This window comes from Colias croceus, chromosome Z, assembly GCF_905220415.1.
Source record: "Colias croceus chromosome Z, ilColCroc2.1".
In the NCBI taxonomy this organism is placed as follows: Eukaryota; Metazoa; Arthropoda; class Insecta; order Lepidoptera; family Pieridae; genus Colias; species Colias croceus.
Window position 1 is genome coordinate 4,425,802 of NC_059568.1, and position 60,948 is coordinate 4,486,749.

Genomic DNA, 60,948 nt, shown 5'->3' on the forward strand with positions numbered 1-60,948 from the left:
AAGATGGGTCAAAATTAACACATTATTATAAACGGTCACTGAGTCTATTTACATAACAAGTTGTACCAGATAAACTTGAACACTAAAGTTGTTATTTGGAACTGCAAATAATCTAATTTAGGAATTTTATAATCATGGGACAAATATTCTAAGTTCGGATTACGGATACTTAATTGATATTTTGACAATTTCTGAGCTATTATAGAAAAAATATTACTTTTTTTAAATCTCATATTTTGAAGGTCTTAAAACAGGTTAACCAACAAAAAGCAATAAAATTTATAGTGGTTTAAATTTAGTATTATCTATACATATAATAAATCTGTAGAAAGGTCAATTCTGTACATTGAAAATATTGAAAAAATAAATAGCAGGGGGTCTGGATCGATACCAAGCCCAAATATGTGATTAAAAAAATTTTTGTCTGTCTGTCTGTCTGTATGTTCAGGCATCACGTGAAAACTAGCGGTTCGATTTCGATGAAACTTGGTATATTTATACCTTATTATCCTGGGCATAAAAAAGGATACTTTTTATCCCGGAAAAATACGTAGAAAAAAAATATAAATTTTTCTTAATTTTTCCGCGCGGACGGAAGCTAGTTTAACAATAAAAATACGTTGATTAGTATAACGTACTAACATAATATAAATATTTAAATTAATAATTTAATTTATTTGATGAGTAAAATAAGCTGTCTTTTCTACCGGGATACTTTGATACGTAGAACATTTTTTGTCATAATTTACATTATTTCACTTTTAAAGTAGGCAATAGTATATCAACATCATACAGCTAGGTACTACATAGTTATTATTGATAATACAATAATAGTGATAATACATTATAGAAAAGGAAACAAAAAAATGCCGCAAATATTACGTAACCATGTTTATATTATATCTTTAAATATTCTTTGTCACGTCATGATAATACATACAGTTATATAAAATAAATACACATCGGTCTCTATCTTTATAATTTCTATAATGACAATGATTAAAAATAAAAATTTCATAAAATGATTTTTGTAGAGTACCTAGTTTAAAAGTGAAAATATTATATTCCTACCAAGAATGAGGTCTTAGACGAAAAATCTCCGAGAAACAGAACAATTGAAGATTTTGAAAGACGGTTAGAATTCGCCTGGATCATCAAATAAATAACGATTATATTCAAGTTAAATAACAAATGTTTTATTATCATGCACATGCGTGATTCGATAAGCGCACGTACACATATAAACAAGTTTATTATATTTACACGTTTATTAAAAATACTCTTGTTATCTAAATATAACTTAATGAAAATCTGACAGCTGCTGATTATTTTTATTAACCTGTATGTTTGTATGTAACCGACTCCTAAGGACTCGACTTTGATCTACTTTAAACGTATAGATTTGATTCAAACTTTGTACATTTATCAAGGATCGGTAATAATACAATAATATCAATGGTAGGTTGAGTGTGTTATTTTTAAATTTTTTAAACTATAGTAATTATTATTTTTATTCGTTTTATTTACGAGTTCACGCTTTATCGATAGTGAAGAAAATTGATTCGCGCCGACAATAATTGCACTAGATCCTGGTTTTCAAGGTCGTAATTATAGAAAATTTGTCAATCGTTTTTTTGTGTGCACTCAAGTAAAACTGTATTAATTATTTCGTTTATTTTATTTATACTGTAGGTTTTATAGGTATTTCGTCTACAACGCAATTCAAACGAATGGAATATTCGAGATCATTTTATTAACTAAGTTATCTAAAGCATTATAAATAAAATGCATTACATATTACATACAAGTTGTTACAGTTAAATAAGTATAATCACTTAACTATTATGTAAAATATAGAGATGGTTCTAATTTGTAAATTCATATAAGAACACTCGCTAAATTTATATAAACAATCCATAGACACGATCAAAATTGTTAAAACCATAATCTATAGAAAATAACAAACAAACGCACAAACACCAAATAAACAATAATCAAAATGACTTTTGCTTTCGTTACTTTTTGTTCACAATATGTTAGCAGAGGTCAAAGACCAAGGACTCATTACACTAGCGAGCGGACATGTATGTATGTTTATATCGATGAAAGTTAAGCGGTTGTTTTGCATAATATAACAATTTATCTTGATACGTCTAAGCTCTGTCTAGAGAACATGTGATTATATTGGTAATAATTATAAAAACTGGACTAGTTTGTGACTATATTATGGTGACAATAAAGTATGTCCGTGAATTATAGGAACTATTGGAAATACAGGTAGCGGTTTATTTTGCGAATGTGACCATTTATCACGTGGTACATTTTGTTTAGACAATATTTTCAACTTATATTTTTAACTAGCTTCCCCCCGCGACTCCGTCCATGCGGAAAAATGAAGATTTATTTATTTTCTACGTATTTTTCCGGGATAAAAAGTATCCTATTTTATGCTCAGGATAATAAGGTATAATTATACCAAGTTTCATCGAAATCGAACCGTTAGTTTTTACGTGATGCCTTCACATACAAACAGACAGACAGACAGACAGACAAAAATTTATTTAATCACATATTTGGGTTTGGTGTCGATCCAGTAACACCCCCTGGTATTTATTTTTTCAATATTTTCAATGTACAGAATTGACCCTTCTACAGATTTATTATATGTAGGTATAGATAATAATTGATATTCATTTATTGTATATTTTACACCGGACTCATTGTATTTTTTAAAAATAAACTTTTAGATTACCAATTTATTAAAAACTTTAACTAAATCACAGAATAGCTAACTAAAACTAACCTCAAAAGAGCGACTTTAGCTAGAATGTGTTAATAAAGTTTTTTCAATTTTCAGTTGCAACCCGGAGCGTGGAAGAATGCGGTGCTGAAAAAGTCTTCAAGTAAAACTGTTATTCTGCCTTCACCCCGTCGTGGTCTACTGTCCTATCGAAATTTGCGAATAATAGAATGTTCGCATATTGCGCCAATACTCATCTTACCAATAATAAATGTGAAAGTTTTATGAATGGATGTATTTTTTGTTACAGTTTTTCGTCAAACTTAACAAATTTTGATAATACTTGGCTTTTACTTAAAATCTGTAGAAATGCAAGGTTTTGACTAAGTAGTAGAGTTTTATGGTATTCATAGCTTTATCCAACGCGGTTGAAATACGGTCAGGAAAAATGTAAAATATTCGTTTTCCTATTGAAAGTATTTGAAAGCTGCTGTTCAAACAATGCAACTGATATCAATTATTATCGGTGTTTCCGTAAAGAAAACATTGAGGATAATATTTAGTTATTTATAACGGGTATTTATCGTAAAATGATTTAAGGAAAAGATGCGACGATTATTTGGTATTTTTAAATTGGCATCAAAAATATGTGACATGAAAAAACCAATACACGTTTTTTATAAATCATTGTGATTTTTTTTAACACAACAATATTTATATGTAAGTACTATCCCTGTTATAAAAAAACCAACAGTAATAAGAAGTTATTTTATTTTATCTGTAATGATTTATTGTCTGTGGCATTTTATAGTTTTGGATGAGAAGACGAAAGGGAAATTGTGAAATAAAACTTTTTTATACTTTATTTTAAACTATGTTTAAAGCATCCTTCACTTGACGAAGATGTTCTTAAAATACAGTTACAATATACAAACAAACTTGTACATTTATTTCAATATGATGACTGAATTTTATTAATCGACTTCAAAAAAAGGAGGACGTTATCAATTCTGTTTCATCGTTTTTTTTATGAATTTACACCGATTATTCCGAGGTTTCTGAACCGATTTACGTGATTCTTTTTTTGTTCGATGCGGGATGGTGTCGAATTGGTCCCATAAAATTTTTATTCGGATAGGCCCAGTAGTTTTTATTTTATGAGCATTTTTGTCTGTATTTGTAAATGTTGCAAGTGCAAGTTTGAAGTCGGTTGTTTTTAACGCAGTTATAATAACTCCACTTGTAAAAATATTATTCTTTATTAAGAAGTTAAATAGACTAAATGATCAGGCAAACAATGTTTTTATAATAATTAGTAATTAATATAATTACTAAAAAACTAAAAATTTTACTACAGAACTTTATTAATATTACTCATAAACATACATCAATCGAACAGGTCTGTTTGTTGTTTTATATATGTACTTACATGAATCTTCTGCATAATACATTATTCCTCAAGTAATTATGTAATACTTGCTTTGTATATAGTAATTATCATTCGTTATCTCGAGTTAATGTTATGGTTATTACAAATAAAAGTTATAACAGACTCTATACATAAATATATTATGTAATTGAAATATTTATTATTAATATTTCTTCCCTAGGTACATAAATATAATAGGGAATCGCTTTTAACCGGAAACGTATAATCTATTCTAATATTATAAAGCTGAAGAGTTTGTTTGTTTCTTTGTTTGAACGCGCTAATCTTAAATCTCAGGACACTCGTCCGATTTGAAAAATTCTTTCGATGTTGGATAGCCCATTTATCGAGGAAAGCTATAGGCTATATTTCATCACGCTAAGACCAACAGAAGCGAAGCCACCCGGGTGAAACCGCGGAGCGCAGCTAGTCTCTAATATTTATTTCATGTAGAGTTTTTATAGAAAAGCTTTTAGATATTTTTACATTTTCATGATTCATAATATGTACTTGAGTGGAATGTGGACAGGAATTACATATTCTCTTTGCAATTTGTAGAAAGAAACAAATATTCCTGTGCTTTTATGATTATATGATTTACTAAAATATAATATATTAGCTGTGTGCTCCGGCTTCCCTATGGTACGCTGCAGCTAACCCTACCTACTCAGAAAACTTCGTGGGCTTATGCAAAACGCTGCTGAAGTTCATCAAATGCAGAGCTGACGATTCTCTTAAGGACATACAAATATACGTTTAACATATAATATCTAAATTATTTTTTTACAGTACAATAACTAAATTAAATTTACTTTACAACAAAAATATTGAACACAATTTTAAAGTAAAATAGGAAATATCACCAACACTAACTTCCTGAGGCAATCTGTGTAGTTTTTTACACAATGGACTATTATTGTCTAATTAAACTTTCTCATGATGTGTCTGATAAAAACATAAATGTATTCATTCAACAAGCTTATACATTTGATACTTTTAAATTGGCTAAAATTAGTTTGCAAATAGACTTATAACATGAATTAAAAGCACAAAATTAAGTTAAGGTTCTCAGGTATTTAAGGGTCAGATTTTTACATAGCAAAATGTTAATTTAGGTTATTTAAGTCCCTAATATGTCCCTTGAAGATCGGTACTGAATACAGTACATAACCTATTCAGGAAAATTTCAGAAACAGATTTATTTGGCGTTCAATTTTACTTGTCTTCTATCGTTTAAAATTCTACAAATTCACTTGATATTCCATTAAAATACAGCAATAAGTAAATATCAATTTTATGTATCTATACATATTCGTATATCATTTTTCATTAAGTATACACGTGGCAAAATATTTTATATAAATTCATGTATGTAGAGCTTTTTCTAAAGTTGCCAATGTTTTATATTCCACGTGGAGCTAACTACATTAATTGTCTTTTATTTTGTACGTTACACCTACAATTTTATATGTGGCTACAAATATATAGCTATATAAATCGTATAGAGCATATATAAGTGAATGTCACAATTTATATGTAGTAGATTGCAAGTTTTGTTCATTTACAAGTTCTTTTTTTCAGTCACTCTAAATTGTTTAATCAAGCCACCTAATTTAAAATGGGGTTATTGCGGTCGAAATGACAATAAAACTTCTTATTGGTAGTAGTTTTATTACTCTTAAACTTGTCCTTATTTTTGTATTATTTGTGTAACAATTGTGAATGTCTTTACATATATCGGCTTCAATATCAGCTTCCAATATTTAAGTGTAATCGATTCGATAAGATAAAACAGTAAATGAGCCAAAAAATAAATCAACCAATGAATTAACAAGAAATCCGGTTGGTATAATTACGATTATGGAAAATATTAATTTATATATGTAGTAAATAACAGCACTGATGTAACTTCAACGCTACTGTGTTGTAACTTTCACTGTCGCTTTTTAAATCATATGGAGATTGTCATTATATCTCATGATATACACAGTACATAATATATAATCATAGATATTATAATTACTTGTAGTAAGTAGTACTAATATATATAAGGTTTTATTGGACTTTAGCAAATATATAGTATTGAAGCATGATAATATTTTATATTTCGTACTGTTTTAGCTTACTTTACAACTATATAAATTAGGCGTAATATTAAATTAATAGGTTGTTAATTCTTGCATGAAAAATCTCAGAGGACGCCGTGTACTATAAAAATTGATAATTTCAATAATGCTGTTACTTAGCATTTAAAAAAAAAACAATACTATCTATGTATTTACCCGTTACATTGCCACTTTAATTCACCAGATGGCAGATAGTAGGTATTCATGTATCAGACTGCATTGAAATATATATCAAATACTAATAATATAAATGCGGAAGTAACTCTGTCTGTCTGTCTGTTACTCAATCACGCCTAAACTACTGAACCAATTTTCATGAAATTTGGTATGGAGATATTTTGATTCACGAGAAAGGACATAGGCTACTTTTTATCCCGGGAAAATGACGCAATCCCTGAAATCCCACGGGAACGGGAATTAAGCGGGTTTTTCTTTGACTGCGCGGGCGAAGCCGCGGGCGGAAACCTAGTATCAAATAAAATATACTTATACTTTCATAATTATATTCATATCTTTTATATTACAATAACTACAGAACACCTAATACCAATGCACACCAATGAATCAACTATACAAAGAAAGTGCTCAACTTCCTGCCAACCTTGAAATAATTAATTAGACCGCAAATACGTTAGATAACATACTACTAACATTATTGTGGCCTTAGTACATTTGCGAATCGACTTTACAATTGAAAACCTTTTATTTAATATTCAATGAAAGAAATAAGCTAGGAAATTAAACACGATTTTTTTATTCGCTATTTATTCCCGACGATTCTCCCCGTGATCATGCTCTTTGCAAAATGTGTGAAACGTCGGGATATTATATTATGTAATGAATAAATCACGTTTAAAAACCATAAAAGTATTTCATTTCTAAATATATAATACTCGCGTAATATCAAACACAAGAAAGTGGTAAAATTAAGCTTATTTTTGTAATATATAATGCAATTTATTAGAATCGATAACCCACTAAGTACTATTTTCAAGTAAGAGGGCTTCGTAAATTACATCATACGTTAATACCCTATGTGGCATAGTGTGACAAGAGGTAGGGGGTAGTAATTCTAACAGGCTTCAATTTTAGAGCTTAGAAAAACATTTTACTCAAAACTTTCATATACAAACTTACTTAAGACTTTTTACGTACATATTTGTACTTGTTGAATCTCCCCCTAATAAAATGTTTTCAGATATATAAGTCGCGTCAAGTAAAAAGAACGCTGACGGTAAAGCTGCGCATTGACGATTTATCGGTCTGTTTGGTGTTATGAGGTGGTATAAGAATAACAAATAGGTAGTTGAGAAGCCACGATTCGCGAGCCTAGTTCAAAAGTAAAATAATCAGCACATAGCTTACGTGCAAAACTCGATCCATGCGCAAACACACCCCATCACTCTTTTTACGTGACGCGTACTATACTACTGAACTAATTACAATGAAATTAAGCACACATATATAGGGTAACTTGTATTAACACATACGATAGGTTTTATCTCGGAAACCCACGGGAATGGGAACTATGCGGGTTTTTCTTTGAAAAAGCGGGCGAAGCTGCGGGCGGAAAGCTAGTAGTTTTAATATATGTAGATTATATGGGAACATAACCTAGAATCTACAAGTTTGTAAGGACTTACATATTCAATATCAAGTAATGAAGTTTTAATTGCTCATATCAATAAATGCTTTTTACATTCACACAAGGAACACGGTGATAAATCATGTTTTGATATTGAACTATTTATAACTGAATTAATACGTTATTATTTACTATCCTGACGTTTTGCATACTACATCACGGAAAAAGATTATTTCAGTGAAACATTATTTTAAAAATAGCGAGAACTGCTAACAAAAGTTAAAGTAAGTATTTTTGTTTCCCTCAAGTCTAGTTGAAAGTTTATGTATGTTTTTCAACTTACGTACCTACCTTCCATTCACAAATATATAAGTCGATCACAGACTTACAGTCGTCGAGACAAATACGCAATAAAACACGGAACTGTATCACGTTTGTTTATTTATTTATGCATTTTGGTTTCATTAAAATAATAATGCTTTTTGTATTGTATATACCGTTTCCCTGTTTTGTGAAAACCTTTGTAACTATGTAACTGTGAATTAAAAATATATTGTACATACTGCATTGACTGTAAACTTGTTTTTGACATGTTAATTGTAGATAGGTACCTATCATATAGAGAAACACTTATACATTACACTCATAAGAGGTAGAAAGAAAAAGAACAACTAATTTTTGCAAATACCATTAAGGTAAATACTGTAAAGGAGGGTATAGACACAATCTGAGAAGAACCTGAAAACTTAAAAAGAAATAGACACAATAACTCAATATTCGATCTGGTTTGGGGTCACAAGCCAAAATTTTAAATATAGGAATATGATAGTTTATACTTAATGATTGAGTATTGCATACCAATTGAGAATTACAGATATGCTAAAAATAGAGGTATCAAAATCAAAAGTTATTTTTACAAACCTGTATCTTTGGACTTAAATACATGTTCTTTGTTTGTCTGTACCGTCATATTTTATAAGCATGTGGGCTGAATTTGTTTTAGGTTTTGATAATAAAAGTTCTTTCTTGAATATGATGTTTCATTTAAATTGACTATTCAGAGGTATGTATTCGGTATAGAGATGTAGGTAAATATATTCTAACGTACACATCATAATACACAATGTAATAAATCAAATATAATATAGGTCGGATCGTCTCGCGAGAAGCAACGGGGAAAGTGTATTGTTTTATGTACTCACGCTTTCGGCCATTAAATATTACATTACGCTGGGGTTATTGACCTACATAATCTTGTTTGTATTTTTCTTGTATTGTTTATCAACATATCTGGTAAAGTTATTTATGGTTACTGGTTACATGTAGGCTACTGTAAACTGCATCGATGTAAATTGTGTTGTCTGGAATGTTATAGTTGCAAGCTGTATTTATTCTATGGTTCTTTCAAATATTTTGCTTTTAAATACGTTAGTTAGAAGCTATCAGTCATTAATACAGTAAAGTATTTAATTTAATTAAAAAAATATTGTTTTTATAAATGAATACATACGAATATTTACATAAACAAATTTCTAATAAAAATGCTGTTAAATTATAACATCATTGTTATCACTTAATCAATCATGTTTCTTTTCAAACATGTGTAAAAGAACAAAACACTAAATAATTAATTATGTTACATTGCTATATTTATTACAATTAATACACTATCAGTAATAAAATCGGTTAACAGTAATTAATTATACAGAGATCGCAATCATAAAAACCCCTACAAAACATGGCCTACGTGATATATCAGTGAATTGAACAATTGTTTACATAATTGTTATTTTGATCATATATAATTATGAATATTTTAAAATATATAAATAAAAGTTATAAAACATTATTAATAACGTTAGTATAAAAATGTTAGTGGTCAAAGTATTATTAATAAATAATAATAAATGGCATTCGTTAACTGTGATTTTGACGGACATAAAGTATGAGGATGAAGGCCGTGCTATGACGCATCTTTATAAAAATATACTACTAACTTTCCACCCGCAGCTTCGCCTGCGCAGTCAAAGAAATACCCGCATAGTTCCCGTTCCCGTGGGATATCCGGGATAAAACCTATCCTCTTTCCCGGAGTAAAAAGTAGCCTATGTCTTTTCTCGGGTATCAAAATATCTCTAAACCAAATTTCATGCAAATTGGTTCAGTAGTTAAGGCGTGATTGAGTAACAGACAGACAGAGTTACTTTCGCATTTATAATATTAGTATGGATAGTTAAAATTAGAAATATCGAAAGAAAAGTTCAGGGACTTTTTAAATTCAATAAAAAAATGAATAAAATACATAATATACAGGGTTACTTGTAAAACACCAGCAACCTCGCAGGACAAGATAGCTAACATCATAAGTAACAAAATTTGTACTACGACTATTGGCATAACGCAATAAATGATTTTTTAAGCTTTCATTGTACTCTCCTAACATTTATAGGTATATTAGTATGCATAATGCATGTGCTTACTTACTAGAGGACACGGGACTTCACTTTTACATATCCCCGGAATGACACAACATAATAATAAACTATAAAGTAATTTGATAACTAGATACCTACATAAATAACAATCAGTCGTAGAGTAGGTCTTTCTGTAGTAATTGAGCAATAGTCCTGTTATCGTGTTGAAAGGATTATGATCTCAAGCGCCGATGAAATTCAAACTTTATTTTGTTAACTGTTGAACCTTATTGTTGTAGTACTTCTTAATAATCTGGTACTTAACTTGGCAAAGATCTTAATTTAAACAAATTTATACATTTCTCCGTCGATTCAAATACATAAATGATAAATCGTATCTTCAAGTGGGCAAACATATTGTATTTACCACCATCCTCTGTCATGATATTTCGTGGCTGGCTATCAAGCCTTACTTAGCCATCCAACTACTTAGCCATCCAACTTAGTAGTTAGTAGCCATAGCTGCCATTTGCCATCTGCCATTGAAAATTAAACAATCTTTTATTGGATACAAAAATTTTTACACTATGTATTTAGAAAAAAATATATAACGCGTTTGACGAAGATTATTTTTTAAATACACTATACAGTAAAACTTTTCACATTATAGATTATGTGGATTTATTTTAGTAAGCGCTTTTGTTTGGAAATTAAAGCGAATCTTGATTATTTATGATTATACATAATATATACAGGGTGTCCCACTGTTGGTATACTAAGCTCAAAGGAGGTTATAGTTTTGCATACGCTGAGTACGTAAACAATACTTATAAAATTCCTGACGCATTTTTTTTTCAAATAGATGAATTCTTTAAACTCTATGTGTACACCCATAACAATGCAACCCGCCCAACTTTGCCACCAGCACGAATGTTTTCATAGACAAAATGCTCACATTAGAAAAGCGGTAGGTATATGCCGGTTGCGCGAAGCTAGAGAAGAATACATGGATTTTCAGGAAAAAATTAGCAAAAAAATTTAGACGTAATTTTGTTGTTTAAGTATTTCTTACTTAATCAGTGTATGCAAAACTACAAGTTCCTTTGCGCTTAGTATGCCAATAGTGGGACATCCTGTATATAAGAAGCTAGAATCTAGATTGTTAACAAATAGTGCACTATACGCGTAATATGAAATTTCCTTTAATTTGGAAATCACGGGAGTACAATAGCTGTTACAGTTATTCGTTATATCAAGGAGGAAGTATATGGTACAATATTACAACCCTCTCAACTGTGACCCTTTCATCTTTGAACTACATTAAGCAAATCATAAATCAATTAAGTCTCAACTTAATACTTAATCGTGATCAATTGATTGATAACATACATCCGTTGAACTTAGTCATGTTTATCGTTAACATAGAAACAAGTAAAATAAGTTATGATGCATATAATTGTAATCATGAATTATTGATTACGCATTGACCTTGGCTAGTAGGTAATATGATTCCGGTGGTATGCAAAGCTTTTGAAAAACTTTATAATTATTTACTGTTTACATAGAACTATAAGAATACGGAAACTTGGAAAATTAATAAGAAATTGTCTACAATTACTCGTTTATAAGACAATGAAAAGATTTCATGCTTTTATAGATATGCATGTATATCGTCGGTAGTATTCAAACAATTGAGCTTGGCAAAAAATTGCTTGTATAAACAAAAACTTGTAAGTAAAAAAATAAATTTTTCAAAATTGGACCAGTATTTCAAGCGACCTTATATTGTGATTATAATATAAACTTACAGTTGTATATTAAAACAAATTATGAATTAATTTCATTCTATAATATTATGTTAATACGATTAAATATCCACTAAATAACAAATCCACCTATTAGAGTACCTAGTATTTTACAGTTCCATTAATTTTATCATAAATATTTTCATATATTGGTTTACTTATTTCATTAATTTATACTATAGAAACCACAAAATTTACCTTTTTTTACCTTTTGTTTCTACCGTCATTTTATGGTTTAAAATTTAAATATTTAATTTAGAGATTATCTTATTTTAATACAATTAATTAACACATCATAATATTTTATAATATAAAATTGACAATAATATTACGTTTAAAAAAAACTTTATAAAAAACCTTGTAACCTATGTTGCCTTGAACAAAATAGATGATAAAATAATAATTAAATTGTAATACACATAGTTCATTATGTACCTGTTGTATTACATATTACATTGTATGTTGGTTTATAAGTTAATAATAATCGATTCATTTTGATCCAAAAAGTGTTAAAGATCTTTCTATTTCTGTCATTAAGAAACTTAAATGTTACTCATAGAGTCCATTCATATACTTTAAAAGAAAAACAAATTTCTTTAGATTTAATATAAGTATTTTATGGTTGAATAAAATTGTTCCACTTAGTGCAATTTGATATGTGTTAAAATCGTAATTTTATTATTGAAGATTAAATAATATTGCATAAGATTTGTTAACTTTTATCAAGGCTACTTGCGCTCTATCAAATTACGGGCTTCCTCTTTTGATTCCAAAATATAGTGATACGTATGATATCCATCATGTTTTATTTATATTCTCAAATATTTGAGTCTTTCAATTAGAAACAGGATTCTTTTAAGACCGCCTTAAAATGGATTTAGAGTAAATTATAGTCTCTGCCATTGATATCAAAGTCAGTGGAAAGACAACCTTTGACCTACATTTTATACTTTTCGATGATAAATTCTTAAAGACTTGGTACCCGTTTATTATGTCATATTAAAAACGTAACTGAAGCAAGGCCGTTGTTTATTACAGAAACATTTGATACAATTAAATATTAGATTAAAATTAAGCTTATGTCAATTGTCTACTTTAAACCTATCTAAAACATCCTTGATTTTTAAGTTTGCACGTCAGGTGTGAATTTAATGGACTATACGAGTAAAATGTTAATTTATATAACGGTGTACAATAAAAAAGTGTTTTTGTTAATGTTTTCAAAAAGTATTATCATCAAAATAGCTGCGCTCCGCGGTTTCACCCGCGTGGCTCCGTTCCTTTTGGTCTTAGCGTGATGATATATAGCCTATAGCCTCTCTCGATGAATGGGCTATCTAACACTGAAAGAATTTTTATAATCGGACCAGTAGTTCCTGTGATTAGCGCGTTCAAACAAACAAACTCAATCTTTATAATATTAGTATATAGGCAAACATTTGTATTTAACCATGTCTTTTCTATTATTTCATTTTTATTTTCACTTTCGTAGTTTCAAGGATCAGTTACAAGGGTTGTTATACATTAGAGTGACATTGTGAGCAATGTAAATATTAGGAATTTGTATTTCACCTTTATTTTAAGTATATAGTAGTTGTAATTCAGCTGGTATGGTCAGTGTCGTCCGCATGGTCAGCCAGTTAAGTTAGCGGAGGTGGGGGAATCACTTCCTAGTTTAAATTGAGTTCTATTTTTTAACTCATTATTGAAGTCAATATAAATAATGCTATAAAGTAACTCTACTTTAAACAACTGATTGTAGAGTTTATTGAGATGTTCCGTTTATTTTTCCTTATGCAGATATAAATCGTATTGTTTAATATTGAGAAATTATTTTTTTCAACAAATGAACTTTATTAGCTCTTCTACTAACGCAGCGTGTATCCAGAGATGACTTCTGCTACTACTAATAATAAATACTCTTGCTCTTGCTAGAATTTTGAATAAAGATGCTGTAATATTATTTATATAGACGAAACAAAGACAAACCCAACGAGCCATAAATCATCGAAATTTGTATAGTCCTTTCAGAGTTCTAGTGTTGTAACTAGCACGACTTTCTTTTATGTATATTATTTCTTTAAGTGGTAGAGCCAGGCAAACTCTACCACTCTCCAATTAGCTCTACCTTGAGGAAGTGGCAGTGTACTTGAATGAGTGTTATTGATTTTATTGCGACGCTACTCAATTTAATGGCTTGACGCGAACTCTACATAGAGATTTTGACATGATGGGCGGTAGAGCACTTCCCGGCTGAGTCGATGTAGAGTGGTGCTTGCAAAAGCTTACGTGTACTTGATTCTCGATTAATATAACTCATTCTGAGAAGAGCCATACGCTATTAATGTCGAATAGCGTTATTAAAGTTATTTTTAATACGTATTTTATAAAGACTGATTAAAAGTGACACACTGCATTTTTAAGTTGCTAATAATTTTAATATAAGCCTAGGCTTAAGTTAAGTTTATTTTTTTATATAAAAGGATGTAGATACTTTTATATCAGAGTTAACTTAAAGTTTGGTATTATATTAAAAAAAAATTAAAAGACAGAAAAACAACACTACAACTCTAAAACGACTATACAAATTTCCATGATTTGTGGCTCGTTGGGTTTGGCTTTATGATTAGGATAATTAACACAAAAAATTTGAGCAAAAAAGGAATAACTACTTATAAGGGGCAATGGGGAGTAAAGGGAGAGAAGCTATTTAATATTTATTTATATTTTGCACGTACAACAAAAATATAATTTCAAAATTATTACTCAATATAATACATAATTATTATCAAACCGATTACAAACAAAATGTCAACTCACTGCACACGTAAAGTAAGCGAGTCATACATCCAATTAAGAGTTTACCGCAAAATTGTTACAGTGTGTAAACCATGACTCACTTACCTACGTACATATAAATCTTCCCAGAGGTATTCCCCGAACATTAACTTTCATCACAGAACTTTTTTCCTCACAACCAGTATCTATGCAAGGTATTCGTTTAATTTTATTTATTAATTGCAACATTTAATACATAATGCATTTTCTTCCTTAAATGGCAAATCGGTTCTATGAATGTCACATTTTATCTTAAGTTGTTTATTATGGTATAATATATTCTATAGGGGTCACGTATGGGGGTTTTGTGAGGTTATATATAGGGGGTAACCTCTAGATCTACTAAACTGGTTTTGAAAAACTGTTATCATAAGAAAGCTACTTCTTACCGAGTAACGGGGCTATACTCTATATCCAGGGTTTACATGAAGAATCCTGAGTGAGCAGCAAGTCGCTAATATTAAAAAAAAAACATTGTTTTGGAACAAAAGTAAATATACTCTTTATTCTCAAGAAAGATTAATCCATAAAATTATTTGTTTTATTTTATCCTGTAATTTAGATAAAACGTTTATTAAAATACATAATAACAATTTTAAAACATAATAATAATACTACAAACCAGGCTTTGTCCGATAGATCTTATGAAAATAATATGAGAAAAAAAGGCTATTTACTCTAGAATTGAAAGCGAAAGTTATATATTATGAATTTTCAAGAAACTTCAGTTTTTAAACAAAAATTATACAAATATAACTAAAATCGCACCAGCTGTTTTTGGGTAACTTAACTAGCCTGGCGTTGTAGCATTATAAAAATAATCATCTTAAAAATAAACCTTTTTATTGTATAAATTTGTAGCAGACGGAAAACAAAGAAAAAATAAAATAAATACTGCGTCGCATCTACAAGCCGTGTTGTGTAGTAAGAAACGAAATCATTTTAAAATACAATACGATCGTTAATTACCTTAATGAAACTGGTAACTTATAATCTCTGATTTATCTTATATTTTGATTTTTACCGTGAATTAATACTACATAATTAGCACACTAACACAGTTATTAAGTAATTACTTTTGCCTTTTAAGCTTAAATTTACGCCTGTTGAAGGTTTGATTAGAATCTGATTAATTTTTCAATAGTGTATCTTGTTTGATTATAACAATTATATTAATCAATACAAATAGTTTTATTTATATTATAGAAATGAAAGATTTGATCTTTATTTGAACTACAGAAACTAGATAAATTTTTTTAGCTATCTGAAGTCTACGTAGAGTAAGGGAAAGTAAAATGATAAATAATATATGTTTAGTTTTTGTCCCAGACCAACAATATTGAATGATAATAAATTATCATAAATATAATATATTTAATTAATAAATTCACACTTACACAAGAATTAAATATGAAACATAGACAGTTCAAAACTATTTCCTTGAAAGATCTGTGTAACACTTACGTAGCAATCGGGGGACAAACCTAAACCAAAACAAAACCAGCGCAATACATATACAAAAAACATTTCAACATGCGATCGCAAAAGCATCGAAAAAAACGATAAATTATTTTTTATTATTATGCACAAATTATAAATTTCAAATGGGGTATTCAAACGAGTTTGACGTAAGCGAGTAGGTATGTTTGTTTTGGTGGAACGGTAAACCCCGTGTGATGCGAAAGTTTTGATTCGCATGCGATGTTAAGGTAAACCGGCAAGGCTGTTTTGGCAAACGATATAATATAGCTTCTTATTTTATAAGTTTGTTATTAAGTGCATTGCAATAAATGATGTATTTGATGGAATTTAATAAGTTCCAAAGATTAAGGCTAAGTTATAACTAATAAACAGTAACAATTTGGCGTTCAATATTTGAATCGAATTTAATCAGTCCAAAATTAAAGGCCATTTTTAACTTTCCTAATGCAAGGAGTATAATTAGGAGTTAAGAGAGATTATAGGAGTAGTATTAACAGTAATAATATAACCAAAGTAAGACTAGTATCACAGTTTCATATGTGTATGACAGGTAAATGATCAGGCGACTTGATGCTTGCGGTTTCATCATTTAGCAAGATGATTGTTACATAATTGGATGATTTATTTTACCCACTTATTGTTCGTCAGATGGAAAAATTTATACTTGGCTTATTACTAGTTTTCACAATGTTAGATTTGCATAAGAGTTAAGAATAAAGAGCTGTCCAATGAAACTCTTTAGTAAATAGAGACTATAGCAATTTATATGAAAAAACTTAAAAATTAAATGTCGAAGCATAATTTCAATGTGAACATGTATGCACCTATGTACGATACAGAATTAAGGCTCAGTTTAATGGCGTTATAAGTGGAAATGAGAACAATAATATGGGCTTCTGTGAAATAAAAATCTTTATATGTTACATTATGTCAGCTATAAAGTCATTGAAACACGCACATTGATATATCCTGTTCCGAGTTTCAATAAACTCACTTCCTGGTAAAATAAGGCCAGGCCCAACAAATATGTGATCGGTACCTACGAACAACTAATTCGAACTAATGACAAATTTGATCAAACTTGAAAAATTCAATCCGATTACGAAATTATTCAAAGTGCTGATTCTTATCTTTAGTTTGGTTATACGACGTTAAATGTGTGTGATTTTTGAAAATCACTGTTGGTTTATGTTATGATGCTTTTAAATACATATATATTCTTCTAGGTATGAAATAAGTTTTAAGTCGGTTATTTATAAACAACACCCAAACTACACAGAAATAACAAATAATGGCACAAACTTTTGAAAAAGTCATGATTTCGCTTTAATTTTAATTTTCTCATGTTATATGGCTAAAATAATTATATTTTAGGTGATATATCAATTCATTGATAACCCAATGAAACACGAAGACAAAGGGTTTACGTTTAATTTCATTAAGTATATTTCATTAAGTTACAAAGCATATTATAATTATCAAATCGAAACTTCATATTATTTTAACAACATTAATATAATATTTCGATCGAAATTTTATTTTTAAATTTTACAGAAAATCCCAAATCACAAACCAAAGCACATTCGGGTAATTGAAAAAAAAAAATGTCTAACGAAAATTGAATCGTGTACGCGATAGCAATTACGGATTTGATTTGTCTCATATGGAGTATGATGGATGAAGGGTCTAAAGTGAAGTGGGGTGGCCAGGGTGTGAAGGCTCCAGTGCATCAGGAGGCCAGGAGCAGCAGCCGAGCGCGCGGGACGCGGGCTGTGACGCATGCGCGACGAAAGGCGCCGGGGTGGGGAGGCGCGCGCCTAACACTATTTAAACTGTTCTTGCGAACGGTCATCATGCATTGGTCTGTTTGCAATCCAAAGTTTAGTTAGCTATTGTAATACGACAGCTCCAGTCGTAGACAGACAGGCATCCGCCAGTGGTCGAGACAGAAGGCTCTCGCAGACGTACGCTAGCTAAACGCGCAGTGAACCCTCGTTCAGGCCCCCAGTCCCAAGTGTTGTGCACCATGGCCGTCGCAGCTGCCCAGAAGAACCGTGAGATGTTCGCCATCAAGAAGTCCTACAGCATCGAGGTGAGGAGCCCTATCACAAGCCTTGTCGCTTCGACAAAGTTTCCTTGGAGCCGCGCTCGATCGTGAAAAGTTTCGTTAAGTTTTCCACTCGGTTCATGTAGTTCAGAAGACGGCTTCAAGGATGCTTTGTACCAGCTAATTGTGCTTCCAGTGACATATTCTCATTTGGATTGATTTAAAGTTTCACATTCATTCAGTATTTACAATATCTAAGCATTGTTTTGAATCAACAAAGACTTCCAACCACAAAGCATGTTCCGTTTCCGATCTCGTTCTTAAATTGCTTCTCAAATTATAGTTTTTATATATTTTTATATTAATTTGCGATTTTAACGATGTAACAAAAGCCTTCAATATCAAATGATACCAATTTTGCCTGTACAATAATAATGAGATAAGTGCGTAACTAATCAAACATAGGGGTCAAGTTCGAGTACCTATGAATTATATGAAAATAAAAATAAATATTACACAAATTACTTTTTAATTTGTAAGTTAAAAAGGGGGCAACGTCCGACAAAGACACTGCATAAATTAAATTCGCACCATGCACATTATGCTAAACATCTTTAATCACAGTTACCTACTTTGTTACATGTCAAATCATCGACCTTGTAACAACTATGTAACAATAGGCTTCTTTAAGTTGAGCATAAAAATATCGACCTACCCAAAGCAAAATTTACAAACGTCCCATTCATAAAAGCAGTTAACTATATCAAAAACATTACACGTCGTAATAGAAGAAATCGTGTGAACTTCTCCTATTAAGCTCTTACGGAGCACCCAATTATTGTCGTCTGCGTAACACCGAATAATTACATACTCAAGATGTAAAACCGTCGCGCAAATTAAAGTATAACTTACTAAACTTAACTTTCACACGATTAAACTCACAAACCGCGTAGAGTTCCGTAAATATTACTTTAATCGATGTTTTCGAAATTATACCGAATAAGAAGATTACGTGTCTGCGTTTGTTTACAGATAAAAAATTCCGCTTACGATTATTAGTGTCATTATTGTATAATTTCTATTGTCGATATTCAAGACATTCAGTACCAGCAATCGGTTAACGCATCTCGACGATTGTAATTATGATTAAAATTTACATAATTTCCTTAACTAACTTAAGATCTTTGTACCGCTAATGCGAAATGTCATGCGAAATAATTTTGGCGGTTTTGAGCCCAGAAATCCCAGAAAATATTATATTATATTTGCCAACTGTAAATTCCATTGTTTAACTGATCGAAAATGTTTCCTCATGATAAAGAAGTTGCTTCTAGACGATAGTATACAATAAAAGTATGTTAGCGATGCGAATAAAAATGGCAACTATTTGCTTGTGCTGTGCGAAACATAGGTGTGTAACTAACATGTAATCATTAACGTACGTTTTATAATTGGTACCTGAATGATTGTATTTCCTTGACCATCGAAGGTCGGTATGCGAGCTGGAGCGACGCTCACCCACTCTGTTAAAGATAATAAAAACCGTTAAAATCATTCGAATGACACGACCGTGAAAATAATATTTAATGTATCGACAAGTATATTTGCAATCGTAAAAATCACGAGTTCTATGCGCCATCTTAATATTTACTTACTCACTCGAAACTTTAAATTCCATGTTTAAAACTAATTCGAGGTTATAAAGCGCCCTTGACCAAACGAGGTTGTTCGTCGCGGTCAAAGTATACAAAAAGTTACGTTACATTGACGGGTAACGAGTGCAGTTCCAAATCTGTCCATTAAAACGGAATCGACATAAAATTGGGAAATTGAATTTCGGAACATAAACCGATATTCGGGCGGTCGACATTAGCCTGAAGGGTGGCAGGTCAGTCGTACTCGTACTTAATTACTATCCAATTGGAATGGTGAAGTGGTCGGGGATACCAAGGCTATACTAACCGGATTTTCAAGCAAACCGCTCCAGTTAGGCGGACCTTTAACTTGAGCGCGACACATGCCGTTTCCGCAATAAACACTATGATTATATGAATTTTTAATTCGAAAACATGTAATCGTTCAAAGATCTGTTCGATAACGTAATGTATGCTAACGATACGAATCTAATAGGCTTATAACTACTGGATGATCAGATTCTTGTTATGTCACAGAAGCATTTATCACCACATTAATTCACGTCAGGTATTTCGTTACCTCAGAGGTCAGGTTCACACTAGATTAATTCGTGCATAGAATTGCAACCATATACAAACTCAAGGTGATCCTGATCAAGGGAGACTCCGTTTAGTTATGACTTGGACAGACAATAAATTGTAAAAACATTAATGACAGACAACGTAACCTAGATTTTCTTATAATCAAACTAAGGCCACCGTTGTATGTCTTAGCGTTATTACAATCGGCAGTTTGTTTATTTAAATTATGATTATAACAAATGCTACGAGGCAATTCTCGAGTTAAAGAGCACATTAGAACGCTCCATATAATTTTGAACTTTTTTTTTAATTTACTGCTGTCGCAGCGGGATGCATCTTGCAGACGCTCGAAAATGTTCATGTTCTTTTTTTGCTAATTCCCATGACATAATACGTAAGGGCAAGCCTTCGCGCAGTTTCAGGGGCTAGGTAACGAGACGTGTGATTAGTAACCCTTGACACACAAACGCCGTCACTCTACTGGAAAACGTATATCTCACGCTCAGTGTCACCTGACATCTCCGTGTGCATCATTACAATTGTATAGCGTCCTCAACATATTGCAATATTAACACTCGAGCATTCCGATAATGAATGAATTCTACAAACGCATACGTTTACATACGATATCGGAATGTCGTAATTACCTCGCAACACGTTCAGGAAAACTTTAAGAATGTGACACTGAGATGTTATTACCTAATAGCTCTTCTGAAGCTTAACTCGGAGGAAAACGTTAAATTCAAAGATCTGAGGTCACTGCGAAATTATTACGCTGACATTGATGATACCACTGTTTAAGGAAAAATAACATGGATAGCTATTGTAACGGAACTTTTTCCTGAGATAGTCCTTCAGTTTATAAGTCATCATACTTACTAAGTAGTCTTGCATCTCATTGTTCGGACGGAATAAGCCCATTTCATTTCAACTTATCGAAATAATACTTTAATTGAAATAAATATTTCTCACATAACTTATATGGAAAATTGTCTCTACTGTTTTCATTGCATAAACATAATCCATCTGTAATTTAATAAAAATGTACACAAACGACAATCTTCGTGTAAAAATTAATCACTGCATTGTAATTGACTGTTTTTAAATTGGTTTATTTAATAACAATGGCGATAAAAATCTAATGATTAATTACATTGTTGCATCGAGACATGATGCAAAGCACGTCGTAGATTTGTAAACATCATTAGTTTAATAATAGGTACTGTATTAAAAAATGGCCTATTTTCATAGCTTTGTACAGGTAGATAGTAATTTCGGAGCTAATTGTGCATTTCGAAATTTGTAGGAAAAGTTTAAACTTGTAGCTTTTGAACAATGATTGGCTATTCAAGTGCAGTGGTCCAGAAAGTTCTGATCCTTTGTACAACTCCATCTTGCCTCGAATCGCATCCGGATTGAAATGGCAGCACTTTAGCGTCCGACCACGCAGGAAATAAGCTTAGGAACTTCGTAAAAGCAATTCCCACTCGCACATGAAATATAATGCCATGCGACCACTTTATATTTATAAGGATTTAGACATCAACCTATTTTTAGCTCTATTGTGCTCTCGAAGAGATTTATATTTCTTTTGTGGTTGGATGTTTTTATAGCTTTCTCATAAGGAGCATTTACTTTGTTTCCGATTTTTGATAGAGTTTTTTTTCTTTTGTTTAGAACGGCTATCCATCCCGCCGTCGATCGCTTGTGGATGATGCACGATTTGAAACACTTGTTGTAAAACAGACCAAACAAAGTGTATTAGAAGAGGCTCGCGCCCGCGCTAATGGTAAGTAAATTAGTGTCTTTGTTTTATTATATCAAGTTTTTCTTCACTTTTTATTTTTCAACATTTTTATGTTTTCTTTATTTTTATTTTTTGTTTTTATTATTTTTTATTATTAGACTCTGGCTTGGAAACTGACTTTATCCAAGACGTCGCTCATCTAGGCAACGGTGATAACACCCCAACCGTTGAAGACGGTACTCATCAAGACGAAACCAAGAATGGACAACTTGGTAATTTCTTTTGTTACGATATTACGCTATTTTAAAATTATGTTTAATTTATTTTTTGCTTTTATTTACGTTTTTTTCTGTTCATTTATTTATTTTCTTTGTTATTGTTTTGGTTTATAGCAGATGCTGATATCGGTGACGATGGAGGAAAGAAAGATGAAGGTCAGTACTGTTATTCAACATAAATTATAAACGAAAAAACTTAATCCGTACTAATATTATAAATGCGAAAGTAACTCTGTCTGTATGTCTGTTACTCAATCACGCCTAAACTACTGAACCAATTTGCATGAAATTTGGTATGGAGATATTTTGATACCCGAGAAAGGACATAGGCTACCTTTTATTGCGAAATATGTACCACGGGCGAAGCCGGGGCGGACCTCTAGTTGACTTATAATTAGCACCATTCATTTTGTAAACGTACGTCATAAACAACAAGTTTTTGCATAAATATATCAACCTGCAATACCCTTTCAGATTATACTCTCACCGAAGAAGAGATAATTCTTCAAAACGCTGCAAGTGAAAGTCCTGAAGCCGAACAAGTTATCCAGAAGGCTGCTCTATTATTGCGTATGCGAGATGGAATGGGCACCCTCGCTCGCATCCTTAAAACGATTGACAACTACAAGGGAAGTGTCGAACATCTTGAGACAAGACCCTCGCAAGTCTCTGGCATCCAATTTGACGCTCTCGTGAAAGTGAGCATGCCTCGCGTCAACTTACTACAACTCATCAGGGCACTTCGTCAATCAACTTCTTTCACTGGTGTCAACCTTCTTTCCGAAAACAATATCTCCAACAAAACACCTTGGTTCCCGCGCCACGCTGCCGACCTAGACAACTGCAACCATCTGATGACCAAATACGAGCCGGAACTTGACATGAACCATCCTGGATTTGCTGACAAGGAATACAGAGAGCGTAGAAAGCAAATCGCTGAAATCGCTTTCGCGTACAAATACGGAGACCCAATCCCATCCATCTCTTACAGTGAATCGGAGAATTCCACTTGGCAGCGAGTGTTCAACACTGTTTTGGACCTTATGCCTAAACACGCCTGCAGGGAATACAAAGCCGCGTTCAACAAGTTGCAAGAGGCTGATATCTTTGTGCCCCACCGCATTCCTCAACTCGAGGATGTGAGTAACTTCCTTCGCAAGCACACCGGGTTCACGCTGCGCCCTGCTGCTGGTCTACTTACTGCTCGCGACTTCTTGGCTTCTCTCGCTTTCCGTGTCTTCCAATCTACTCAATACGTCCGCCACGCTAACTCTCCCTTCCACACGCCTGAACCGTAAGTGTCAATGTATTTTAAATTACTCTTACTAATTACTTCTCATATAAAATTATTCACAAAATTCTAACTGTAGAACGATAGTTACCAGTTATTATGTATGTGCTGTAGAAAATCAAAAATTTTATATATAATTTTATACATATCTTTAAATATCACTCACACAATATAAAATATAGGTTCGCAATATTTATACAATATTAAATCTGTTCCACTCCAATAACCCGGCTTTAAAAGCTTTGTCAGACCCTTTGAAAGCCGATATAAGGTCGTGATGGAATTGTAACAGCGTTAAAAGCCTCGCCTCTAATTATCTTAACTCGATTCGGGGCAGGGTGGCGAAGTTCAAAGTCAACTGCAGCTTTCAGCTGACACTGAAACTTAAAGTGCATTAATATAGTTCCACGATGGCGAATCAATTCAATTACCGGTCTCGGTTACAGGATGCACCTTGACCTTCAGGCATTTTACACGTGTTGTTGTTTACAGTGACTGCATCCATGAACTTCTCGGACACATCCCGCTATTGGCCGACCCTAGCTTTGCTCAATTTTCACAAGAAATCGGATTAGCTTCTCTTGGCGCTTCGGACTCGGAAATCGAAAAGCTATCAACTGTAAGTTAATAATGCTTAACAATATAATATCGAAAGCGTTTGCGACTATTTATATGGGCCCTAGCTATGCGAGATGTTTATGAATTTTTGAAATGTTTGACATATTTTGTTGCGTTACAACTAGGTACGGTGAAATGGTGTGTGAATGAAATCTCCTTGTTCTAGGTATATTGGTTCACTGTTGAATTCGGTCTTTGCAAAGAAAACCAGCAACTGAAGGCTTACGGTGCGGCTCTTCTGTCCTCTATCGGGGAACTGCTTCACGCATTGAGCGACAAACCTGAATTGAGGCCATTCGAACCCGCATCCACATCCGTACAGCCCTACCAAGACCAAGAATACCAACCAATCTACTACGTCGCTGAAAGCTTCGAAGACGCCAAAGATAAATTCAGGTAATTGTTTTCATATTTAGGGAAAATTTTAAATTCCTCCGCTCTATGTTAAAGTATCAAGTTTTGAAAATGATACAAGTTATAACGATCACGATTGTGTATAAACAACTTTATTACATAGATTCTTGATTAACTTCCAAATAATGATGAATGGTTTAAGCCGATGCATAGTTATATTAGCAGATTATTAATGAGTTATATTTCCTTTAGACGCTGGGTGTCAACTATGTCACGACCATTCGAGGTCCGCTTCAACCCACACACCGAGCGCGTGGAGGTGCTCGACTCCGTGGACAAACTGGAGACTCTCATCTGGCAACTGAACACGGAGATGCTGCACCTCACCAACGCCGTGAAGAAGATGAAAGGCACGCATTTCGAATGAACGCACCCAAAACCCGACCGGATACCTACCCGCACACGGCATGGCCGTCCTGTATAGCTAGTGATATTATAGATGTAAGACTGTTAACGTGTGGAGCGTGTGAGAGAGAGTGATAACCATTGGATGGTACTTCGTTGAATTCCTTTTGTACCTTATTATTTATTATGCCGAGCTCATTGCCCGGGCCTCGGAAATCGCGCGGTCATCCCGATTGCCCATTTAAGGAGACCGCGTCCGTTTCGCGAGACCTTAACTATTTTACTAGTATTAATTTATAATTTAATGAAAAACACAAACAAATAAAAATGGAGCACCAAAAAAGTGTAAAAAATCAAACAGTAAATATATGTGTTTGAGTGGATTCAGTCGTTTTATTTCCCACGAATGATGTCATGATTTAAAAATTAAACCCCGCATTCAACAATAATTAAATTTATATATATTATTAAAGAACCTCAGGACAAAAATGTATAGTAGATACCTACACCTGAGTCTGAGTAATTTTAGGCTTAATTACTATTGATTGTAGATATAAAGGGCTATTGTAAGGATAAGTACGGGTTACGATCTGTCGTGTTACGTGTAATATCCACTTTTAATAATTTTAATATCCCAGGTGTATTTATAACAGAGATATTATTTTATATATCTACATAATTAATGCATAACATTGTATAACAACAGCTATAGGCAAGCCCACGAAATTAAAGTCATAATAAACAAAATAAACAAAATACTGTAGGTATTTCAACAAACTTAGTAATATAACACATTAAATATTGAGTAATATTTCAATTCTATTATTACTAATCACCAACGACCTTAGACCATCTTAACGTGTATTCAGAACATAATAATTATTACATCGTAACAAGCATTACGTACATCTACCTTTTAATCGAAGAGCACTATTTATATCTCGAAAGAGAATAAAAGATGAGCAAATTCTTTGAAAGCAATTTAAAAATAGGGACTATTGGCAATCATTGTCGAACAGTCCGGTACCTGTAATGCGATTTTCCGTTCCTTGGGGATCTCGCTTCGCTTCAATCGGATCTTCAGAAATACTTTAATTGCGATCTAAGATAAGCTACGACTTAATTAAAGCGACATTGACTCGGCTACTTATGAAGCATTTATTCGTAAAACATACAAACCCACACTATTAGAAGCGAGGTACTTCCTCATAATAGCAATTAGAACCATCTAGAACTAACGCAAAAAGTATCCATTACGAGCGCAGACAAAGAGCATTGTTAAATGAGATTGAGAATTAATCAAAAACGGGTTACATTGCAGCAAATGATATGCTGAAAAAAATATAATATGTTGTATAAAAAAAAAAGGTCGCACTTCGTGTTGACATTAAACGCAGAACGAGAGGCACGGCCTCAAACGAACAAGGGCGCAGACAAAGCTTTATTGCTTACTTTAGCAATTTTAATTTTCCCGTATACGTAACAAGTATGCAGGTGCAATAGATTTAGCCATTCAATACCGCATAGCGATCGTTGACATTGAACAACAACGCCGCTAGTTCCTGTTATTATATTGATAACCGAGATACACCCAAATTGTTGCGCTTATAGAGCAATACACTAATAATTTAAAGTAACAGGAACTAGGAAACGAAAATTGATATATAAGATTGTCAGTCATTACATTTATTACCTTGAATATTAAAGTTTCTACTTTTTATAACTTAAGTAGATTTGGTACATGCTTAAAAGGAAAATAATTAACTCGTGAGATAATGTGTGCGAGTGCTCTGTTTTTATACGAATATTTAACTCATCGGCGGCACATCAGTCATCATTTGCTTATCGTGATAAATAAATCTAATATTTGATTCTGCTACTCGTATTTGTAACACCTTTTTGTTGTTGTTTTTGTTGTCTTTTTTCCTACACTTTAAATTTATATAATTCAATATAATGATAAAAAATTTATTGAAAAACTTTAACTCGGTCAAGGTTGAGTTCAATTTTGTTTTTACGTACCTACCAAATAAAAATATAGCACCTGTTTTGTGAATCACCTTTGTTCACTAATTATTATTCAGTCTTCTTCATTACAATACCAAATGTAAATGGCAGGAAATTTTGTTATATTATGATTTTAAAATAATCCTTAATACAGAAAAAACGATATAATGTCATGTAGCGGCAATATTATATATGATATAGATCAGTCAAAGAAAAACCCGCACAGTTCCCGTTCCCGTGGGTTTTCTGGGATAAAACCTATCCTATGACCTTTCTCGAATATCAAAATATCTCTATACCAAATTTCATGCAAATTGGTTCAGTAGTTAAGGCGTGATTGAGTAACAGACAGACAGACAGAGTTACTTTTGCATTTATAATATGTATTAAAGTATGGAATATGGATTGGTTAAGCCGTTTTGGAGGAAAACTTGAAATAATGCGCATTTACTTAGTTACCTATCAAATCCAAAAAATGAATTAGTGTACCTATACTTTGAATTTAAATATACAAGTAATGTAATACTTATAAAAATTTACATTACTTTTATTTAAACATGCTAACAATGTGTTAAAAAATTTATAATTTTCGTAAATTTAGGTACGTTTTAAAAAGCATCACTATTATATTAAGCCAATTGTTGTGTTTCGAATCGTCAGGTCAAAAGTTTGTGAAGAAGAATGTATGAAATACTAAAAATACGAAAGAATCATCACATATAAAAAGGTACTTGGGGATTGTTAAACTTTCATTTCATTTCATTCATCAAGATAATAAATAAAACACAAAGTATATCAATAAAATTTATTAAAATGATTAGAAAAATATTACAAATAGTTGTAAATAACAAAAGCGTACTTTAATATTATAACAATTAGCTTGTTTAAAAATTTAAAAGCGAATTGAAAAGTTGTTTATATATAAGTATTTTTAATACGCTTGAATGAAATTTTCTTTCAATGTTACATTATGAAGTATTTATTTCGAATCTCTATATATCGAAGTATAATTATAACACAATCAATCACATGTAGTCACTATTTTATTAAATTCCCCATTATCATCATCATCAGCTAAAATAACTGCATAGCTATTCTTCAGAGACGCAATTTGACTTTGCAGCGTTCGCAGGCGAATCTCAGCCATTTCAAAATTCTCTTGCAAATTGTTGATTTGTAGATTCATTCGTTGTCGAATCTGAAATTGGAAAACTGATTAGTATTGTAATTAATTTGATATTACAAGGAAATTCTTAATGGGGAATAAAGGATCTTATAGTATAGTATCCGTCTTTCACTTTTTAATTTATTATGCACCACTGTTCACCATACTCAGCATTTGTCCTAGTCGTTTGGGTTGCCTTGCAGATAAGGCGCCCTCTGTACATTTTTAAATAAGTTAATAAGTGTTTTAAATTGTCCTTTAAGGTGTACAATAAATAATTTTTCATACATTTTTTTCATTCATTCATTTAATCCGTTTAACAGATTATTTATTAGTCTAATAACGTCAAAATAGGGTTAAAAAGAAATAGCAATCGATACTTGTATTCTTGAATGGACAGATAAAATGTTTCTTTTATTTTTTCGAATTAGTAGATAATTAGTCAAGATAAAAATGTATCCTCTGGCGTAATATTATGTATCTTTATATAACTCACTTCTTACATAGTCGCCCATGTTATTACTATTATAAAAGTTATGTTTTCGCTCTTTTAACAAATTACATATTCGATTTAACAAAACTATAATATAACCATCTGATTGTGTAGCGTATAATTTTTAAATTGGTATTTTTAATACATATCATAAATACCAATTCACCATTATTAAAATTGAGTGGAATTTGTAATTTATTGTTTTAGTGAACATAAACTGTTTTGTACCGTATAAAGATTGGTTAACTGTGGAATAGAACAAAAAGTTTACTTTTTAATACGTACGACCATTATTAGAAAAACATTATTCACGTTCACCGAATTACCTACAGATACAAATAATCGTAGTTTGTAAATTATTGTGTGAATTGTAAGGAATAGAGCTTCGCCAGATGCTACGCGATGTTATCTGTCCCGTGACATTTTAGTATTGGCACAGATATAATACTATACTAGTATTAGCATAATCGATGCGAATTATAAATTATACCGGATCGTGACACGACGGGACTGCAAATGCTTCTGTTTAATTAAAGCCCTTTTTCAAAGTACTACATGCAATTATTTAACCACTTAATTTTTGACAGAATGAAGGATATCTTTACCGTCGAGTAAACGATGTTCTCTTTTTGGTTATACTCGAACATTTCGGAAATGTTCTTTGATGTTGCAGATTTTTCAGTAAGGTTTGTTAGTCAGTAAATATTTTTTTATTTATATTTTGAATTTGTTTTTATACGAATATTTAACTCATCGGCGGCACATCAGTCATCATTTGCTTATCGTGATAAATAAATCTAATATTTGATTCTGCTACTCGTATTTGTAACACCTTTTTGTTGTTGTTTTTGTTGTCTTTTTTCCTACACTTTAAATTTATATAATTCAATATAATGATAAAAAATTTATTGAAAAACTTTAACTCGGTCAAGGTTGAGTTCAATTTTGTTTTTACGTACCTACCAAATAAAAATATAGCACCTGTTTTGTGAATCACCTTTGTTCACTAATTATTATTCAGTCTTCTTCATTACAATACCAAATGTAAATGGCAGGAAATTTTGTTATATTATGATTTTAAAATAATCCTTAATACAGAAAAAACGATATAATGTCATGTAGCGGCAATATTATATATGATATAGATCAGTCAAAGAAAAACCCGCACAGTTCCCGTTCCCGTGGGTTTTCTGGGATAAAACCTATCCTATGACCTTTCTCGAATATCAAAATATCTCTATACCAAATTTCATGCAAATTGGTTCAGTAGTTAAGGCGTGATTGAGTAACAGACAGACAGACAGAGTTACTTTTGCATTTATAATATGTATTAAAGTATGGAATATGGATTGGTTAAGCCGTTTTGGAGGAAAACTTGAAATAATGCGCATTTACTTAGTTACCTATCAAATCCAAAAAATGAATTAGTGTACCTATACTTTGAATTTAAATATACAAGTAATGTAATACTTATAAAAATTTACATTACTTTTATTTAAACATGCTAACAATGTGTTAAAAAATTTATAATTTTCGTAAATTTAGGTACGTTTTAAAAAGCATCACTATTATATTAAGCCAATTGTTGTGTTTCGAATCGTCAGGTCAAAAGTTTGTGAAGAAGAATGTATGAAATACTAAAAATACGAAAGAATCATCACATATAAAAAGGTACTTGGGGATTGTTAAACTTTCATTTCATTTCATTCATCAAGATAATAAATAAAACACAAAGTATATCAATAAAATTTATTAAAATGATTAGAAAAATATTACAAATAGTTGTAAATAACAAAAGCGTACTTTAATATTATAACAATTAGCTTGTTTAAAAATTTAAAAGCGAATTGAAAAGTTGTTTATATATAAGTATTTTTAATACGCTTGAATGAAATTTTCTTTCAATGTTACATTATGAAGTATTTATTTCGAATCTCTATATATCGAAGTATAATTATAACACAATCAATCACATGTAGTCACTATTTTATTAAATTCCCCATTATCATCATCATCAGCTAAAATAACTGCATAGCTATTCTTCAGAGACGCAATTTGACTTTGCAGCGTTCGCAGGCGAATCTCAGCCATTTCAAAATTCTCTTGCAAATTGTTGATTTGTAGATTCATTCGTTGTCGAATCTGAAATTGGAAAACTGATTAGTATTGTAATTAATTTGATATTACAAGGAAATTCTTAATGGGGAATAAAGGATCTTATAGTATAGTATCCGTCTTTCACTTTTTAATTTATTATGCACCACTGTTCACCATACTCAGCATTTGTCCTAGTCGTTTGGGTTGCCTTGCAGATAAGGCGCCCTCTGTACATTTTTAAATAAGTTAATAAGTGTTTTAAATTGTCCTTTAAGGTGTACAATAAATAATTTTTCATACATTTTTTTCATTCATTCATTTAATCCGTTTAACAGATTATTTATTAGTCTAATAACGTCAAAATAGGGTTAAAAAGAAATAGCAATCGATACTTGTATTCTTGAATGGACAGATAAAATGTTTCTTTTATTTTTTCGAATTAGTAGATAATTAGTCAAGATAAAAATGTATCCTCTGGCGTAATATTATGTATCTTTATATAACTCACTTCTTACATAGTCGCCCATGTTATTACTATTATAAAAGTTATGTTTTCGCTCTTTTAACAAATTACATATTCGATTTAACAAAACTATAATATAACCATCTGATTGTGTAGCGTATAATTTTTAAATTGGTATTTTTAATACATATCATAAATACCAATTCACCATTATTAAAATTGAGTGGAATTTGTAATTTATTGTTTTAGTGAACATAAACTGTTTTGTACCGTATAAAGATTGGTTAACTGTGGAATAGAACAAAAAGTTTACTTTTTAATACGTACGACCATTATTAGAAAAACATTATTCACGTTCACCGAATTACCTACAGATACAAATAATCGTAGTTTGTAAATTATTGTGTGAATTGTAAGGAATAGAGCTTCGCCAGATGCTACGCGATGTTATCTGTCCCGTGACATTTTAGTATTGGCACAGATATAATACTATACTAGTATTAGCATAATCGATGCGAATTATAAATTATACCGGATCGTGACACGACGGGACTGCAAATGCTTCTGTTTAATTAAAGCCCTTTTTCAAAGTACTACATGCAATTATTTAACCACTTAATTTTTGACAGAATGAAGGATATCTTTACCGTCGAGTAAACGATGTTCTCTTTTTGGTTATACTCGAACATTTCGGAAATGTTCTTTGATGTTGCAGATTTTTCAGTAAGGTTTGTTAGTCAGTAAATATTTTTTTATTTATATTTTGAATTTGTTTTCTTTACATTGAATTCTATGGTTCCAAATATTATTTTTTCATGTGTAGATATTAATGAAAAAGTGGTAAGTATCAAAAATAAACATAACAGTAACAACAGTACTTCAAAATTAATAATGCGCATGCATATTATCTTCGCTAATTGTCCTATTTCCAAAATCACCCGAATCACTCCGAATCATTGAATCGTAAGTGCCCTAAACAATGCACTTGCATTTTGCACCTTGTTCAAAAGAAATAGGAGTCAATTCAGAGTCATACACAATCGAAAACAATTCAGGCGATAGGTGACGGTAGCCTGTCAGTCAAAAAATTCAAAAATCCGTCAGTCGTCTTTACACATATATTGGTGGTGACCGCACGTATTATCTCTGTGTAGAATTATAAAGAGCTGCTGTTACATACCCTTCTTTGTTTTGTTTCATAGTTTAATTTTCCAATAAAATAATTATTTACACAGGTAGCAGATAGCAGTGGAGAAAGAGAAAATTAATAAGATCATAATGAAAGTTCTGATCATTCTACGATATCAGAAATAGAGATAATCCCTGATTCTGTAAATCCTTTGGACTGAGATTTTAATGATTAGATTTCTACAATTTTAATGTAAACCAGTGTTTGAAAATCATTTTTTTTAAATATAAACTTTGTCTTATTTTAACATTCCATACATCCATCATTACACCAGCTTCAATAAGACACTTTAATAGTTCTTAGTATAGAATTTTCCGAGTAATCAATTCAAATATAATATATTCGCAATCGTGTGGCTTATCCTCGCTAATAACTAAGATTGAATTATCAAAAAAATTTCGTTACTTATCTCTTTTTATAAAATCACAATAAAACTCATAATTCTAATATACTATGCATGAAGAAAATACATTTAACCACTCTATATATATTATATCGTCTTCGGAGGCTCGGGGAATATGACAGTTGCCGAACAGTGACGAATTTTTCTATGCGCATTAAATCAGTTTGGGAGAACTGTATAAACTTATTGGAAATCTAACAATAGCTTAATAACTACCTATACAAAGAATACATAAACGTTATATTTATTTATCATAGCGTAAAAATTAACCAAATGATATATTAAAAAAAAAATTGTGCGTTATCGCTTTTTATAAGAATTTATCTTTAACAGTATGTAGGTACATAGAAATGGAACTGTTTGGAGATTTTGTAGATAATTATTTGCCAACCTGCGCTTAGCCAGAATGGTGGATTATGGTCATTATGATCATTAGAGCTTTCTGTAATCAGGGTGCACACTATATAATATAACATTATGGCGTATTGTCAAATATAATATATTTTACTAGATTTCCGCCCACGGGTTCGTCCGCGTTTTCAAAGAAAAACCCGCATAGTTCCCGTTCCTGTGGGATTTCAGGGATAAAAATAGCCTGTATCTTATTCCGGGTCTTCAGCTGCCTACGTACTAAATTTAATTGTAATCGGTTCAGTAGTATTTGCATGAAAGAGTAACAAACATCCATCCATGCATCCATTCATCCATCCCACCTTAAAAACTTTCGCATTTCTTAAATTAGTAGGATTTATATTTATATTAAATTTTTAGCTGCATATTCCAACATGAAACTTCTCTGTTATTAGAATAGATCCAGCAATTATGAGTGTTGTTAAACTTGAACGTTTATTAGCTAAGTCACGGCAAATGTATGTAAATGTTAAAAGTATAAATCAGATCAAGTAGAATTTAAGGTCAGCACTTGCCGTTTGTTAACATTACGGAATCATAATAAAAAGCAATATTTTAATAGTTCAATTGAAAAAAAGACAAGGAAAATAAAACTTTTTTTGTGATCAAATAGAAAACGAATCGACGTAATTGAAAACATCTTAATATATTCTAGAAGACCCGTCAAACTCATTCAACACACGCACACGTATAACCATGCGCTCTAAGACGCACACATACACCCACACTCTCGAAGGCAATCACATGAGCCCAGGCACCCACAAGTACACCCACACACACTCGCACACACGTGTCTGGCACGCTCTGCAGTCTGCACTGCGCGCGGCACCGTATCAGCTGCCGCTCCAGCTCCGATACATATCTGGTTCTGTATGTAAACCACACACACACACGTGTCCCGACCCACCTCATCCCGCTCCTTCTGGCACGCTCTGCACTGCGCGCGGCACCGTATCAGCTGCCGCTCCAGCTCCGATACATATCTGGTTCTGTATGTAAACCACACACACACACGTGTCCCGACCCACCTCATCCCGCTCCTTCTGGCACGCTCTGCACTGCGCGCGGCACCGTATCAGCTGCCGCTCCAGCTCCGATACATATCTGGTTCTGTATGTAAACCACACACACACACGTGTCCCGACCCACCTCATCCCGCTCCTTCTGGCACGCTCTGCACTGCGCGCGGCACCGTATCAGCTGCCGCTCCAGCTCCGATACATATCTGGTTCTGTATGTAAACCACACACACACACGTGTCCCGACCCACCTCATCCCGCTCCTTCTGGCACGCTCTGCACTGCGCGCGGCTCTGTATCAGCTGCCGCTCCAGCTCCGATATCTGGCTCTGCATGTACCGCCGCATCGATTCAGATCGTTCCTTGTTACGGGTCAATGTTCTGGAACTTTCCACGCGCATCTCTTCCAGGTCCTTGATGAGGATCGCGCATTCGGACGCCTTTTCTTTGTAACGGGTCTCCAGCTGTACCAGTTTCTCTTCGAGTCGCAGCACTTTACATCTGAGAAAATGAAAATCAATGGAGTCAAACAATTATAGAACTGCCTTGTGAGTTGTGATAATGTAATTCCTGATAGCTTTTTGACATTTTTAAACGTAAATAGAATCTCATCGACCTATTTGCATAAATAACACTGAAGTGAGTCAATAATACTATAAACGTAATGATAAAACTCTACAATTCAAAAAAATATTTTAATTGAAAATTATAAACAAAATTACAATCAAATCACTTACTTCAAATCATCCACATTATTGTTTAATACGGCTATATCTTGGTTCTTTACATCCAACTCCAATTTAGTTTCTTTACTCTCTTCGATGAGCTTTGACTTTTCAATCCTTTCAGCATTTAGGTTGTTCACTGCTATAACAAGCTGAAAGAGCTTTTAAGTAAGTAAGCGTTTTAAGTAAGATAACAGCTAAAATTTATCTGTATGTTCTCTTATATATTGACAGGATTTTCAATACATTAGCGGCATGTGCAACATTGTTGTGAACTTGAAGCACTAAAAAAATATATTTGTAAATTAGATAGTATAATAAATATTTCCAATATTTCTTAATACCTTTCAAAAAATTGTACCCCCAATTTTTACCCCATAATTTTTTTTTTACATAAGTTTTAACTTAGGTTAAGGATAATAAATTATCGAACAAAACATCAATAATTAGTCATGTTGGGATTCATAAAAAAAAATTGAAATTTCCAAAATAACAGTTTTAAACTTCGAGGAAAAATGTAACGGAAACATTTTGCATTAAAAAACTGTAAGTAAAAAATATATGTTCAATTGTTGTTTCAAGAAACCCCTGATAAACGTGGTGTCTCCGTACGGAAGATAATTTGTCATGTAACGCAAGATTATTATTTGCACTGGGGTTTTTCGGAAATCGATTTATTTTTATTCATAATCATATTTATCATTCTGCATTCAAGGTCATTGATCAGTTATAAATTATTAGTACCTATTTATATGTTTTTATATTATTAAGGTAGGTCATTTCGTTAATAATAATGTGTAGGTATTATAAATAAATAAAAATGAATCGCCAAATTTGTAACTAAGCGTAGGTAAATTCGATAATGGTACGACCAATTCGGCTAAGTGTTTTTACGTGTTTGATAAAGCAAAGATAGTTCTTAAAGAGAGAAAAATAAGAATAACACTTTTGTTTTCACTCTGTTCGCGAGAAGTACGTACCTAAGCTATATATACGACGGGCGAAGCCGGGGCGGAACAAAAGTCCTTTAATATAGGCGTTTCTCATACCGCGCCATCTGGTCTGCACATGAGTTAGTACAAGAACTAATAAGCATAACACGAACAGAGCTTTGTCATATAATATTTTTGCTGCAGGAGGTGGTGAACCCCCCTATATTAAACTTACAGATAATGCATGAAATGTGAAGAAAAACAGTTCTCTATTCGAGAAATATTTGAAAATTGTATGAAAGTTAATTTTTATACCTAGTCCCTTACTCCATCATACGATTTTTAATACCTAAAAGGCAGTGCATCTCCAACAAGTATTTGAGGATTCTAATTAGAACTTATTAACTAAACGCAAAGTTTAGTTAATAAGTTCAAATTTTGAACTAACATAATATTATATTATAGGTACGTTATTGAAGTGAAACTTCTTTATCGGGGTTGGACAAAAATTTAGTGTAACATTTTTGCGTTACGCTGTAGGCGTGACATTTTTGCGTTACGCCGTAGGCGTGACATTTTTGCGTTACGCGCCAACTTTTTCTTATCCCTAAGTTTCACTTCTTACGTGTGTACTCTAGTACACGCACACATTTTTTATTTATTAAGTACCGTCACACTCGTACACTTTATTTACCTATATCTTAATAATGCATTGTCATTAATACAATATAAAAATTTCGAGATATAATTATTCTACGGATTTATCGCCTCATTCTTATTTACTCGTTAAAAGCGACTAAGTAAATAAATGGTATAGTAACTCTATGTCTGTTTATCGGTCTGTTTGTCTATCTATTATCCGCTCCTAAACCACTTCACCGATTTAAATGAAATTTGGTACACATAATATGGTTTTCTTCCCGGAAATCGCACGGCAACTTTAACTATGCAGATTTTTCTTTGACAATTCGGGCGAATCTTCGGACTGAAACCTAGAAACTATTTAAATTATTATTTTAAAAATATAACCATAAATGCTAAAAAGTAATGACCGCCTCCTTGGTACAGTGGTTGACGCGTGAGCGTAGCACCGAGGGGTCCTGGATCCGATTCCCGGTGGAGACGAAGAAAAAAAATGTCTCGGTCTGGTAGGACACAGAAGGCTGATCACCTACTTGTCTCTTAAGAAAATTAATCAGTGAAACAGATGTACTTCTTGTACATCTTCCCCTTACTTTTTAAAAAGTAGGTACCTAATCTATCCATCCATCCAGCCCGGATAAGTCCACTGTTGGACGTAGGCCTCCCCCATACTGTGCCACAGTTGCCGATCTTTGGCTTTGCTTAACCATCTGCGCCCAGCTGTCTTAACTATATCATCCGACCATCTAGTGGGAGGGCGTCCAACAGTGCGCCGTCCGGATCTTGGTCGCCATTCAAGGACCTGTATTCCCCAACGAGCATCGGTCCTGCGGGCTATGTGGCCTGCCCACTGCCATTTTAGTTTGGAGATTCTGAGAGCAATGTCAGTTACCTTCGTTCAACTGCGAATTTCCGTATTACGGATCTTGTCGCGCAGCGAAATTCCGAGCATTGCTCCTAATCTATACCTACATATAATAAATCTGTAGAAGGGTCAATTCTGTACATTGAAAATATTGAAAAAATAAATAGCAGGGGGTGTTACTGGATCGATACCAAACCCAATGTGATTAAAAAGTTTTTTGTCTGTCTGTATGTGAAGGCGTCACGTGAAAAGTAACGGTTCGATTTCGATGAAACTTGGTATAATTATACCTTATTATCCTGGGCGTAAAATAGGATACTTTTTATCCCGTAAAAATACGTAGAAAAAAAAATCTTAATTTTTCCGCGCGGACGGAGTCGCGGGCGGAAGGTAGTGAGCAAATAAACATTGAGGACCTTCTCTTTAACTTTGTGTAGTTCTGTTGAAAGCTGGTGCGAGTTTTCTTCAGCCAACTTTTGCAGCTGCCTTGCTTCTTGCAGCTGTATTTGAGCACCTTTTAGCAAATCTGGTAAAGGAGCCAATTCTTGTAGCTTCTCCTGGAACTGCATCTGTATGACGCAAAATTATAAAATGTATTTTAAAGACGGTAAACATGTGATAGAGGATGTCGGGAGAACGTAGTTTACTATTAAAAATCATTTTATAATACCTACGTTTTTCTACTGATCGATATCTATTACATTAAACATCTAGTTTAAAGTAGTTATGACTAAGTAATAGAATATAGTCTTCTTATAATCATTTTTACTTTATGCAATAAAGTTTATTTAAACAAAATGAAATAAAATATTGTTTGTATATAGAATTAAAATGCAGGTCTCTTAAATGTTATTTTAACCACGTACATGATTTTGTATAAAATGGAGTAGTGAAATGAAAAAGAGGAATTTAACCCATCCAATTCTATATCATATCACATAGAATTGGATGGGCACGAATATCACAACATACTAAAATTTTTTGATACTATACCTTCATCTTTTGTATTTCTATTTGTATTTGATCGGAAACTTGTTTATTGTCGTATTCGATTAAATCCAACTGTCGTTTCAGTTCCTCGACTTGCTGTTGTGCTTGAAGATACTGTGGTCAATGAAATATTATGAATACTTAGAAACTTAAACCTATCATTATCAATAAACTGTGAGCCGGTTATAAATCCCTTAATATAATTGGTAGCGACACGAATGAAAATGAAAATGTTATCAGTAACAAAAACTCAGAGGGAGGAACTAAATTGCTATAGCATCACGAATGATGAATAAGCAAAATTGTAGTATTATTAGTTTTGGAAAAACATCAGTGCAAAAATGATCTTGATTCCTTCGATGACTTATGAACACATAGGTAGGTAATATTTATTAACGTCCAATGATCTTATGACAAAAGAAATAGAGCAAAGGGTAGCAAGTTCTTGGAAACGATTTTGGTCCTTGAAAAATATTTTTAAAAACGACGACATCTGCCAGACATTAAAGAGTAAGGTTTTTGATACATGCATACGCCCAGTGATGACTTATGGTTGCCAAACATGGTGTTTAACCAAAAAACAGTTACAAAAATTAAAGGTGTGCCAACAAGGAATGGAGAGAAGCATGTTAAAAATTAAAAGACGCGACAGAGTAAAAATAACTAATATTAGAAAAAAGACGAAATTGCATAGCATTGTGAAGACAGTCAAATCTCTAAAGTGGCGTTGGACAGGGCATATAATGAGGAATAAACAAGGAAAGTGGACTAAAGATCTCTTGGAATGGTATCCCAGGGAAGGAAAAAGGAACCGAGGGAGACAAAAAATTAGATGGGAGGATGATTTAAAGGAAATTGTAGGAGGAGCGACCTGGAGAAGAATAGCACTTCAAAGGCAATCATGGAAGAGTTTGGAGGAGGCTTTTGTCGAAAGGCAAGCAAGATACCCAGAAGAAACCTAGTTAAGCTATTAAATTATTATTACTTGTAAATATCTTGCAATAAAGGCTTTCATTCATTCATTCAATCTACGATTAATGAAGTCGTAGGTTCTTATAATAATTTCTTTACTTTTTTCTTTGTAATGACGCACTTACTAATAATTCAATCAATAATATTTTTATATGCAAAAAATCTTCTAATAAATTACAGTTTCGATAAAAAAGGAACGTTAACATTAATTTAGTTTTCATCTTAGCTTAGCTTAGCATAGTGCCCTTACGCACTAGCGGTTAACCGCGGGGGCGGCTAACCGCGCGATTAGCCGCTTTCCCAATTTTAATATTATGCAACCGCTTATGATTGTACGCACTAATCATAAAAGCGGTTGCATAATAAAATGGGACCGCGCGGTTAGCCGCCCCCGCGGTTAACCGTTAGTGCGTAAGGGCACTTAGCTTTATATACTTAGGTAGGTACATTTTTACCCGACTACGGCAAAGCAAAAGGAGGGTTATGATTTTGACAGGCTTACATAATATACCTATCTACCGTAGCACTTCAACAACGTGTGACTACGCCTTTCCAAACATGAAAATTTATCTTTACATAGTGGAATATTGCATACTTCAGAATAGTATTGTATGACATTATTGTCAATTTACAACGAAGGCATCTTGGTAGAGTCTACTGTGTCCATTTACTTGCAACTACATTAGCAACTTTGTTCAGTTCAGTATTCCGAAATCTTGTTTTATACTTTTTCATCGCCGGTTATTGTCGTAGTTGGGTTTTAGTTTTTTTCACTTTATATTATTATTAAGAGGTTTTATAACAATCACTATAGTTTATAGTTTGTATTATATATTTATACTTATTATTGACTAGCTGTGCCCGCGGTTTCACCCACATTGCTCCGCTCCTGTTGGTCCTAAGGTGATGAATGATGATATATATAGCCTATAACCATCCTCGATAAATGGGCTATCTAACACCGAAACAATTTTACAAATCGGACCAGTAGTTCCTGAGACTAAAACGTTCAAACAAACAAACAAACTCTTTAGCTTTATAATATTAGTATAGATAGACTAGGTACATTAAAATTTACCTTAATTCGATAATCTTGTAACTGGTCATTTTTCTCAGTAATAGTAACTTTCATTTCTTCAGCCTCTTCTTCCATGTCTCTTATTTTGTTTTTCAAAGTTGTAACTTCTTCGTTTGATTTTTTTCGTGAGTCCTAAAACGTTTTAAGGATGTTGTATGGAATAATATGATAACTAACACTTACAATGTAAGGCATACTACAAACAGGCTAATTTGATCAATTTCATAAAATTAGGTCAATAGGATTTTCTTAATTATAAGGCCAAAGTATTTGACCTGAATATAAATTGAAGTTTTAAATGCAAGAATTTGCAGGCACTGCATGCCCTATAGCACAAAATACGGTAGGTATATTATATGCAATAAGCAAAAGTTGTCTTTCAGAACACCCTAAGATTAAGAGCTACGAAATAACTATTTTAATGGTTATCTAATCACAACATAGTACCTACCTATAAAACCAAGTCGCTGTGAGTGTCTGTCCGTACCTAGGTATGCTTAAATCTTTACGATAATTTACTAAGCACGCAACGGACTTGTGTTTGCTAGTTGTTACGATATTTTATGAAATTATTTACATATCGAATATGTCTGAAAATCATCCAAAATCTATGTATTCATACCCCTAAACTCTAAAAAATAAGAGTACCTATACCTAACAGAACAAAGTTAAGGTCAGCTACCTAGTCTCTTAGCAAAATTTCATATTTTACCTCAACAATGCAAACATTGCAGATCGTATTCAGTTTCGATTCTAAATCTTTCAATTTCCCTTCATACTTCTCTCTTTCGAACCGTTCTTCGTCCGCCGCATTTTTCGCTCTGATTAACTCTTCCCGAAGTTTTGATATCTATGAATAGATGAAATAAATAAAACCAAAGTCTACAACATGGTTACATGCTTACAAAAATAAACATCAATACCAATAATATTTTTCTTTATTTTGTAATGCATAATTACCTGTGGTATTCTGGTACAGTCCTGTTGAGTTTTCGTAGTCTCCACGTATGTAGGATCCGACTTAACAGGATCCTAAAAATATAAAATATTGTAACTATGCTAATGCAGAACGTAGTTGTAATATTTATTGATTCAACGTCTGTTTGAGATCAGTTTTAATAGACCATGTTGTTTGTGTTTGTATTGAATGTTATATGGCACAAAAAAAATAATGATTCTTCAAACTTATCAAAAGGCACCGAAACAATTAATTTGACCCGTAACTAACTGTTAAATTGATACATTTACAAACCATTTATTGAAGATAGAGAAAACACAAACATACTCGACACGTTTAAAGACTATAACGCAATAATTAAAAAAATAATAATTTTAAACAATGAACGGGAAACTGTATTAACTATTAATATTATAGGTAACTAACTTTACCTACATTAAAATTTCCGAGGTAAATAATTACCTAACAATTTTGAGTCGTAATATTTTATGTCGTCCAACAAGGTTACTTCACCTAGACCTAAAACTATAGGTAACTTCAAGTAAATCATTCGTAGCAAAAACGGTTTGAACACAAAAAAAAAAACAATTTTATATTTATTGCAGTAGAGATTCTACTTATTTGTAAGAAACTAGTTAGCAAGTAAGTAATCAATTGTAGCACAGAAATAGTGTCAATAAAAACAAATTTGTAGCAAATTACGAAATTTTTATATCCGCCTAAAGCGCCAAATTAAGGCATGTCATACACTACTATTAATAAAAACATTTAAAAATAAATAATAAGCGTGAAGAACATAATGAAGATTACGGCCCTAAAGTTTTTTTTTTAGGTTTGAATAATTTTAAGAGCGTGCGCCAAATTGAGGCATAAAAAATTTTACCTCACCCTACGAAGACTACATAATATACAAATATTATGTCCTCACATGGTTATATCGAATCTCTTATGTTTTTATTTTTTATTTACGTTTTATTTATGTAATTATTAATGAAATCTTTTAAAGTTTCTTCCAAAACGTGTCTTGATATAAAGCCTTATATTAAAACCTTCAGCTGACAACAGTCTGTAACTGATTATTATCGGCCATTTGTATAAAGGTTTATGAGTCACACGCCCCTTCCATAGGCTCAAAGTAAAGTTCAATAATTAGTTGGTTAGAGACCTTAGAATTTCTGACAAATTCATAAAATAATTCCTCACTCACTCAGGTGATACATATTATATTATTATAAGCTGAGTAGGTATACAATTCTTCTGAAGAACTTTTATGCTTCAGAAAAATTCAAGTTTTTAGGAAATAAGTATAGCGGGGATTTAGCTTTTTCTGTTTCATATGAGTAATTATGATGTACATTTGAAATTCAACGGAAAATGTGTACGTCCTACTTTTACGTCCTACGGCTCAACAGTACCTATAGTATTACCTATATTATCTGTGCTTTTACTAAAATAAACTGTGAACTAACCGGCGAAATAAAGGATTGTTTCCGACTATGTAAATTCCCGCGGTCTCGCCTGAGCGCTGCCAGCTCCATCTGGATTTCCTTCACTTCCCCTTCCATAGCACCAAGCTGTTTTTGCTAAAATCAAGCCATTAGATATGCGCCATATACATACCGTGTCAAATCATAAAACACTGGCGATATTTAAATACCATAAATGTTGTGATTCTGTTTTATATTTCCTCAATTAATGTATACCTAACTACCAAAAGTTTAGAAGAATACCTTTTGTTCGACGTAACTGAACGAAAAGCCTTAGTTAAATACGTCCTCCCAAAGAGAGGAAGTATTTTTCTCAAAAAGTAGATACCTACTTCAGGAGGTCGTGTGATGTAACAGACCGGTATTTTATATAACAGGAAAGCTCATGTGCTGACGCAATATTTAATGACTAGCTTCCGCCCGCGACTCCGTCCGCGCGGATGTCGGTCTTCGCGTGGATGGTTTATGTCTCCATTTTGAGTAACTCTGACAATGACATCTTATAAATATCTATTGGACCCAAATACGGCTAGGCCTATAATAATCGCTACGTGTGTTCGCGGTTCTACAGAACAACGTCTATGGATAAAACTGAATAGAAAAATTAAGATTAAGTAATATTTTTTCTACGTATTTTTCCAGGATAAAAAGTATCCTATTTTACGCCAAGGATAATAAGGTATAATTATACCAAGTTTCAACGAAATCGAACCGTTAGTTTTCACATGATGTCTTCACATTCAGACAGACAGACAGACAGAAAAAAATTTTTTTAATCACATATTTGGGTTTGGTATCGATCCAGTAACACCCCCTGCTATTTTTTTTTTTCAATATTTTCAATGTACAGAATTGACCCCTCTACAGATTTATTATACATGTATTAATACCTAGGTAGATAAGCGTCATCATAATGCAACAAAGAGCCATACCATAATATGATCATGTTGATCACGGAGTATTACTATGTTCTCACTAAGTTCTTTCGTTACCACTACAGGCTTTACGAGGACTATTAATTATATTATTATGAGTGGTACCTACGACCTAGTATGCCTAGTACTTGTATACGTAGTATATTATTATTAGTCTGTGCTAGTACCTACCTCTCATAGCAAAAATGTAATTATTATTAACGTTTCGCAGGTTTCAGATAAAGATGAGACAGATGGACACCTAACCTTAATCGAGAGCATACTGCAAGTTGCAACAAAGTAGAAAAGAGCAAACATACCTACAGCAATAGAAGATTATCACTATAAGTACCTAGCTCCAATGAATGCATGAAAATTGAAAGTATGAAGATGAATAATATGATGATGATGAAGTAGTAGTGTCTACTTAACATTGTTTTATGTAGGTACCTAATTATACTATAATTATTATAATTTTTTAGCTAATTTAATGTGATTTTAATTGCTCTGTAAAAAAATTTAAGAAAATGTCTTTCTACGCTCTTTTAATACTTTCTGGATTCATAATTATTATCTACTAGCGGTCCGCCCCGGCTTCGCCCGGGGTACCTACATGTTTACGTTTTCTCTCCATAAGAACCATCCTCGTACCTACTATAATCTATAAAAAAAGAATTAACGAAATCGGTTCAGCCGTTCTCGAGTTATGCGCTTACCAACACATTTTGTGATTCATTTTTATAGCATAGATTATGTATCTATTTTATATTCTACGTCAGTCTGAAGTCATAGCAATAAAATATAATATTAATGATTAAAATGATACTATTAAGTAAGTACTTAATTATAAATAAATTATTTTGTTTTTTATTGTCCCTTAGTTACAGTGCCATCTATAAAATAGTAGCAACAATAAATGTCCGTATTTATGCAAAATGGAACCACTCGACAAATTTGCTTTTTTCCGTTTCTTGAAGAATACTCATTTAAAAGTGGTCTAAATTCTTATACAAACAAGAACCACATGAATTTTACCTTGGAAACAAGGTATACTAAAAGCAGAAAGGAACCACCAGCAACAACGAATAATACATATGAAGCAAAACCGAACCACAGCACCACGGGACTGCTTTGTTCATACAAATAAACGATATTACTATCATGTCATTATATACAAAACAGATCCGCAGATACTTGGTACCATTATACATTACACATATTTCTATTAATAACAATTATTTTTAATACACAAAATGGAACCAGGTTTCTATGGTATGGTTATGCGTAAAATAAATTCATAATTTAATTGTAATTTTTTATTGCAAAATAAAACCACAAGCATTCGGTTCTATCATGCATAAATAAATATTGTAAAACATCCAGAAACCCATCATCGCTATACGGAACCAAATGCCTTGACTTGTGCACAATGCAGAATGCTTCTCATCTTTAAACAACGTATTTCATTACGTCTTATATAGCTCAAAGTGCAAAACTCCAATTTTTAAAGTAAAACGTCGAACATCTGTCAATATAGGTGACATTCAGCGAAGTATTTCGAATACGTGACGGCCGTTTTTTTTCTCCGCGAAGTAAGTTCTATTGTTTTTGTTAATTACCTTTAAAATTAAATGTGAAAATGTTTAGTAATAAATAAATAAGGAAGCAATTGGAAAAAAAAGCATTGGAGACGAACACCGAAGATAATAATGAAGATACAACGGGTAAGTAGTTTTATTTAATGCATTTAAGTAGGTACTTATTGAATCTATGAGATGCAGGTATGTACGCTTTATCCACTTTTGATTCATTCCCGATTGTGGAGTGATTTTAAAAAGATAGTTCATTAATTAGTAAGTACAAGAGGAATCCTGTGTGGATTTACGTATTTTAACGACACTGTTGTTGTTCACGAAGGCGAGTCGAATTATTAAGAGTCATTTTGTTACGATTCATCTGTCATTGTGAGATGAAACTACTAAACCCTGTTTTAAAATGAACTGTCGATGATCTAGGTACCTACCTACTATTTTGGTAAAATACGTTTAGATTCAGATTCAGAACAGTACATTCAGCGCATATAATAATTTGTTTGATTTTAAAAGTCGCGCTGCCACTGTTTTGAGCGGAACAAGGCCCTAGCCCGCGAAATTGAAAATTTTAACAAGTTTATTTAATTTTTTTTTAGGTTTGGTCACTGTTGCGTGTGATTTTTAGGGTTCCGTACCCAAAAGGTAAAACGAGACCCTATTACTAAGACTCCGCTGTCCGTCTGTCTGTCTGTCCCTCTGTCTCATGAACTGTGATAGTTAGACAGTCGAAATTTTCATAGATGATGTATTTCTGATGCCGTTGTAATAACAAATACTAAAAAACAGAATAAAATAAATATTTAAGAGGCTCCCATACAATAAACCGTGATTTTTTGCCGTTTCTATAGATAATGGTACGGAACTCTTCGTTGCGCGAGTCCGACTCGCACTTAGCCAATTTTTTGTACATAGCGCATGTACCTACAACATACTTAGTCGTCTAGTAGGGACACGGCTTTATAAGAACTAATTATATTTTGCTGTCGCCATATATCTACGTATAATTTTCTTTTTATTACAGAAGATAACGAAGAACCTTATACGTCGATGCCTCTGGAGAAGCTTTCTTCACCTTCAAGCGATATTCAGGCCATATTACATCTCATTCCACAATATGCACAGAGTTTTTATAACAATCTTATTAGTGATGATGCAATAGAAGACCACATAGATGGACTAGACAAGGTGGATTTCGAAATCCAATTTGATGATAACGTCGAATAAACGTCCTCTATATGTATTATTTTATATATCTTTTTAATAAAAGCTTTATTACGATATTATAAATACATAGTTTCATTTATATCATTAAATCCCTGGGTTGTGGTTCTTTTTTGTATAAGAGAAAACCTATCAATTGATAAATGTTAAAAGGAACCACATGCACATTTTCTTAATTATCTAGAAAGTTTAAGAGTATTCAGAACAAATTTATATACACATACTTAAATAAGTAATTTATCAATGAATTTAAATAAAATTAATATTAATTTTACTTCATCTAACAGAGCTGCAAATGTTTTTGTAAATCCTTTGATATCTCAGAAGTGCGTATTTGCTGGTTGGTTCCTTTTTGCTTAAATACGGACAAATGATTTCCCTTGTCCCCGTAAAGACCAGGATTTTCTTAAAGTTCTTTTTGTAACTATATCTAAACTGTAAAGTCATGATAAATCACTAACCAAAATAGATGGCTCCGGATTGCTGTCGATTGGATCGGTCTGATTTTTAAAAGGCCAGTAGTCCGACTGAGGCATTACAAAAATATTAAAAACAATTATAATAAACTAGAAAAGCTCTCAACCAAAATTATAGTAAAATTATAAAATTTATGATCAATCAATCAATGTTTTTCAATATTGATTTAATGATGTGACAGTGTCTAAATTTATTATTTATTGTGTCACCGTGGTACCTAGCCACAGATCTGTACCTAGCGAATTTTATGAGCTATTAAAAAAACTTTACTAACTTAACGTAGATCAAATTATTTAAAATTAAAAAAAAAATCACATCCACATTTTTGTTACGTCGCGTCGTGTCGAAAAAATACTTTTGCTTGTCGTTTTACTCTAAGCGTTTTTAGATGTTAACGCCATCTAGGATTCTTTTGAGTCGTTTTACTCTAAGCGTTTTTAGATGTTAACGCCATCTAGGATTCTTTTGAGTAACCACTACGTGGTACGTCTATCGTCATCGTACCACACGATCATTAATTGCAGGACGCAAGCTAACTGACAAACTTTTGAAGTTCTCTAATCTAATCTCTACTTCTTCCTTACTTCTTCTTTAAAGAGTTTTACGTAAATTCTTTCAAACTACATGTACACAAGCTATTGAATAATGAATAATACATGTAAATTGCTAAGTACAGAAATTTAGATAATATTACCTGTTACAAAGTACAAATAATGGTATAAAATTATAAAATTATACTACTATAGATTTTAAAGGGATTTTAGATAAAACGTAATGATTATTTAATGCTCATTGTTAAACATAAAAAATAAAAAAAATAAAAATTAATGCTCATTGTTAAACAAAATGATTGATATTTTCAAAATGGAGAACTGTTCAATAGTTTTAAATTATTTTGTGCTAGAAATTTCTTGAGTAGGTATTTAAAGTGTAGAAGAGTTATCTCCTAGTACCACCCAGTCTCGGAGCAATTAACCAATTAACAAGCCCCAAGCCCGAGCACCCACTATGTAGGTACCCAATATTCACCCTTCACCTATGTGATTCACCCAAGGATTCACCTTGGATTCACCCAATATCCATCTTCAAGATGACAGATGACGTTAAGAAAGTAGATGTCAAGTGTCAACGACTCATCGATTTCTTTCTGAAAATCCGTCAAAGTTCAAACCCTATAGTCCGCCCGGATTTCGGTCCAATTTCGGTCTATAAATCTCGGTCCTATGGGATTTAACGAGTATCTATTTGAGACTATAATAATAATGATTTTATTATAGAAGTAAAGTAAATACAATTATGAAAACATGAACACTATCGTATGTAGGTAGATAAATTTCTTGCTTTACACTCATACACATGTAAAAGCCGAACTTGCAATATTTTAAAACTACCTATGCACTTTTCTTTTGTGTACGTGGAAGTGTATTATCTAAAGTTTTAATTTATAAGTGTTATTATAAACTACCTGGACAGCGAATAACGTGAGTATATTATTTTAATTTCTTTAAATGCATTGCATAAATCACGATCGGGGCTCTTTGTTGTGTGTTGACCCTTTTCTTGTTATTGATTTTCCCGGATTGACCTAGATAAGGTCCTGAACTAATTTTAGGTACCCCACCTCAAAGCCTAGATGCGCTCTGGACGCATCTCGATATTAATATTTCAATTTATTGTGGGTGTGACAGCCATAGGAGGTGGAACTACAGATAGTTGCACAAATGTCGAAGCCTAGAGTTAGTGGTGATTTATGTGTTGCTTTGGCTGTTATTTAAATATTTTCGTGTTCCAAAATTTAAATTTGTTGTGTATTTGTTAGATTTGAGTGTGAATTTTCGTGATTTAGTTCAAACTGTTCATGGTTCCTTCCATTATAAATACCCCATTCCAGTATTGATCCCTGTCTCCACCAATAGTGGAACAGTTCTATTTTTAGATTCCCAATAATAATTTATCAATTTTATTCAAAGAAAACAATATTCTTTGTTGTCTACATGTTCCCAATTTCTAATTGGCCCCTCATATTTCATTTTCCTGTGAATATCTTTGTATGTAAAGTTACCTTTGCATGAAATGCAAATGTGAAATACAAGGTACTTATTATCTGTTTTAATTTTGCTTTATTTGCACTTTAGCTAAGATAGTACCTAACATGTTTTTGGCTGACCCCTTAAGCTTTGTTCGTGTTTTATACAATATATATCCACTATAGAAATTGTTTAGATTTCAGTTTGTTTTTGATTCACCAGTCCAATCCTATTTCAAATTTCTGCTTTATGCTAACACAATGCTTCCTTGCTATACAAATATCAATATATAAGTGCTGTTAAAAACAATGTAATACAAATTTCTTCATCCTTGCAGGGAATCTTGAAGCGCACCCTCCCGAGAGGATGGAATAGGATTATGCCAACAACCCCACGGGAGACGCGGATTGACTTCTGTGACGACTACATGGCGGAGACACCACCCAACAGGTACTTCCGAGGAAGGCCTGAAAGTCCCATGTATGTCGAACCTGTCGCTACAAGGAATTTCTTTCGGGTAAATATTTTTTTGTACATTGTACCTATTTTCAACTTTTCAATATAAATGTTCATAAATACCGTGTATTGTTACATAATACTTTATTACAGTACAATAGACCCATTGTTAGTGACTTCCTCTTCTTTTCAAACTAATCATTACTGTATACTTAAAATGAATTGAATTTTAAACTAACTTTTATTGTTCTAGAAATGGAATCAGCTATCTCGTCTGCAGCGGTCCTTGGTATTGGCGATACTAATTCTGATCGCGATATTTTGCTTCATGTATGGCCTATCAAGTGCCATCTCACCACCGCAGCCTTTAGGACCTATAGTAAGTAAAACTAGTCATCTTGAAGACTTATTAATTGTTTTACAATGATCCCAGCTTGTGATTTTCTCTTTTGTTGGTTGGTATTTGACTTTATTATGTTTTTAGCACTTGCCAATGAAAAACTCCAACTCAAGCAGCTTGTTGAATAAAATGAAGAAAGCGGCCATGGCCTCGGCAAAGGATAAGAAGGGTGTGGTTCTGTATGAGACTGATTTCAGCCAAAGGCCTATTTTTGCTGGTAAATAAATAGTTTTTTCATTGATTAAATTAATTTTATACTAAATTACGATTACGAAGTACTAATGAGAATTTGTTTCAGGACCGTCCAATGCTCAGCAGTATGCTGTGGTGCAGAGTTTCAAGCACGCCTGGAGGGGTTATAAGGAACACGCTTGGGGACATGATAATTTGAAACCGGTTTCAGGAACACCTTACGATTGGTTCTCGCTAGGATTGACGATTATTGACAGTCTTGATACAGCTTTTATAATGGGCTTGATGGAAGGTAGGTAGTCAAAATTATAATTTATAACATTATTAATTAATACCTTGTTAGAGGAACTATCATTAATTTTTGATATTTTTCACAGAATATGAGGAAGGTCGCGAGTGGATTAAGAACGAACTGGTATTCACAAAGAACAAAGACGTCAACTTCTTTGAAACAACAATTCGTGTTCTCGGCGCTTTGCTGACTAACTACCATTTTACGGGCGATAACATGTTTCTCGAGAAAGCTGTAAGTAAAGATATACTTTTGGACTAAAATATAATTGATTGATTGAAATTATAATGTTATGTTTTGTCTGCAGAAAGATCTTGGTGAGCGTCTCATGACTGCCTTCGCGTCACCATCGGGTATACCGTACTCCGACGTGAACCTCGGTGCTCGTACCGCTCATGTACCGGAGTGGTCCCACTACAGCACCACAGCCGAGGTCAGCACGGTCCAACTGGAGTTCCGTGAACTCTCCCGTGCTACCAATAACCCGATTTTCGAGGTAAGTTTTCTAAAAAGCATTTTTAATTTTGACAATGCCTATAACTATGATCCTTACTGATATAATATAATGTATGCGAAAGTATGTTTCTTTGTTTATTGTGTTGTATAGCAACAAAGCGATTGTATGGTATATTTTTTGTGGCTGGAGATAATGAGGAGGATATTGGGTACTTTTTACCGCGGTGAAATATCTCATTCCCGTTGTAAGTTATAACGGGCGAAGTCGCGGGTGAAAAGCTATTGTTTTCATAAAATATAAAATTCGTCATTCCAGATTTAATTATATTTTCTGTCATCATAATTCTGTCGTCATATTATGTTTCAATTCACTATGCAAAGCGAAGTGTTCTATAAATAGGGTGTGGTAACTGGTACCCCCTCGCTGGAGGGTTGGGTGGGCAGCTGTTGTCCCGGCAACAGCCTATATGCCTAGATAGTATAAGGCTGCATCCGGGAAGATTCTAGACCGCGCATGCGTTGTATAGTTAGGTCATCCGCGCAGGACCTAGGTATTGACGTAATGCAGGTTTGCACTGAGCATGCACCAATTTATTTAGGCCACCGGGACTGCAGATTGCGTCGGCAACGTCCTTGTTTATTGGGTGCGGCAGGACGCATAATGTTGTAGATGGAGCGTCTGTGCTCTCTGCGCATCTGCATTGGTCAAAGCAACCAATAGCGTGCATTTATTAACAACCAATCAGATTTCCGTTCCATGAAATCTTATATCTGGGTCACGAGATCCTGGGAACCCCGACCATTTTGCTCTGAGCTCTCGAGCTGCAGTGATCTTAACGTTTTGCGAAATTTGTATTGAAGTGTTATCGGATTTAAAAAAGCGATTAATCATTTTTAAAGTGCTTCAGATATATCCGTGTATTCATTTATAAAGATTAATTTCACTTTTAAGGATAATTTCCGAATTTTTTGTCCAAGATGTTAGACATGGCGCGCACTTGCTTTGCGATTATACTATTGTTTTTTTACATGTTCGCGCTGATTGCTATTGCTATGGCGATTTTGTATAAACTTTCGCGTTTTTAATTCAATTTAACTTGAGTACTTATCGTCTTACGTACGGACCCTTGATCGTTTTTCAAAATGTCTCTTACCAAGAAGTGTTTGTTTATAAACTTGCTCCTTCTTACGGTATGTATTCAAAATGCCGAGACTAATTGTTTTTGCGTTGCAATTGGATATTAATTTTTTATAAAATTTCCTTTGTTCTATTTCTGGAATAAATGGTGTTATAGTGCGCAGGCGCGCAAAAATCTATCGATTACAATCGAAGTGTTTGTCGTAGGATGCAGCGGCGGCTGTATCGGAGAAGATTCACCAGCTTCCGAAGAAACATGGACTAGTGCCTATCTTCATTAACCCGAACACCGGACACTTCCTGCCTCATGCTACCATCACCCTCGGGGCTCGTGGCGACAGTTACTACGAATATCTTCTGAAACAATGGATCCAGACCGGAAAGACCATCAATTAGTAAGTATCCTTTGCATTTAAGGTCAATAATTTCAGCCGAACACAGGTGGGTTTGCAGCATGAACAACAAGTTGCGATAAGTATATTTTTAATTTAAGACGGTGCGATCTACATCTCGCGAAAAATTTATCCTGGTCTTGAAGGTAAAACAAATCTTGACCGAATGTCCGGAAAAACGGTCTCTTAATGAAAACTTAGTAAAATGAGGTTCAAATTAAAAATAGATCAATGCCCTTTTTCAAAATTATTTCAAGAAACTCCTCAACTGTTGATTCTGTCGTTTTTGTTTAGTATTTACAAATAAATAAATGAATTTCTTATACAATTTCAGTCTCCGGGATGACTACTTGACGGCTATAGAAGGGGTTCGTGAGTTCCTGGCGCGCCGCTCCGTTCCAAACAAGCACCTGTTCATCGGAGAACTCACTGCGGGATCAGAGGTAAATTAACAAAGTTTAAAGTTTGTTGGCCCCTTCCTTTGCTTTGTTTTTTTTTCAGTTTTATTTGGGAACGTAGTAACAGGTTTTTGAAAGAATTGGGAAGGAATTACAATTCAGAAACTAAATTTCAAATTTTATCGTGATTTCTTTTTTTAACTTATAGTTGGGATTGAAATAAAAATTTGTACAAAAATACATATAATAGCTCTTCTAGATTTAAAAATCTTGTTTCTTGGTGGATTGGGAATGCAGCGGGGTTCTTACTTGAGCCTAACCATTTTACAATTTATTTTTTACGTATTTTACAAAAAAGTGGTACAAATGAAAATACAAATTATGAAGCTACAATACGGCAAATAAAAACAAATCAACAAAAACTTTATTTACCATGCCACTTCTAGTTTACAAACAAAACTTAAGTCAAATTTTAAGTTTTATGGTGGGTTTCAAGTTAGGTGTTTTATTTTTTTGCCTACCTCAATTACTTGTTCTTCTCTAATATGCTCGAGAACAAAACATATTGATTCAAAGTAGGCTTACAATAACCAGGCCTTCAACCCGAAGATGGATCATCTTACCTGCTTCTTGCCTGGCACTTTGGCGCTGGGTCATGCTAATGGTCTACCTGATTGGCACCTGACCATGGCTGAGGAACTTATCAATACCTGCTACCTGACGTATGCTGTGCACCCCACCTTCATGGCTCCGGAGATCACCCACTTCAATATTGTAAGTATTTTTACTGGTTTTTTAAGTTTGAAATTTTTAAATGCTTTTTCTTGGTGGCTTCCTACTTTGCTGATCCGTACTAAATTTTGTGTTAAAAAAAATACAGAACTCAAATAATATTTTAAGGGCTTTTTGGTGGTGGATTTGCTTATATATCTTTCCTAATTAGTACGAAATCGTAAATATAATCGTAATAGTTTGTAATGCTGTATCCGTTTGCCTAATTTTAAGATAAATTTTATAATGTGTTTGGCTGTTTATTTTTTGGCAATAAATATCTTTTCTTTCTTTCAAATAAAAATAGAACTTCAAAAAAAAATTTTTTTCAATTGGTGATTTTTTTTAATGTAACATTTTTGAAACATGTTGTTTGAAAGTATAACTTAAAATTTCCAGGGTAGCGGAACCGAGGACATGTTCACCAAGATCGCTGACGCTCACAGCCTCCTGCGCCCGGAGTTCGTTGAGAGCCTCTACATCATGTACCAACTGACTGGCAACACCACCTACCAGGACTGGGGATGGCAAGTGTATATGGTACGTACTGGTTTGCTAGTTTTTAATGGCAAAAAAAAATATTTTTAGGAAAAAATTGGGATAAGCAGCCAAGTTAATGGGGAAACTCACAAACTAACTTGCGAATTTTTTTTTTCCAAAAAAAAAGTGATTTTAAGATTGTAACTACGGTGTAGTAAAAAAACAGCGTCCTTAAATAAATAAAGGACACTTACAAAATGCTAAAATAATGCTTGATCTGGTAAGTTCTCGATGTTTTGAAGTTACTTAGTACCAAACACACATTCAAACAATTTATTTATTTCTAAGTCATCAATTAATTTAACCTATTATTGCAGGGTATCGAGAAGTACGCTCGCGTCGCCAAAGGCTACACATCGGTGACCAACGTAAAGACGGACAAACCGGCGCCAAAGGACATGATGGAGACCTTCTTCCTCTCCGAGACTCTGAAGTACTTGTACCTGCTGTTCAGTGATGATAGGTAGGCATATTAAATTTATTAAAAAAAATCTGTGGGTGTGTATGTCCCTCGTGAAATTCCCGGACCGATTTTGATGATATTTTTGTGTTTGTAGGTGGAATTGTTTAGATTAAAAAATTCAGTGTCTAACCGGTTGCTGCCAGGGCAAACAGATTGATAGATTTTTTTTGGAGTTTGAATTTTTATTACTCAAATTCGTTTTTATTTGTGCGAAGATACATTAAAATACTGTATTAAAATTCTTCGTATGTATTTTATGTTAATGATTTTTTTAAATTACAGAGTCCTTAATATGTATGTTTGTGTATTACAGATTCGCCCTTGACCTGAACAAGTACGTGATCACCACCGAGGCCCACCCTCTGCCGATCCACAAAGTTTAAACTGAGATTGTCAAGACAACAGACAAACCGACGACCCACGCTTGTTATATGGCCTAGTTTAATTTAGATGTACTCTTAGATAATTCAATATTTAATCCTATAGGTAGGTGTAATTTAATAACCCGTATTTTATATTATTGGGTTTGGGCTTGTTTTTGAACGTCAAACCAATTTTGTCTGGTGGTAAGTGTTTACTTTTGTAATTATCACCAGATATTGTGTTTAATTTTCCAGTGGAAACCACTCAAATCATGGTCTGGATTAGCAAAGGAGGCTTGTCCTTGAAATCCTTAGAGATACTAGGGGCCAAGACCTACACACGCATTTGTCATGGCGCAATAATATAAAATATGGGTGTTATAGTATTGGCAATTATAAACGCTTATCGATGTTATAGGTTAATTATGGCAGCTCTAGCTACTTGTAGTGGGAGTCGAGCACTAGGTTACCCCAGGGCCACGCTCGCACCGGGGAAGTTACCACACCCCCACGCACTCGCCGTTGGTGTCGACTGTACTTGTACGACTGCCACTGTACGGGTGGGGGGGCCGGAGGCCCATCCCCTCCCCATCCTTACCTCTCCCATCCCGTCCTCTTCCATCCTCAACTCGCCTATTCTTTCCTCTCCCATCCTTTCTTCTTCCATCCTATCCTCGTGCTTTCCTCAAAGTCCCATCCTATCCTTGCCTCTCCAACTTATAGGATATAATGGGATAACTATTATGCCATTCCATCCTCTCTTTCCGACCCTATTATGTTTTTCTCCATCCAATCTTCTCTTCCCCATCCTATCCTCCCTTCCCCATTCTATCCTCCCTCCTCATCCTATCCTACCTTCCTCATCCTGTCCTCCCTTCTCCATCCTATCCTCCCTTCCCGATCCTATGTTCCTAATCCCAAATAAGTGTATTACGTATCCACTTATCTATATGTGTGAGCATCGAATGACATAACATACGGGTGCAAGTTATGCTATTCGTTTGCTAACTTGTTACAAAAAAGAAAAAAACTAAAAAAAATGTCTGTTTCATTTGTCGAAGCCTGCTTTGCCTTCTTCTCTTCAAGAAAAGAATTGGTTTCAAGCGCTGGCTATTAGTGTGTATTCATTTGCCAATTTGCAATTTCGTTAGCGGTTTGGAGTTATAATTAGTTACTTATTTACTGTTATATATTTTGTAAATTGTATATTGTATCACATTGTTATTATCATGAGTCGTGGACTGTTGTTGTTATTTTTAATGTGTAAAAAGATTTCTATTTTCTTACGCTGGTCTGTTTTGATAAATAACTATATGGTTCATTTTTATTCTTCCATTTGAATTAGTTCTAAGACTTTTGATATTTAATTATTTAAAAACAAGTTTAATACTTGGAGTAATGAAATACAATATACTAGTTTTATATCATTTTTGATATTCGTAGCCAAAAATATACATTTATTTCTTGATAAGATCAATAAGACAATTAATTTTAGCGACCATTTGGTATGTAATAAAATTCTGCTTATTTTTTTAAGTTTTAGGTTAAGATTAGAGTTGTTGTACGATCATACAATAACTCCGACCTTTGCAAAAATTCGCTATAATGGCAATACTACAAAACTAATGTATTCTTTCTTTCTCAAGACAATAACATCTAAAGGTATAAGTTATAACAGTTGATCCTTTTCGACCGTTAACGAAGACCATACGCATTTGTTGCCAGTGCCAAAAAAAAATTATTGAGGTATATTTGTAGTATTGCCAAATTGTTATTTAGTGTGTAGTATCAATTTATCTAGTGTTATAATATATCTATATAGTTATAGTATTATCTATGTAGTTTAGTGCAATACCAAAAAAAATAAAAAAAATTACAAAAAATAAAGGCGTCAAGAGTCGGGTCAAATTAGGTTAGGTTAGTATTTGGCGGTGTTAGTGCACCCCCGTGCGTCGGACGGCACGTAAAGCATTCGTTCCGTTACCTGAACTCTCCGGACTGTCGGATTACCGACGGATCGGATTGAGTGACGGACCTTAGAAGGAGACAAAAGCGACTGAATTAATACGCTAGGATTTCCCCAAGCGTTTAATCATATAATTGTAAGTAATCGTAGTATGCTTTGCTTCTTGTGGGCCCTCTTTACAATCGGCAGCGTTGGGCGAGTAAAGACAATCACGATAGTGTAGTAGGTCTAAATATCTATGATTGGTCGTCATTGTAGATATTTATTCGTACTCGCGCCGTACTGGACGCAAACGTCGACGATTGTTGGGCCAACACTCTCGGTTGTGAAGAGGGCCCATTATCTATAATTGCCAATACGTTTACGTATTATGTTAACATAGATTTAGGTGTATCTCATGGCTCTGTCAAACGGAACTCATACTTAGTGCGCGTCAGTGCGCTAACCTGACGCCGCGCTCTGACGCGTTGTATTTGATAAAGCCATTTTAGTATTAATACGGGTTTACACCCACAAAAGCCAAATTATGTCGAACATTGATTGACAAAATAAAACTCACGGACACAGTAGAGTTGTAATATAATACTGAGTAATTTAGTAGGACATGACCATGTTTCGGTAACCGTTTGAAATGTTACCGAATAACATTACTTACGGAGAGTTGAATTTTTACGTTACTTCTTTGTGACATTACGTTATTTAGGAATCATTTGTATCTGTGTAGGAACGATGTTATTGAACTTCCCATTTTAGCACGCTTAATTCCCAGTTCCAATTAAGTCCACTTTTATTTACATTTTTTAAGATTTTTGCATACATTTGATATATTAGTATTCAAATTGTTGATCGAATATTTATGTACATAAATACCTGTTGCGATGCATTTTACACAATTGCTGTAGGAAAATTAAGGGTAGTGTACATGCGCTGAATTTTCAGTGAGTTTATGGTTTTCTTGTGGTTATGGTGCTTTATTCTCTGAAAGTTATCGTCAAAGCTGCTGTTAAGTTATAATGTTTTTCATGGATTTCTTTGTACGAGATGACATAACTGTATTATTGAGAATTTTGTTGGTTTGACAACTAATTAACACGTTAATAAATTTACTCAAAATTCAGCGTGTATGGTTAGAGCTAACTAAGATAAGAAGGTATTTCGGTGCTCACTTACGCGTAGTCAAAATAAGACTTCAAGAGATGAGTTCCTCCTTTTAAATCCCGAACTCTTATGTACTTATTAAATTAATTAGGGGATACGATCTCTAAAACTTAAACCATCCAGGTATGAGCTTAGCTCCCAAGTGGTTAACTTAAAACTGTAGTTAGGTTTAAATTTTATTAGTTAGAGGGTCGAATGCCAACGTCCAAGCACCGCGAATCCGTTGCTCATGCCTGATTTGCAACAATTTTCCTTTTAGCCAAATTTAATCTTACCTGTTTACTTTAAGTTTGTTATTTTGTATTATCAATAATTATAGTCATATCATGTCAATTTTAGTCACTTGACCAATGAAAGTAAATGCATCGTAAATCTTTAATAGAAAGACATTGAAGACAATCGACAAACCAAGACTATAAGGATATTGGATATTTACCTATAAGAAACGATTAACAATACAATGTGGATGCTTTAAAGTAAGATAATATGTTACTATTATCATCGGACGAGACAAATATTTACCCGGATATACTGAAGCGCTATATTTGCCAATTATCTGCGGATATTATATGTAGTTAGATTACCTACATTCGTCCTTATGGAAAGAGTTTATTGGCGTGCTGTAATAGATTGTCTTGATAGATAATACATAGGAGTATTTTATTGAATTGGATCAAGGGTGAATGTATGTAATAAAACTTTAGATGTAACGGATATTACATATCTCAAACGAAATCTTATTCTATTTTGGTCTATTATGCAGTCGACTAGCAATTAAGATTTTCTTAATTATGATGGACTAATAGCATATTTGGCAATATTGCCTAGGGTTTTTGCGATTCGCACAAAATCTACGGCCTATGTAAGGCAGTGCTGCATTTAACCATTGCGTCATTAACGTTTGGTAAAATCTTAAACAATACATTAATATAAGTAGTTTTTGTGTCTATTTATATAATAGTATAAGTGTCTCTGATATTATTGATGTTTTACGAGTATTCTTCATATTACGCGGTGTTGAGGGAAGTTGGAATGCGTACGAAATAAGGTAGACCGATCATTCCAGAGATTCTTCGTTGAGAGATCTTTCGTTGATTGGTCGAAAACAGGGATTTAGTGAGCAGTTAAAGATGGCACAATTATATTTAAATAAATGTTTATGTTATGTGTTATCAGCTGTGCGGAACTACTCCGCATTATAATACTTAATAATGTAGTAGATATGTGTGTCCTATAGTTTTAAGGAATCCGTCATAACCCAAGCTAGAGTTCATGCCACGTAAGAAGACCCACCAGGGTATGGTCTAAGTTTGAAAGACAAAAAATATGGGCCCAGACAAAATATTCAATGACTACCACTCCCAACTATTACTAACTATGCGTGCTTAATAATTACTCACAGAAGAACTTGATACATGAAAGAGAAATATGCAATTGTTCTACATCTTTTGGATTCCTTTGGGGCAAAATAAATAAACGTAAGGAGCTGATAGGGTCACGTCTACGGGGCTTCTTTTGGTGACGTGGACTATAGATAACATACAAACCTCATTATATGGCGGAGAAATCAATTAGATAAGTCCCATTAAAACATTAAATATTTTCAGAACCTCATGTTACATTCAATGTTACGATAACTTATATGTGTTAGTATGATAAGAGATAATATTGGGATTGAAGTTAAATATTCTTAATGATCAATTTCTCTCTAACCAAGACGTCAGTGAGAAAGTACTGGAAAGATCATATTAGGAAAATTTAACTCGAGTTTCGTGTGCTAAGATGTTATAAAAGTTATAGGTACATACGTTGTAGACGCTACAGTGGCAATATGGAAGTCAGGTACCAATTGATATGAAATCTGTTTTATGAAGTAGAGTGAAAGAGTGCGGCTTATAAACGGTCTTTAGCGGTTTAAAATACAATGTTGTCGGTATATAACCTGTCTATGATATGATATACCTGGATATGTCATCTATGAACTTAACTTCAATCCCAATACTAATAAACATGACTGTTGTAGCAATTAAATGGTTGTTTAATGTTTAGTCTTTCGTGAATCTATACTATGGATATTAATCGTTTAGGCCAGTATAATTTATTGTACACATCAATATTTTACGATTCCTTGATTATACTTGATGTAATACAGGCCTCAATGTTATTAATATTATATATTTTAGTCTTTATCTGCTAGCGGGAGTCCGAAAGTTTTATTATAAAAAATTAAAATTATATAGAAAATTTTTGAAATTATAATTGAATTAAATTATCAACAGGACATAGACTTTAAAACGTACTTCGAAAATAATCACGAACTTACCAGAATTTACTAAGAATATATTAATATTTTGATATTTCGGACTTCTGCAGCGTCATATTTTAAGTGTTTATATAAAGAAAAAATATTTTCTAAATCTATACTGTATCTTGTATCTTTGTATAATTTGTTTGCTATTTTT

General features: G+C 33.0%; 3 protein-coding genes and 1 long non-coding RNA gene across 7 annotated transcripts; 3 read left to right on the plus strand and 1 right to left on the minus strand.

Moving 5' to 3' along the window:
• Window positions 1-18,264: 18,264 nt before the first annotated feature.
• Window positions 18,265-25,758, plus strand: LOC123705173 (tyrosine 3-monooxygenase). 2 transcript variants are annotated; one of them, XM_045653834.1, is made up of 8 exons: window positions 18,265-18,511; window positions 22,360-22,471; window positions 22,588-22,701; window positions 22,822-22,863; window positions 23,182-24,001; window positions 24,491-24,617; window positions 24,783-25,012; window positions 25,223-25,758. In XM_045653834.1, exons 1-8 carry the CDS (start codon window positions 18,446-18,448, stop codon window positions 25,395-25,397), a joined length of 1,686 nt encoding a protein of 561 aa, XP_045509790.1. In that variant the 5' UTR covers window positions 18,265-18,445; the 3' UTR covers window positions 25,398-25,758. The 2 variants fall into 2 exon arrangements, with proteins under 2 accessions (XP_045509790.1, XP_045509791.1); XM_045653835.1 differs by having other exon boundaries at window positions 22,825-22,863.
• A 5,171-nt stretch (window positions 25,759-30,929) lies between these two features.
• LOC123705373 (interaptin-like) lies at window positions 30,930-47,591 on the minus strand. Its single transcript, XM_045654118.1, has 10 exons — window positions 47,460-47,591; window positions 43,254-43,367; window positions 41,787-41,858; window positions 41,539-41,676; window positions 40,827-40,958; window positions 38,780-38,890; window positions 38,203-38,355; window positions 35,360-35,499; window positions 34,874-35,123; window positions 30,930-31,182 (listed from the first exon to the last, which is right to left on the minus strand). Exons 1-10 carry the CDS (start codon window positions 47,532-47,534, stop codon window positions 31,006-31,008), a joined length of 1,362 nt encoding a protein of 453 aa, XP_045510074.1. The 5' UTR covers window positions 47,535-47,591; the 3' UTR covers window positions 30,930-31,005.
• Window positions 45,869-47,064, plus strand: LOC123705374. Its single transcript, XR_006753301.1, has 2 exons — window positions 45,869-45,909; window positions 46,799-47,064. It is a non-coding gene; the product is annotated as an uncharacterized LOC123705374 (long non-coding RNA).
• A 1,088-nt stretch (window positions 47,592-48,679) lies between the features above and the next one.
• Window positions 48,680-60,416, plus strand: LOC123705119 (endoplasmic reticulum mannosyl-oligosaccharide 1,2-alpha-mannosidase). 3 transcript variants are annotated; one of them, XM_045653751.1, is made up of 13 exons: window positions 48,680-48,956; window positions 49,840-50,019; window positions 50,212-50,337; window positions 50,443-50,575; window positions 50,657-50,842; window positions 50,928-51,076; window positions 51,150-51,338; window positions 52,644-52,831; window positions 53,163-53,271; window positions 53,806-54,000; window positions 54,397-54,537; window positions 54,855-55,000; window positions 55,314-60,416. In XM_045653751.1, the coding sequence occupies exons 2-13, from the start codon at window positions 49,882-49,884 to the stop codon at window positions 55,381-55,383; spliced, it is 1,770 nt and encodes a 589-aa protein (XP_045509707.1). In that variant the 5' UTR covers window positions 48,680-48,956; window positions 49,840-49,881; the 3' UTR covers window positions 55,384-60,416. The 3 variants fall into 3 exon arrangements, with proteins under 3 accessions (XP_045509707.1, XP_045509709.1, XP_045509708.1); XM_045653753.1 differs by having other exon boundaries at window positions 53,821-54,000; XM_045653752.1 differs by lacking the exon at window positions 48,680-48,956 and adding an exon at window positions 49,487-49,568.
• Window positions 60,417-60,948: the final 532 nt, after the last annotated feature.

Excerpts from the sequence above, each read along its gene's own strand:
- LOC123705173 (XM_045653834.1), top strand. The coding sequence starts at position 18,446 with ATGGCCGTCGCAGCTGCCCAGAAGAACCGTGAGATGTTCGCCATCAAG. Across the intron at positions 24,618-24,782 it reads AAATCGAAAAGCTATCAACT|GTATATTGGTTCACTGTTGA; the intron begins GTAAGTTAATAA and ends TCCTTGTTCTAG. Across the intron at positions 25,013-25,222 it reads GACGCCAAAGATAAATTCAG|ACGCTGGGTGTCAACTATGT; the intron begins GTAATTGTTTTC and ends TATTTCCTTTAG.
- LOC123705373 (XM_045654118.1), bottom strand. The coding sequence starts at position 47,534 with ATGCCTCAGTCGGACTACTGGCCTTTTAAAAATCAGACCGATCCAATC. Across the intron at positions 40,959-41,538 it reads GCAATGTTTGCATTGTTGAG|GACTCACGAAAAAAATCAAA; the intron begins GTAAAATATGAA and ends AAAACGTTTTAG. Across the intron at positions 38,891-40,826 it reads TACAAGATTATCGAATTAAG|TATCTTCAAGCACAACAGCA; the intron begins GTAAATTTTAAT and ends CATTGACCACAG.
- LOC123705119 (XM_045653751.1), top strand. The coding sequence starts at position 49,882 with ATGCCAACAACCCCACGGGAGACGCGGATTGACTTCTGTGACGACTAC. Across the intron at positions 54,538-54,854 it reads GGGGATGGCAAGTGTATATG|GGTATCGAGAAGTACGCTCG; the intron begins GTACGTACTGGT and ends CTATTATTGCAG. Across the intron at positions 55,001-55,313 it reads CTGCTGTTCAGTGATGATAG|ATTCGCCCTTGACCTGAACA; the intron begins GTAGGCATATTA and ends TGTGTATTACAG.